This window comes from Trachemys scripta, chromosome 20, assembly GCF_013100865.1.
Source record: "Trachemys scripta elegans isolate TJP31775 chromosome 20, CAS_Tse_1.0, whole genome shotgun sequence".
In the NCBI taxonomy this organism is placed as follows: Eukaryota; Metazoa; Chordata; order Testudines; family Emydidae; genus Trachemys; species Trachemys scripta.
The window spans coordinates 16,788,710-16,860,317 of NC_048317.1; positions in this window are offsets into that span (position 1 = coordinate 16,788,710).

The window sequence follows — 71,608 nt, forward strand, 5'->3', positions numbered from 1 at the left end:
CCCCAGGCCCTGCCTGGCGTTCCCATCCCCTCCCCTCACCAGGCCAGGGCTGACGGAGAACACTGACTGGCCACCCATAGCGCTGAAAGGGGCTCAGCCATCAGTGGTGTCGCCCAGGTGCATGTTCAGTCGTGTTTTCACAGATGTACATGTGCTCAGACACACATATACACACACCACACGCACATACTGGCATGTGAGTGATACATGTACAGATACACATGCATATGCTCACACGCGTGCCCGTGCACACACTGACACACGTACACACCCTTGTGCATCCACACTTCCATGCACAGGGATACAGACACACACAGCATGCAGCCTTGCCCCTTGGACCTGCATGATGTTTGGTTTGGGTTAATGGATTCATGGGATTTGGACACTTGTCCTCCATGGAGAACCCAGTCTGTCCCCTTCTCTGCCCAGAGCCTCCTTCCAGACCCGAGCTAGAACCAGGGCCGCAGAGGAGTTAAGGTCACCAAGCTCCCGGCTTGCTACCATCAATCCACTCTGCAAATCTGACAGCCTCATCTCATCAACAGGCTCAGATTGATTTCTTGACTGGGAGCAATGAGTAGCTTCACATGAAAAATGAGGCCTTGCGCCATCAATAGAAGTTCTAATTACAACTTAAATTCAGGACATTCTGTGCAGCAGAGGCCAGATTTACAGTGACTTCCAGGTGGGCGTGCATCCCTTTCCAATTAACAGCAGCACACGGTGCAGATTGCTCCAGAGGGGCCATTCCCAGCTGCCCCACACGGCAAGGGCACAGCCTGGAGCTGAAAGGACACAGAGCGCTGCCTGCCGCCCTGGAGAGACAGCCCTGGGGGAGGAGGAAGGGGTACAACATCCAGTTTGTCCCATTTTACAAACTCCTTTCTTTACCTGCTTCACCCCAACCTCACCCCCACCGCCAGGGTGCTGCATCCTGAGCGGACGGCACTGCATGCCTGGCACATCCATCTGCACTACTGTGGTGCTCGGTGTGTAGTGCCCAGTGCAAGGGGCAGTACCACGGGACTGGGCCAAGCGCTGTTGGGGATGCAGTCCATTGTGCAGAACAATGCAGGGACCCCATGGGAAGCAGTTGGGACATTGGTCAGGGTCACTGTGGACTCCGGAAGCGGTGCCCAGCACATGAGATGCAGCAAGGGATGCTCCACGGGAGGTGGCACCAGAAGGTGCACCATGGTAGACAGCTGGTATGGTGACCACGGCTCTCATCTCAGCTCTGCCACTGACCCTCTGGGTGACCTCAGACAAGCCCCTTCCCTGCTCTGTGCCTCAGTTTCTCCACCTGTAAATTGGGGATAATGCTGTTAGATTCTACAGGTCTTTTCCACAAGGGCGCTCTGGGAGATGTAAAAGTGAAGCCATGCATTTGTGTTTGATGTCCAATAGGAAGAGTATGAAGCAGACCTGTCTGTTCCGAGAGGAATGGCTGTCTGATCTAGAGTTCGGATCCTGGATAGCGTGATGTGACTGTCCTGCAATGGCAATGTGTTTTCTGGGGGAAGTGAAGATGTTGGGTTCTGTCATACAGGACGTCAGACAAACATAAGCAGCCAAGTGCCATTTAGACCCCGGCGTTCTGCTCTGTTAAAGATTCCCAGGGAGGAGGACTCAGCAGCAGCGGCAGGTTGATGTGGAGTATCTGGGTGAATGTGACCTCACCATGATGAACCTGTCAGCCAATGAGAAGAAAGAGATGTGTGTGGCGTGTGTGGAATTGTACCCAAGTGAGCTACAACTGGCCTATGTGACTTCTATAACTCAGAGCGGCCAGAGGGTTCCAAAGTCAAACTGGAAGCAGAAGGCTGCTCAGGACTCTTCCTTGAGTTTTCAAATGTTCTGCCTAAGCCAAAGTGGGTCCAGCCTCATCCCAAAGAAACTCAGGCATCGTTTTTTTCAGGCTTTGAAACGTGGGTCCTCAAGGATTTAGTGATGATGAGATGCCAGCTGGATTTGCTTCCACATGGCAGGCTTGAATCTCATCTAACTCCAGCGGAAATCATGAGTAATGCCGCTGCCGTCAGTGGAGCTGCATGCATGTAAAGCCAGTAGGAGCTCTGAATCAGAGCTGGCACACGCCATTTCCAGCTCTTTGCCCCAGAGCTGAATTAGAGAGAGAGAAAGAGAAGGAGATTTTTTTTCTTGTCGCTATCCAACTTAAAAACAAACAAAGCCTAGTTCTTGATTATTCTGAATCTGTCTCTTCCTTTTCCTGGGAGCTAGTGACTTCCCTTAGAAGGGTTAAGGCTTTACCTTTACCCCTGGTTCTTGTCATGCCCGCAGAAAGCAGAAGACCAGAAGTCCAAAGTGCAGGCAATGAGATGTTTATTGGGGTTAGTTTCAGGAGAGCATGTCCAGAGCTCTACACGCCGGCAGAGTCTGTTTCCCGGTGTCCCCGTTCCTAGCTCTGACACCACAGAGCCTTACTTGTGTCCCCGTTCCCTATTCCCACCTCCTCCTTCTTAGCAGACCCAAATATACTTGCAGTGCTCATCCCTGGTCCCACCCCTTACAACTTATGGTCATGTTCCGTTTTGGAGGGTCGTGAGTTTGGGGTCTTGGTACCACCTCTTCTGTATCCCAGGGGAGAGGCAGGGAGTGAGGTTGTGTACTGGCCAAGACCAGACTTTTCTTTGGCTTTTAGCGTTTCTTACGCCTCCCCTCCATCCCCCCTTGCCCCTCCCAACTGGTTACTTGACCTGGGCTTGAGAGAGGAGCCAAGCAGCCTTCCAGTGTATGCTCGTATATGATACTACCTCTCTGCCCAGCAACACTTTAGCCTTGTTCCTTATCTCTTTTCACCCCATCTGCTTGTGGGCAGATGTAACACACAGAGGCTTTGTTCTTTGTTCACACATATTAGTAAGGATATAAGAGTATCAAAAATCTATTGCAAAATTCTATCTCAGGCTAACAAGCAGGGGTTTATCTCAGTCTATCTCAGGCTAACAAGCAGGGGTTTATCTCAGTCTATCTCAGGCTAACAAACTAACAAGTGTCAGGCATTGCTGCACAGTCCAAGTTCGACATGCCGGAGCAGAATTTTGTTTTTCACAGGCTACCACTGGACATGGGCAAAGGAGGCGGGGGTTGGAGTCATATTTGTTCTTTGGGGTTCACACTTGAATCAGGGTTAAGATATGGGCTTGCATTTGAGGGCACCAAAATCTCATGATCTGTTCTTGCCCCCAAATAGCAGAGGTCTTGCAAGGTCAAAAGCTCTCATAAGTTTTCGGTTTCATCCAGACAAGAATCTTAAAACGAACTCCTTGCAGTTTGGGAACTAATCTGCAGCCCATCATTGGGGTGGGTCCAAAATCTGAAGTACTTTGAATTCAAGGCTGTGGGTGTGGCCCATCTCTAGTTATCATTGGGCTAATTTGGCTTTACTGGGGGCCTGGTCTTTCTCTCTTGAGAAGACCTCCATTACTGTCTGGATGCTGCTTGGTATGGGGCTGCAGCTGCCAAGAAGGATGTGGAAAAATTGGAAAGAGGCCAGCAGAGGGCAACAAAAATGATTAGGGGGCTGGAGCACATGACTTATGAGGAGAGGCTGAGGGAACTGGGATTGTTTAGTCTGCAGAAGAGAAGAATGAGGGGGGATTTGATAGCTGCTTTCAACTACCTGAAAGGGGGATCCAAAGAAGATAGATCTAGACTGTTCTCAGTGATACCAGATGACAGAACAAGGAGTAATGGTCTCAAATTGCAGTGGGGGAGGTTTAGGTTGGATATTAGGAAAAGCTTTTTCACTAGGAGGGTGGTGAAGCACTGGAATGGGTTCCCTAAGGAGGTGGTGGAATCTCCTTCCTTAGAGGTTTTTAAGATCAGGCTTGACAAAGCCCTGGCTGGGATGATTTAGTTGGGAATTGGTCCTGCTTTGAGCAGGGGGTTGGACTAGATGACCTTCTGAGGTCCCTTCCAACCCTGATATTCTATGATTCTGTGCGACCCTCTGAAGTAGGTAATGAAGTGCATCTTTGCATCAATCCAAGAACAAGAATGGCAGCCTTCTATGGTGATGATCCCAAACAGCACCCTTCCAAATGGAGCTCCAGGTGCTCAAGAGGGTTTGAATTTCGGCTTTGAAACAGGTTTGGATGGGACATCCAAATCCCCTAGGTAGCTCTGAAAAATCTCAGCCCCTGAATTTTTGGGTCTTTTTTGGAACTAAACCTTCCATTTTTCATTGCACCTATCATTGTGCTCGGAGACTAAGTGACCATACTCTGTTCTTGGATCGGTCCTTTAATAACCTTCTAGGCAGCAACTGTGCCCATTGTATGGAACATCCCAGAGCTAGGACCCAGGGAGGTGGAAGAGTGATAAGCAGACATGTGGATGGAGAAGGAATTTCTACAGGTCATTTCTCCATTTTTTGTCCGAAGTGAACTCCACCAGAAAAGGCCAGGACTTCAGAGAGCCTCTAGATGCTAGAATTCTGCAAAAGTGGTTGGCTGTGGTTTAAAAGTCACACTTTGCATAGTTTTCCACTGAGGGCAGGGGACTCACAGGATAAAATTTGCCTTTGGAGAAAGTTGTTTTTATCCACATTAATTTGGGGCCCTGAATTCAAACTGAAATGATCATCCTCACGTCAGGCCATGCACAGGCCTGATAAGGAGGCAGAGAATAGGAGCTGGATTCCTGCGCTTGCCAGACAACGACTGGGGCTCTGTGTGCCTCTGCTTTTATGTAGTTTGGAACTGCTCTGAAACTGCTGGGCACAGACACTTCTGAAGCAGCAGCAACTTTGCACGGTGCGTTTGTTTTATGTCTGAACTGTACATACAGCAATGAATGGCGCTCATAAAAGATGGATGTATTCTTGTTCTTTTGGCTGGTTTTGATTTATTATTTACTTCGCTTTTTTCAACTCTTCCGAAGCATTGTAAATCATCTAAATCATTTTTCTCCCTGCCTGGCTAGTTTGGGGGGGGCTGAAGTGAGATTAGTGTGCCAAGCTCCCGGTGTTGCAGGGTTTGCTGTGTTTTTATATACACACGCACACACACACACTGTATATTTGGGAGCTTAAATCTCCAAAGTGTCCTGGAAGGGTTTGAAGGTCCTGGTCCCTCTGTTTATCACATTTTCTTCTGGCTGGACTGTTCAGCGCTTGCTCCATGGATGAGAACTCAGCTCATACATTCGGGTGCATGGCCTACTCCTGAGAGTATGTGCTCACCAGCACAAGTAAAGGTTGCACAATCCAGTCCCCTGAGCCATATTTTCACAAGAGCTGTGCACGTTGGGTGCTGAGCCGTTGAAATATAACCCTTTGTTACTGTAGGGGGCCTAGTCTTTCCCATTGGAATTAGGAGTTAAACTCCCATTGATTTCTTTGGGTCACAGTCAGGACCACCGTGCTCAGGGGAACTTCCAGGACAACGGTCTCCATTCTGTTCACACTTACTTTCGCTCTGCACTGAGGGAGTGACTCCTGATTGACAGCAGTGGTGTAGGTGTGAACGATCCAAAGGGCCCTGCTTGGAGATAGATTCACGCAAGACCAGGAGGATTCAGTTAAAACCAGCCATTCATTAACATGGGCAATGAAACCAAAATAACCGGGCCAATAGGAGTAGTCCGGCAATGTCTCCATGGCCTCCCTCGGGCTTAATGTACCCAGGGCAGGAGACTCAGTTCTAGAGAAGAGAAGGAACTCTGTGACCCTGGTCTGAACAGACACCTGGGGCAGAATTTCCAGAGCTTTGCACCCTCATCTGGGGCCAGATTCTCAGAAGCACTGAGCACCCAACGTGGTCTTACATAAGTCTGGCCCTGGTTCTTTTGGAAATTCTGGCCCTATTGACACCTACTCTGCTACTGGTTTTCCTTAGAGCTCTAGGAGTCATCACTCCTGGCCATGTCCCTCTCTAGCGTCTCAGATGATCTGAGGAGAGGCAGGGAGGGCACAAACTTCAGCATGCACAGGCTAAATTTAGGGTCTGATCCAAGTGAATGCTGGGGGTTAAAAAAAAGCATTTGCAAATATTCATTGAAATAAAAACTGCCCATATTCCTTGATGCTACGGGTCACCACCCTTTGCCCACTTCTCAAAAACATTCATGCAAGTGAAAGACTGTTCATGGGGAAGAAAAGCATTGCACGTGTACGTATGTATGTTTGCACAAGCATTTGTGCCACCAGTGAATACACAGACATCTTGCAAGCTCTTTTGAGGTTTCGGAGACAGGCGTTCAGGGGACATTTGCATCTCCCCAGTCCTGGGTGGGGTGTGTGTGACAAGAGTGCTCTACAAAAGCAATGTGTGTATATATGTAGCTAGCTAATAGATAATGGTGCTCAAAAACACGCAGGGACCAATGCAAGTGGTTGTTCTCTGCAAATGGCTTCCCGTGCACAGCTCATAACATGGGGTCAGTTTGTGTCGGTCTGATGTCGATTTTTAAGGCTTTCCTGATATCCGGAGCATGCCAGAGCCTCTCCGTGGAGTGATGTGGGAGAGCTATAGAAAATGGAACTTGCTTTTGAACTCTTCAGCCCCTCCTCTGTGGCAGGGATGGAGGGTACCAGCAGAATCAGCAGATATTCTTTACCCTCCACCCCCACTGAGAGGGAGGGGAGCAGGAGGTACCAATGAGGGGGCAGCAATGGCTGCAAAGCTGGCAGGGCCCCCAGTTGGCTGAGTGGTTCAGGCCAGCTCAAGCCCCTGAGTTTCCAGGAGGGGCAAGGGTGGGAACTACACGTGCTGTAGCTCTGAGTGGCTGCCCTTGCCTTGGAGGCAGAGAATTCAGAGTCTAGGGAGTGTTCGTGCAGATCTATCGGAGGGTGTAGGACCTTATCATCTGCAGCGAAACCCATCAAGTTGGCAGAGCTGGAGAATACAGCTTGTCCTGTCTATACACTGGAATGGGTTACCTAGGGAGGTGGTGGAATCTCCTTCCTTAGATGTTTTTAAGTCCCGGCTTGACAAAGCCCTGGCTGGGATGATTTAGTTGGGGTTGGTCCTGCTTTGAGCAGGGGGTTGGACTAGATGACCTCCTGAGGTCCCTTCCAACCCTGATATACTATGATTCTATGACTTTATGATACCGTAGACCAGTGGTTCCCAAACTTTAACAACCTGTGACCCCCTTTCACTAAAATATCAAGTCTCGTGAACCCCCTCTTAAAAATCAATATTTCCAGAGATTTCCTCCTTTACCTGATTATAAATTATAAAAGCAGTGATCTTGGAAATACACAATTTGTTTTTATGACATGCTTATTACACACTACTTATTATTTATCATTACAGTATTTTTATTACATTATGAAAACGGCAACGCTCTTCCAAGATCTCTCTTCCGTAGCTTGTATCACTTTGAATAAGCCTGTTATAAAACAAGGCTCCTATGTTTCATCAAGGAGTATCAGATGTGAAACAGCATGAAGATATTTAGGAAGCCAACTCAAAGAGTTCCTCCTACACAAGCATTCAGGTCTTGAGCAGTCCAGGCAAACAACGCACATTACAACAAAGCTTAAACTTGTTCTTTATAATCATTTTAAAAACAATACTACCTGCCTATTTAATGTTAAAAACAGAAAAAATATCCACCTCCATTTCTTATAAGGAGTCTTGAAGTGTAAATCTCTTCAGTGTGATAGATCTGCTTGCTTTGATCTGCTTAGTTCTTGGAAGTCCAAGGGCTGCCCGGGGTCCCTAGGGACAGCTCTGTCTGCCATTAGGGAATTTTTTCCCGAGAACCCCCTGTAACATTTCACAACACCCCAGGGGTTCACAAACCCCAGTTTGGGAACCACTGCTCTAGGGCTTTAAAGCACATCACTTAAAGCCTATTAATGAAGACAAGGCTTTAGGTGAGTGGGGAAAGCGAGATCAGGGCAAGAGTGTAACTGTGATCTCCTCCCATTCCCCTTTGTTACTGGCTCTGATCCTGCAAACACTGACACACACATGTGAAGTTACTCACACTGGGATCTCTGTTGATTTCAATGGAAATACTCACACGAGTAAAATTACACAAGTCCTTCACGCTGGGATTCCCAATGGGGCCTAAGGGAGTTAGGTGCTCAGGCCTAGATCCTCAAAGATATTTAGACACTTAACTCCTGTTGAAATTAATCTCTTAGATCTATGTTTGTACAGCACCTAGCGTGACGGGGTTCTGGTCCTACTGGGGCTCCTGGGCCCTACACTAATAATAAGGATCAAGCGTGTTCTGAGGCCTGTCTACACGTGGCTGTAGTATCAGTAGAACTATTTCTCTGAAGGTTGAGACATTTACCAAAGTAGCTTTACAGTACAAGCCCCAGTGCAGACACACTTATACCGATACAAGGCCCTTTATACTGATATAACTTCAGCTACACTAGGGGTTGTATGGCTTGAACCATACTGCTGCCATCATTAAAGGGGAACAACCTTTGTGAGTAGACGAGGCCTAAGTGACATATCCTGATATAAGGAAAAAAGAGAAAGACTTTAATTCCAGCTTCAGAATCTTTCTCCTATAAATGCTAGTGATGATGCATGAGTCAGAGAGAGCCTGGCTTTGTGCTCAGAGGGTGATTAAACACTGGAACAACCTACCAAGGGAAGCTGTGGCTTCTCCAGCTCTTTAGATCTGCAGATCAAGACTGAGCGCCATGTTTGGTGCTGTGCCTTAGCTAAACACAAGCTGGATGAAATCTCATGGCCTGTGCTAGACAGAAGGGCAGATTTCCGGCCTGAACTCTATGACTACGAATCCCAAGGGGAGTGTGCATGGCGGACACTTTTCGGAGCATGACTGTGTACTCGGCTGGGGTTCTCTCTAGCATTGAATCGGCTAATAAAAATCAAAGGACTAACAAAAGAATTGCAACTTGCCAAGTTCTAACATCCATAACTTTGATAACTGAGCCAATGTTCTTTAGTCGTGACTCACTTTGTCATTCTCAATCAGAGCTACAAAACAAGCCAAGTTTGGAGAAAACTGGCTCAGGTTGTGAATATTTACACTGGGGAATATTTACACTTTGTGGGCTTCAGGGGGCCGGGGCCTTGGGGTGCTCTCGTTAAGATGAGCTTTTCCCTGTGCTCAGGAGATGCACAGGAGGTGGGAGTGCCTGGGGGGTGCAGTGGTTGCCTCTGGTGGAGTAGGGGTGAGGAGAATGCCACAGAACTCACAGTAATGTGATGGATGATTGAAGAGAGTGGGGATGGGTCACAGCATGAGGACGCGTCCTGTTCCTAGTGAGAAGGCTGGGGTGGGTGGTAGAGCCTCAGGGCTTTGGAAGGGATGGGGGTGAAGAGGGGGCAGGAAGAGGCGGGGCTGGTGTTTGGGGTAAGGGGTGGATTGTGGGCGGGCCTGGGGCAGAGGTGGGGTTGAGCACCCCCCAGCTAGAGGGGAAGTCGATGCCTATGGTGTGCCCCTCCCCCAGCCGCGGCAGGTTGAGGCTGGGCTAGGTGGGGGCTGGGGTAGGGGTGCCCCTCCCCCGGCTGCGGCAGGTCGGCTGAGTGAATTCCCTGAATGCCTGCACAGAGCTAAATAGGCCACGTAGCTTACAGGGAACTTAGGTGAGGACCCCTAAAATTACAACACCATGAAATTTCAGATTTAAATAGATGAAATCATGACATTTACGATTTTTAAAATCCTATGACCGTGAACTTGGTCAAAATGGACCCTGAATTCGGTAGGGCCCTATGAGACAGGGCGGGTGCCGGCACTGCTCTGGAACCCAGCGAGTGCTGAGCTCACCAAAATCCACGTATCTCTGTTCCCTGGCTGAAGAGCTTGCCGAACCATTAGTGTTGATTTTGAATAAGTCTTGAACCACTGGGGAACTTCCAAACGCCTGGAAGAAAGTTAATGTTGTGCCAATATTTAAAGAGGGTAAACAGGATGACCCAGGTAATTACAGGCCTGTCAGTCAGACATTGATCTCAGGCTAGATAATGGAGCAGCTGATACAGGACTCGATTAATGAAGAACTAAAGGAGAATTATGTAATTAATGCCAATCAACGTGGGTTTATGGAAAATAGATCTTGTCAAACTAACTTGCTATTTTTTTTTTGAGATTACAAGTTTGATTGATAAAGGTAATAGTGTTGATGTAACAGGCTTGATCTCTGTCACACTTTTGACTTGGTACCACAGGACATTTTGATTAAAAAACTAGAACAATACAAAATGAACATGGCGCACATTAAATGGATTATAAGCTGCCTAATGGACAGGTCTCAAAATGTAACTGTACACGGGGAATCATCATCAAAGGGGTGTGTTTCTAGTGGGGTCCCGCAAGGATCGGTTCTTGGCCCTACGCTAGTTAACACTTTTATTAATGACCTGGCAGCAAACATAAAATCTTCACTGGTAAAATTTGCAATGACACAAAGACTGGGGGATGGTAAATAATGAAGACGACAGCTCACTGATTCAGAGCAGTCTGGATTGCTTGGTGAGCTGGGCACAAGCCAACAATATGCATTTTAATATGGCTACATGTAAATGCCTACATCTGGGAACAAAGAGTGCAGGCCATGCTTACAGGATGAGGGACTCTATCCTGGGAAGTAGCGACTCTGAAAAAGATTTGGGGGGAGCAGAGAGGGGTGGATAATCAGTGGAACATGAGTTCCCAGTGCAATGCTGTGGCCTAAAGCGCTAATGTAATCCTCGAATACATAATCAGTGGAATCTCAAGGAGCAGTAGAGAGGTTATTTGATGTTTGTATTTGGCACTGGTGCTACCGCTGCTGGAATCCCATGTCCAGTTCTGGTGTCCACAATTCAAGAAGGATTTTGCTAAATTGACTCAAGTTCAGAGAAGAGCCCCGAGAATAATTAAAGGATGAGAAAACCTGCCTTACAGTGATAGACTCAAGGAGCTCCATCTATTTATGTTAACAAAATGAAAATTAAGAGGTGACTTGATCACAGTCTATTGGTATCTAACTGGGGATCAAATATTTAATAACTGGCTCTTCAATCTAGCAGAGAAAGGTAAAACGTAATCCAGTGCCAGGAAGCTGAAGCTAGACAAATTCAGACTGGAACTAAGATGTAAATTTGTAACAGGGAGGGTAATTAACCATTGGAACAATCTACCAAGCATCGTGGTGCATTCTCCATCACTGGCAATTTTAAAATCAAGACTGGGTGTTTGTCTAAAAGCTCTGCTCTAGGAGTTTTTTGGGACGTTCTCTGGCCTGTGCTATACAGGAGGCCAGACCAGATGATCACAATGGTCCCTTCTGGCCTTGGAATCTACAGAATCTATGATTTCATGAGTGATTAATCTGCCCCTGTTTAGGTGTGAAGTGAATGTTCACTGGCATAGAATAAATCAAATAGCACATGAGTGAACAGTGGGATATTAAACTGAACATCTCTGTGTAATTAGCACATGCTGTTAGGGATTGAAGGTTTGATCTCTGGACAGATGTCTCCCTTTAGCCTCCATGAGACATTTCCATGCACACTGAAACACCCCTCCCCCCCACCGCCACCCCAATTATGCAAAGGTGAAGAGGCCTCACCGCACAAGACATGGAGAAATTCAAGCTCTGAAATGAATATCTTCTTTCTTTCTTTCTTTCTTTCCCTGGCTCTTTCTCTCTCCATGTTTCTCTCTCCCCCAATGCTATAATCTGCACAAATTCTAAGAAGTCAGGAATGCAATGCAAATTTGGGAAGGTTGGCCAGGAACTGTGTGCACTAGTCACCTGTCAGTGTGTACAATACTTTTAATCTTGTCACATAAATAATATGATTATGTAAAATATCAAATGTTTGGAATAAAGTTAAAGCCACAATGTTCTAGTCAGAGGTTTTGTTAAAAAAAAATCAGTACCAAAGATAAATAAAATCCAACCCTTTTCTTTCCCCCCAGCACTGGGAGGAAGTGACTCTTGACTGCACAGAGTGCAGGAGTAGGGTGCACTGCTTGTGAGCAAAGCCAGTTCCTTTGCCATATTGTCAGTGCTTGAAAACTGGAGCCCCTGGCTTTTGGTCTCAGCGCCCCTGCAACCACACAGGAACTGGACCTGGGAAGCAGCAGACAGGTCATGCATGCTCTTTAGAAACTCTGCTCTACGGGTGAGTGTTGGACACTTGAGAATCCAGCCTCGTCTCAACAAGATGGACAATGAAGGGAAGGGAAACTGAAGCACAAGGCGGGACAGTGATTCAGGGTCTGACTACACTGCAATTCAACACCCACAGCTGGCTCCTGTTTGCTGAGGTGGGCTTGGGGCTGTTTAATGGTGATGTGGATGTTCAGACCGTCAGAGCCGGAAGGTCTACAGGGCAGTTACACAGCCCCATAGCCCGAGCCCGTGTCAGCTGACAGGCCAGATCCATGGCTCCTGAGCCGCGGGGCGGTGCTCTGTCCACTGGGCCTCACTTGCTCCTCTCACAACTCTTCTTAGCACTTGTATGTCTTGTATTTTCTATCTGAATGATTCATACAAACCCCAAACCATAGTACAGACCAGTTCAGCCTCAGCGCCCCTCCCCCCACATCCCCTCTGGCCTGGCCTTGTGCTGCACTTGGGCAGCGGCTGGCAGTGCCCACGCTGGATCTCCCCAGGAGGGGAGTCAGGGCACAATTCCCCTCTCAGCTGCGCACAGTGAATCTCTAATTCTGCCTGCAGGATTTCCGGCACCGCTACAGGACGCGAGAGGAGGGAGCAGCACCAGGGGACGTGCCGAGCAAACGTTGCTCCTGGCCCCGAGATCAAGAGCAGCATGAAAAGCGACGATCCCTTTGTTAGCGACGCCAGACTGACAGCACTGGACAGCAAAGTCCTCTCTGCCCTAACCGTCTGGATCCCGGTGCAGCCCCCAGCACCCCCGTATCGGAGCCAGTCCCACGTACTGTGCATTTTACCCTCCCTGTTATCCCCATGCACAGACAGGGAGTGGAGGCCAAGGGCAGCTTAAATGACTTGCCCAAGGTCACCCAGGGAGTGTGTGGCTGAGGCAGGAACTGAGCCTGAGTCCCAGTCCAGTATTGGATCCACTAGCCCATCCTCAGGGTAGGCTCAGCATGGGCGGCCAAGGGGCCTCCTCTGACCCTTGCAGGGACTGCCCTTCGCGGGGAGCGGAGAGCTGCGTTTCCTGGTCAGTCCTTGGCTTCTCTACTGTGACTGTGCAAGGGGAGCCACAGGAGACAGTGAACAGCCATCAGCTTGTGCCACGGGGCTGGGAGAGCCCCTGGCCTGCAGAGGTGCACGGCTCAATACCCAGCCAGCTCGCAAACTCAGCTCCGTACACAGGCCAGAGGGACACACCCGGGAGTGTCCAGACAGGGCTTCCTCTTCTGTCCAGCAAAATCAGTGCTAACAACACACCGCCGGGTGTCCCACGGGGCTGCTGCAGCTGGAGTGAATGGGAGCTGCAGCTCCTCTGGAGAGGGGACCCTGGCAGTGCCCCCCTTCTCTCCAGATGCTGCAGAGATTGGGTGGGAAGCTGAGTACTGAGTCACTCTCTGCCTGGAAGCCAGCTTGCTCGGTGCGGTGTCTCCCAAGGGGGCGTCACACCAGGCAATGTTCCAGAGGTCAGTTTTGCTGGTCCCTGGAACTGGAGGCACGAATCTGTAAGGAGCTCCTAGGTCTCCCGGGACGGCCCAGCGAACTCTGAAACTCTTGCTTGGCTTGTGCCATGGCTTTAATCTGCTGTCACGCTCTCCGCACTCCGCAGTGCTTTGCTTTCCTGGGGCCAATGGGTGGAGAGGCACAGGCGAGAGCGGGCATGTGGGGAGGGGTGAGGCACAGCCGTGACAGGGCTAGGAGCAGGGGCATGAAGAGACGCTCATGGTGCTGTGACATGTTTGCAGATGTGTGTCCTGCCCAGGGGCAGCGTGTAACTTAAACAGCAAGCTGCCCCTTCCGCTCAGAACAGCCGCTGTGATGGATCCAGCTGCGGGCAGGGTTTCTGTCTGCGCAGTTGGTTCCCCAGCAGCAAACGCAGCCACTTTTCCAACCTTCCTGCTGCCTTCTGCTCATGTGTCTTTGTCCCTCCGGTTTTCCTGGCTAGGCAGATAGTCAAGACCATTGCAGGGAGCTGCTTGTGTAGCGAAAGCGAAGGTCACCACCAACCCGTTTGTTTTGAAAGGCAGGAGGCTCCACTTTTGGTGCCCGTAGAGAAGCGCCTGATTTCACCCCACATGGTCTGTTCTGCTTGAACAAAGGCTGATGTTTTAAAGAATCCTTATTGAGGTTGCAGAAAAAAGCCATCCCGATGTGTAGAAAGAATAGTAAATATGGCAGGCGACCAGCTTGGCTTAACAGTGAAATCCTTACTGATCTTAAACACAAAAAAGAAGCTTACAAGAAGTGGAAGATTGGACAAATGACCAGGGAGGAGTATAAAAATATTGCTCAGGCATGCAGGAGCGAAATCAGGAAGGCCAAATCATACTTGCAGTTGCAGCTAGCAAGAGATGTTAAGAGTAACAAGAAGGGTTTCTTCAGGTATGTTAACAACAAGAAGAAAGTCAAGGAAAGCATGGCCCCTTACTGAATGAGGGAGGCAACCTAGTGACAGAGGATGTGGAAAAAGCTAATGTACTCAATGCTTTTTTTGCCTCTGTCTTCACAAACAAGATCAGCTCCCAGACTGCTGCACTGGGCAGCACAGCATGGGGAGGAGGTGACCAGCCCTCTGTGGAGAAAGAAGTGATTCAGGACTATTTAGAAAAACTGGACGAGCAGAAGTCCATGGGGCCGGATGTGCTGCATCCGAGGGTGCTAAAGGAGTTGGTGGATGTGATTACAGAGCCATTGGCCATTATCTTTGAAAACTCCTGGCAATCGGGGGAGGTCCCGGATGACTGGAAAAAGGCTAATGTAGTGCCCATCTGTAAAAAATGGAAGAAGGTGGATCCGGGGAACTACAGGCCAGTCAGCCTTACCTCAGTCCCTGGAAAAATCATGGAGCAGGTCCTCAAGGAATCAATTCTGAAGCACTTAGAGGAGAGGAAAGTGATCAGGAACAGTCAGCATGGATTCACCAAGGGGAGGTCGTGCCTGACTAACCTAATTGCCTTCTATGAGGAGATAACTGGCTCTGTGGATGAGGGGAAAGCAGTGGATGTGTTATTCCTTGACTTTAGCAAAGCTTTTGATACGGTCTCCCACAGTATTCTTGCCAGCAAGTTAAAGAAGTATGGGCTGGATAAGTGAACTATAAGGTGGATAGAAAGCTGGCTAGATCGTCGGGCTCAACAGGTAGTGATCATGTCTAGTTGGCAGACGGTTTCAAGCGGAGTGCCCCAAGGGTCGGTCCTGGGGCCGGTTTTGTTCAATATCTTCATTAATGATCTGGAGGATGGCGTGGACTGCACTCTCAGCAAGTTTGCAGATGATACTAAACTGGGAGGAGTGGTAGATATGCTGGAGGGTAGGGATAGGATACAGAGGGACCTAGACAAATTAGAGGATTGGGCCAAAAGAAACCTGATGAGGTTCAACAAGGACAAGTGCAGAGTCCTGCACTTAGGATGGAAGAATCCCATTCACAGTTACAGACTAGGGACCGAATGGCTAGGAAGCAGTTCTGCAGAAAAGGACCTAGGGGTTACAGTGGACGAGAAGCTGGATATGAGTCAACAGTGTGCTCTTGTTGCCAAGAAGGCTAACGGCATTTTGGGCTGTATAAGTAGGGACATTGCCAGCAGATCGAGGGACGTGATCATTCCCCTCTATTCAACATTGGTGAGGCTTCATCTGGAGTACTGTGTCCAGTTTTGGGCCCCACACTACAAGAAGGATGTGGAAAAATTGGAAAGAATCCAGCGGAGGGCAACAAAAATTATTAGGGGGCTGGAGCACATGACTTATGAGGAGAGGCTGAGGGAACTGGGATTGTTTAGTCTGCAGAAGAGAAGAATGAGGGGGGCTTGATAGTTGCTTTCAACTACCTGAAAGGGGGTTCCAAAGAGGATGGATCTAGACTGTTCTCAGTGATACCAGATAACAGAACAAGGAGTAATGGTCTCAAGTTGCAGTGGGGGAGGTTTAGGTTGGATATTAGGAAACACTATTTCACTAGGAGGGTGGTGAAGCACTGGAATGGGTTACCTAGGGAGGTGCAGGAATCTCCTTCCTTAGAGGTTTTTAATGTCAGGCTTGACAAAGCCCTGGCTGGGATGATTTAGTTGGAGATTGGTCCTGCTTTGAGCAGGGGGTTGGACTAGATACCTCCTGAGGTCCCTTCCACCCCTGATATTCTAAGATTCTATGATGTTGAGTGGGTCTCTTTGGAGCGAGGAGACACACCCAGTGTTCTGTGCTGTGGCTACCAGCCTTCGATAGTGGGGACAGGCATAGCAATGTCCCCTACCCTAAATATGGCTCTACTATGAGCTGGGGAGAGCCTCTCTAGAGGTGATCCTGGGGTTCAGGGCCCAAGATCCAATCAAACCTTTGCCTCTTTGCCAAGTCAGCCGCGAGCACCAATTGCCTTTACTTTTGGTGCTGTTAACACCTGCCCACTTGGGAATGGGCTGAGACCTGCCAACTCACTGCGCACTGGCCAATGGCCAGCTGGTAACGGCTCTGGTCACCAGTCCAGCTGACCAAGGCTGACCTAGCCGCAAGAGACTGTCTCACATTTGCAATCCCTGGTGCCAACCAGGCCTCCTAGAACAATTCTTGGACAGTCTGACACTTGCCCCGAATTGAATTCCCTTATCCTGCACCCGCCGACACATTGACCTCCTGCCCTTGTTTCTAAGTATATTATTGGTGCAGAGGCACAATGCATCTCGGCGACTCCCCTTTGTGGGAGGAGCAGCTCATTTTTCTCCCCCAGGAGGGTCCGTCCCCTCCCCATACAGCTCTCTCCAGGGGAGGCAGCAACCGAAAGCCTGGAGCCAGGAGCAGTGTTCTCCTGAACCCACATCACCTTCGGTCAAACCAGCCGTCACACAGAGGAATGAAGGGCAGAGCCTAGGCCCTGCCTGCTGTGGGGGCCAAGGAACAGACAGCTCAGCAGATCAGAGAACCATGGGGTTAGCAGGGACCTCCAGTGTCATCTGGTCTAACCCCCAAGCTCTCTGGGAGCTCACTGGTGACGAGTGGAGAGCAGATCCCCAGCCTGCCTGAGCCGCCCCCTACAGCTCATTTGGAGTGATCCAAAACAATGTTCACCACTGAATTGACAAGCTCCAGCTGCCACGGCCCTTCCTCCCTCCATACCCCCCCACACACACACACACTTGAGCCCCAATAACTCAGGGTGCTTGGGCCATGCCAGGGCCCCGCAGGGTGGGATAGCCGCACGGCCCCCAGGCTCCCGGGCTTTACTCGTTTTAAATCAGCCCCTGGATGTCATTGGGAAGTTGGTTTTATTTTAATTCACATGTAATTGTAATTACCTCCCTAATCACTCTGCAGAGTATATTACAAATGTGCATGTATAATACAGCCTACAGAGCTCTCCAAATGGATTCTTCAGCTAGTCAAAGCTCCAAGGATCTTCTCCCTGCTTTGCCACAGTCTGGCCTTTTACTAATTCGCCTCAATTTCCTCAACTCCCTAGCCCAGGCTCCCAGCTCCCCCGCGGCCCTGGAGACACCCGAAAAAGGCATCGGAGAGCCTCTCAGTGCTCGCAGTAGAGCTCTATATCTGATGGCACCACAGCGATCTCCGGCCTTGCCCTCCACAGGGCTGGCTTTTTGTGGCTTGGATGGGTTCTGGCATGATTGTGTTGGGATCCCCAAGCTCCGCCTTTCGTAGTTTGGCTGCTGCTCCCTTCCTCCCTCCCCCAAGAACAACATCTTTCCCAGCCAGTGTTCACGGCTCAGAATGGAGCTCTGATCTCGGGAGCTTTCAGCCACAGTTGCTCAGCGAGACCTGGACTCTGCAAGTCCTTTCGTGGCAGGGCTGTGAGGTGGCCGCCTGCTGTCACAAGTGTAAGTGGAGGCCACAGCTGGGTGCAGCCCTGCACTGAGCTGCTCCTGTCCCTGCAATGCACCGGGAGGTGGTCTGGGAGGGGGAGGGGGACGCAGACCGGGCTTTACTATGCACTCCCCTCTCTGGCCTCACTCCCGCACTAGAGTAGACAAGGGGTAGCTCTGAGGAATCACGAAGCCTGACGGCACCAGAGGGCCCCACTGCAGTACTGCCCCATCTTTCTGGAGGTGCTGCAGTGTTTGTACCAGGGAAAGCCCTGGCCCGTCTCAACGCGCCCCCTATGCATGGCCTGCTGCCTCCTCGGCTCTCCGGCGTGGATGGCACTGAACTTGCAAGGAGAAATGGTAGAGCCAGCTCCTGGCTCCAGCGCTTCCTGAGAAGGGCAGAATTGTTGCTATTATTCAGGTGCCAGGCATCTCCCTGCCCCGATACGTTGGAGCTGGCACAAGCTAACACGCAGCCCAGTCTTCCCCGGGCCCACCCAGCCCAGTGCTGCCTCCCTGATACATTCCCGAATGTACAGCTCCATGCATCCCAGGCATTACCCCACGCCAGTCAGCTCCACATCAACTCAGCCTCCCATGAATCCTCTGCCGTCAGAGCCACCTGGGGTCTGGGGACCAGGGTTTAATCGGGATCAGTTTGCAGATGTCTCCGTTTTAATCACCCCCTCGGTAATGACTGCGCTTAGCTGCTGTCTGAAAACCTGGACTGGCATCAGAGAGGGGACACTGACAAGTCAGACAAGGGAAGGGAAGGTTTATCCCTGGGGCAGAGAGTGCAGCCAACTGGGGGCTGCTAATTACCTGTCCAATACACTTCCAAGATGCCAAAAATATATGAAGGGGCGAAGAGGAGGAAAAAATATTATTTTCAAGAATTCTCTGGTACTTAAAAGCATGAGACCCACAGGGGAAGCTAATAAATTTTAAATAGTTTGGAGCGTTGAGACCAGCATTTCACTTTGTGCTGCTGCTGAGTTGTTTTCCAAGTGTATTTAATGAAACCCTTCATTATGTTCAGATAATTATGATCTCCTCATTTCTGTTGCTGCTCGAATTTGCCATCTGTGCTTGCAGGTACACGCTCCATCTTGACACAGTGGGTGCTGTGAGGGAATCTTGCACTCAGCTCAGCCACTTGCTCATGGGACCAGCTGTAATTTATGAAGGTTGCCCAGGTTCAGGTACATCATCTGGTCTTTCCCCACCCACCCCCACCTGCAGGAACAACTTGCATGTGGCTGATCCAAATGGTAGCTGAGCACTGGTTAATAACATTTCAATGGCAGCCCCAATGTTTCTCTCATGGTCCTTCCGCCCTGTTGTCAACTCTGGGGATTTTATGACAAGTCTTGTGATATTTGGTGTTTTTCTTAAAGCCCCAGCGCCTGAATCAGGAGATTGCAGGAGAATCTCAGCTTCCATTTTAAAAAAAGGAAGTTTTTAGCTCTCATAGCTGCAGAGAAAAGCTGGGAAATGTGGCCTGAGAGCACCTAAAGGCACGGAAACCAGAAGGCAAATAAACAGAACGCTACATCTATTGTCTTTTTAGAATCTCGTGGTTTTAGCCAATCGCATGCGTTTGGGACGGTTCCTCGCTGCAGACCAGCGATCGCTTTGGAGGGTAGAGTCCATAGTTTCGTTAAATGGGAAAAGGCTCAGGGCTGGGAGAGGTGGCTGCCAGCATACACTGATGGCACACTTGGAGAATACTGTCATCCCCTGGGCTTCCACTTAACCGTTTGCACCTTTCTTGCCAAGACCCCCTGTTCTGTTCTCTTCTCGTTTCTGCTGCTCCATCACATTGTTCTCCTGCTACTTTGTTTCCTTGCACACTGCAATCATCCCATGGTTAGAGCTGGAACAGTAGCGCCAATAGTGTGTACCGGGAGTAAACGGGAACAGCTGACTCTCAGGGATGGGAAATGCCCTGGGGTCCCTAACATCAAACTGTCTCACCATTATGGAGAGCCAATGTAGGACTGCCTGAGAGCTTGTCTACATGGGGAGTTATTCCAGAACAGCTAGTCCTAATTAACTCCCTTTACAGGCACTGTTATTTTTGGAGCTAGAATGGCTTATTCCAAATTAGTTTAATCCATGCATTTGGAAAAAGGCATGTTTATTCCAGAATGAGAGCATCTACACAGGAACTTAATCAGGAATATCTCTATCCACTTCAAATTCAGACCCCACTTTAATCTGAATTCACTCCCCATTGTAGACAAGCCCTGTGAAACGGCTGAATTCGGAAGGCCCACAGGGCCTGATTCCTAGTGGTGTGGAGCACTCCCTACTCCGGCTGAAGTTGAGGGGAGCTATGGATGTTCAGTCCCCCTGGAAATCAGGGTCCCCAAACAATGAGGCCCCCAAAATGGAACTGTGGCCTTGATCAAACTTTAACTGGGCAGATACAGGGCTGGGCAGCAGGGTCCCAGGAACCCCCATATTTCAGTCCATGCAGCTCTGAGGAACAGCTGTCTAACAGGGTCTGAGGCTCTGTAGCTGACCGTTGCCTTTACTCTCATGTCCCTCTTTGAGCAGCGCTAGCCATCTGCAGAGTTCCAGAAGGACTCAGCAGCCAGTGAGCATCCAATGTGCTGAGCACGTCTGAGAAGTCTGGCCCTAGGCTTTGTGTTCTGTGTTTGTACAGCGCCTAGCAGAACAGGGGCTCCTCGGTGCTACGGTAATACAAATACAGCTCCTTTGTGCTGCGAGCTGGCAGTACCTGAGGGAGTCAGACCTCCCCTCCCCTAGGCAGCAGCACAAGTTTCCAGCCCTGTGCATGCTGCCGCCACGAGCTATGTTCTGTTCCCTGCTCTCTGCCCTCCATAGGAAGGAAGACGCCCTCGCTGTAAAGAACTGCCGTTAATCCAGGCACTCCCAGCTGATGCCCGGGATACCCGCCGACATTCCAGTCCCGACCACAGGCCTCTCGCAGAGACTCTGCCTAGCACAGGAAACGTGATTCCTGTAGCTGGGGGACCCGCGGGATGGCCAGACTGGCGGGTCCTGCTGCTCTGGGTTCAAGTGTTATTTTGCAAAGGAGGTTGAGTCAGGCTGAGTCCCTGGTAGAGAGAGTGGTGACTCGGCTCACAGCTTTCAGAGTAGGGAGTTCTCCTCAGTTTACACAGAGCACGACTGTCTTGCAGGGGACGGGATGAATCCAAAACGGGGGGATTCTCAGCCTTTGCTCTCTAGGTCGAACCCCACTTGGTTGTGGCCAGAAATTACTCCAGTGTGACTGTCATTGATTTTTACATCACGCTAACAGCGTGTGCAGGGACTGCCGTCCAGAGCCCAGGACCCCCCTCCCCGGTGCTAAAAGCACCGCCACTACTGCTCGACCCCAAGGAGTAACTCCAGCAGCAGGTAGCTGTAGTAGACTCCTTTCCTAGGTGTAACACCTGCTGAGCAAAGAGTTACTCGTGCTTGGGGCTGTACAGTTAGCAGATGATGCCTGGCCTCCAAAGCTGAAGTGCAGAGGAAGGCTGGCTCAGGGGTGCCAAGGGGCTGAACGTGGCTCTCGTGTTAGCTCCATTATTTTTGTTTGGATTTAAAAAAAAAAAACATTGTATCAATTATTTATTATCTCCTGGGTTCTTTGTGCTCCCTCGTCTGTCTGTCTTCATCTGTGGTCTTCTGTCTTATCCAGAGCTTGTAAACTCATCAGGGCTGGGCCTAGCTTTGTGTTCGGTGTTTGTACAGCTCCTAGCACAATGGGGGGCCTGCTCCATGGCGGAGGCTCCTTGGTGCTACATTAATACAAATAATTAATCATCTGTTTTGCTCGGCAGCCTGGCCTGGCATCTGCGGTTGCGTGAAAGCCAGACAAGTGCTGGACTGGAGCACTGGGGAGGACTGAGGTGGTGCTGGCAGGTTGAGGAAGTATCTCCCCTTCCCAGAGACGGTGTGTTCCCACCTCTGGGGCCTCGTCTTGCCATCTGGCGCTTTGCTGGGTCCCCTGCTGCTGTTGCATCATCATCCAGCTTGACCCGGATCCCCGTCAGTTTCAAAGGGCTTGTGTCAGTGAGGTGTCTTGGCTTGGGACAAGCCTTTCCTCCCCCTCCCGGTCCAAACTAGCCCTGCTCCATTGACCACCCACCAGGACACAGTCCAAGGTGGGTCTCTTTGCACTGGCTGCCATGGTCAGGGTTGTCAGTTTTGGCTGGATGTATTCCTGGAGGTTTCATCACACGACATAATCTTTAATGAAAGATTAATCTTTAATTCCTGGAGACTCCAGGGCAATCCTGGAGGGTTGGCAGCCCTCCCCATGGTGCTGGGCTTGTGAGGGGACCCAGATTTGAGGGAGGGGGGATGTTTGTGTCCTGAGGGCCTGCCCAGGGATGCCCAGGACCTGCCTCCATTGCGGATGCACTTGAGGTAAATAACCAAACTCTTCTTAGGGACAGGGGAGAAGAGGGGTTCGGGGCCTGGTGGAAAGGGCGCGCTCTAAGGGGCCCAGGAGGTGAACAGTGGAGGGTTCATGGAGTGAGGCTGGAAAGTGGGCGCAGGAGGCAGAGGCCAAGGCAGAGGTTGGTCAGGTGAAGGGGATGAGGGCAGATGGCAGAGAGGAGCAGAGGTGGTGGGGAGCCAGGATTTGCAGAGGACTGTGTTAAGGGGATTGGGGTGGGGTTTAGCCGCTGGATTTCTGGCAGGTTAAAGGGGAAGACGAGAACATGGAGGCCAGAGACTCGGCTGCAGTGCCTGTGGGGAGAGGTAAGCAGGGTCTGCCATGGGCTGAGTGAACCAACCATGGTGTCTAAGGCAGAGCTGAGGCATGGTATGGGGGGAGACGTGGAGGGGGGGGAACCTCACTCTGACACTGCCTTTCTGCACCTGCTCTGGGGATGGTCACTGACATGGCCTGCAGCCTGCTCAGAGCAGGTGCCGGGGTCGGTCCCATTCAAGCGACAGCCCAAGGGCAGCGAATGGAGAGTCCTCTTGTGCTGTGCCTGGGGGATGTGAGGAGCACCCAGGGGGCAGCTCGGCGGCGGAGGGGTGTTCTGAGGAAGTGCATGGTGTCATGTGGTGCCCAAGAGAGGGGTCGTGTGGGTGACGAGAGGAGGCAAGATACGGTGAACGGGCGAGCAGCAGGAGCTGAGGGGAGCAGTGCATGGGGAAGGACATTACGAGGGATGGAGCACAGGGAAGAGTCAGGACAAGAAATCTGAGCGTGATACAGGAGGTGGAGATGGTGAGAGGCTTGGAAGGGCAAATAAAGCCCGTGGCGCAGTGGCTAAAGAGAGGGCTCTAGTCCCCAGGGCTGCCAGCCGGGCACCTCTCCCCAGCCTTAAGATGCCACTGGCAAGGTTTCCTTGCAAGCCAGCCTGTTCCTTGGGACTGGCCAGCAAGGTCCATTCATACCCACTCCTGCACAGCTGCAGGCCAGCCAAGCCTCCATTCACTCAGCACAGTCCCTGCTTCCAGCACGCCCGCTGCCCTGGCCACGCTCCCTCCTCACTGCTGGGGTTTCAGAAAGAAGCTTTTGAAAACAGCAGGTTTGACCAACCCCCCCCCCCCAATCTCCTCCTCATTGCACCCAGTGAGGGGCAGTGTGGTCTAGTGGGCAGGGCACCAGTCAGGCACCGTGAGCCAGGGGATCTCTTCCTGCCTCTGTCACCAGCCTGCTGCATGACCCTGGGAAAGTCACATCTGTCCTGCGCTCTCTAGGGCAGGGAGTGCCAGTGCAAGGGGGCCCTGATCTCAGCTGGGGCCTCCGGGTGCTACTGGGCTACTGTCACGGAGTCCCCGGGCGATGCTCTGGAACTGCTCCCCACAAAGCCAGTCAGGACTTTGGGGAGCCTCCTCTCCCTCGGAGCAGACCGTCTTCAGGGCAAGAAGCTCACACGGCTTCACCTCCTGGGTCTCTCCTGGGAGCATTCAGCATATGCCCCTCCATGCGCTTCCCCCAGCGAGTCGGCCCCGGCAGGGTCCTGGGGAAGCCAAAGGGTTCTGCACCCCCCACTTCGCAGTCAGACGTGACTCTCAGCCAGCCAGTAAAACAGGTTTATTAGATGACAGGAACACGGTCTGAAACAGAGCTTGTAGGTACAGCGGCGAACAGGACCCCTCGGCCGGGTCCATTATGGGGTTCAGAGAGCCAGACACCCACGTCTGCCCTCACTCCTAGTCCCCAGGTAGCTCCAACTCTGAAAACCCCTCCCGCCCCTCCTTCTCCCGGCTTTGTCTCTTTCCTGGGCCAGGAGGTCACCTGATCTCTTTGTTCACCTTTAGCTATTACCTTGCAGGGGGGGAAGGGGCCCTGGCCATTTGTTGCCAGGGAGACAGAGTGTCAGTGATTTATGCGCACTGGCCTTTCCCCACCACCTAGAGACTTAAGAAATACATAGGGGAAACTGAGGCACTCACACAGTATTCAGAGGAAACATTAAGAACAGTCCCACTTCGTCACAGCTACACATAATGATCATTATTACCAGCTACCGGATACAAGCTGATTTATCTGTGCTGCTGCAGGCGCCTCGCCGGGATTCCAGCACAAAGCCAGACCGTGTGGGTCTGGGATCAGTCTTTCCCCTCGTTTTTGCAGAGCTGGGAGCTGAGCGGAACTATTGGTCTGGCCACATATGGGTGGGCTTATTAGGGTGAGCCAGAGGCACAGGGGAGGAGACAAGTTCCAGGTTCTATGCTCCAGGGCCCCCACACCTCTGGTTCCCATTTCTCAGGCACATTGACAGGGCTGTGTGGACACCTAAAGGGAAGCCTGATTTAATGGGGGTCTGTGGGTCAGGAATGACCTGCACCAGCAAGGACAGGAGGGATCTAGGGCTGGAATAGCTGTGGACCTTTCGCATCAGGTTTCAGGCAGATCCTGGGGCAGCCCAAGCTCAGAACAGGAGAGTGTGGTGGTGTTAGGGCTGAGTACAGATGGCTCTACAGGGAGTGCTGCAAGTCAGGACAGAGGGGCACGAGATGAGCCTTGGGGGGGACCCAGGAGAGGAGCAGCAGAAGGTGTTTCAAGTGGGGATTCAGGTGCCGTAGTAGAGCTGTGTTCTTAATAGAGCCCAGCACGAATACAGCTGCAGGTGGGAGGCTCATGGACTCACTAACGCAGGCTGCATAGGAAGGTCACTGTTAGAAATGCGAGCGGTTTGGAGACCGGAAGGACCAGGGGTTGTCCCAGCTGACTGGCTGTGTAACGGTGTCTGTCAGCTGGCATAGGTCCTTTTGTTACATTAGGGCTGGCATGGCAGGGAGCGCTGCGTGGGACATCATGTCCTGAGTTCAGGCCAGGCCGGGTGTCAAACCGTGTTGACTCCACTGGAGCCCAGCGTGTTAGGCTGAATGGCCCTCACATTTCAGCTGCCGCCTGTCCTGTTCCCTGAGCCCCGTCTATACAATTCTCATGTCATGTAAAACCTGAGCTTTCTGTCACTCTGGCTGTCTACATCTCCTCATGTAAAACCCTCCCCAGCGCCACAGAGACAGTCTTGTAGCTTTTCCCTATTGGCCCAAATGAGGCAGGGGAAGAAAAACCCAACATATGGAGTCCTTTAGTAGAGCCATCATCCAACCGCCCCAGAGTCAGCCACCCTGCTGCCATCCCCGCACTCACCCAGGTGCCTCGGCCCTGCTGGTGCATGGACTGCATCCTGGCAGCACTTACTCCCCAGGCTGCCCCGGGAAGCAGGGCCTCAGCCCAGTGCTGACTGGAGTCACCTCAGGTCTCGGCTCCGCACACACTGCTCTGTAACCCGAGGTAGGTGGATCCCAGCTGCGAGCGAGTCCCTACACAGACCCTGGCTTCCTGCTGGGATTGGAACGTATGCCCCAGGGAGTGAATTCCCTGCATGGGATCCGCCTTGCCTGTCAGCTGCTGTGGGAAGGCTGAGAAGTGGGGAATTCAGGGCAGTGGTGGATGTGGGGACTGCTGAGAAAGTGCCATGTGGTTCCCCCGGTGGGGAGGGGATCCCCCCACCAGAATGTCCATGGTGGCCAAAGAGAAGGGGGGGGTGCTGGCAGGAAGGAGGTAGGGGAGGAAGCACACGCTTTGTAATGCTTTCCCTCCCCCTCCCACCCCCCAGGCACCGGGGAGCTGGACCAGCCATTCAACCAACACCAATGAAATCAGCCCCAAACATGCCTCATAAGGCAGGAGCAAGCCCCGAAGGCGAGCAATGTTAGAGCTGGGCAGTGAGTGCGGCCCAGCCCCCTCCACACCAAGAGGGGCTGGACCGGCAGGGGCCATAGTGGGAAAGGCCTCTGGAGAAGTGTGTGTGGAGGGGGAGGTGCAGCAGGCAGTGAGCCCAACGCCCAAGTGTCCATTAGCACCGGGGCCAATGGTGAGCCCCCCAAATAAGCATAGGCAGGGATGGTTAGATGTTTGGCTGCGTGGGTGTGTTCTCCCTGTGTGCTGTCCCAGCTATACAGCTGGTACCTGTCAGGCCAAACAGCTCACGGGGGGGCTGGGGCTCTTTCACAGAGCCACATCTTGCTCTGGTGTGGCCTTTAAACCCAACAGGCCCATCTGAAACCCCTAAGTTTCATGAGGTGCCAGCCAAGAGCCCCTCTGCAGTCTCTAGGCTGGTCCCATTGGGGGTGGAACCGGGCTAAGCGTTGGGTTCTCTGGGTTCATTGCGGGGGCTGCTGTGCCAGGAGTCCCCCCCCCAAGCAGCTGTGTAGCTGGGTTATCTGTACACTTGGCAGGGTTGCCAACCCTCCAGGATTCTCCTGGAATTGGCATTGATCTCCGGTGACTATTGAAAGCAATCAGAGAGATTTGAATAGGATATTTTAAGAAAATGACATTACATCATGTTGGGGGGGGTGGAAATCTCCCGGAATAGCTTCAGTCAGAGTTGGCAACTCTAACACTTGGCCCTGGTGCATTAATCCAGGTTCCCACCAACCGGAGACTCCATGTTCTAGCAAAGGAGGTTTCCTCTTTCCCCATCTTCTTCCTCCTCTATCTCCCTGTCCTGTGTCGTTTCTGCCCTTCCCTTCCTCTCTTGTGCCTCCCCCCTTTTCTCTATAAAGGGGCACCTCTCTCCACGTGCCTCACTCTGCCCGTGCCAGTAGGGGCCTGCGTGCTGCTCTCCGCAGGCCGTGTGCCACTGCCTTGTACTGAGCCCACACTTCCATACAGTGCTGCCAGGGGGCCCAGCTCACGACGCTCCTGGTTCAGAAGAGGGGACTGGATGGAACAGACGCCTCTGCCAGAGCAAAGCCTTAAGAATAAAGTGTCATTGCATCGTTGAGCAGGAGGGAATCCCAGGTCCGTGTCGTGTGTATGCCTCCCCTGGGCCTCGCCAGAGAGCACGCTGCAACTCATTCACCGCTGCAGACGTCCCACCCAATTACTATAGCCCAAATGTAACGAGCGGTACAAGGAGTAGAACCCGGGTCCGTCAGCTCCAAAAACGCAGGCTTCTGCTACTGGGTCCAAAGAAGAGAGGCTAGATGGGGATTCAGAGCCAGATGTCAGGTTTCAAAAGGCCCAGGCCACCCAATGTGCTGAACTTGCTGGAAAATCTGGCCATTTATTTTGGTACCTAAATGGGAGCCGAGTTCTTCTGAAAATCTGCCTCCAAACTGTGCTGCGAACGACAGACACAACGACCGTATAAACTCACATGCCTGAGGAGCTGGGGACAGAGCCCTGGGCTGTGGGTCCCAGCAGCTAGGCTGCTTCCATTTGTAAGTTAAAGGAGAGCGCTTCCCTAACAGCTTCCATGTCCCTGCTGGAAGCCCAGCCAACAAAGGGTTAACACCATTCATCCACAGAACCGGGGACGCTGCCATACCTGAAAATGGCCCTGGACTCTTGGTCCAGGCAAAGCTACAGGCCATTTCCCAGGCAAACCAGGCTGCTTTGATCCCAGGGGTCTGCATCCCACGAACTTGAGTGAGGAGCTTTCCTGGGAGTTGCTGCCCCAAGCAACTGCACCATTGTGGAGAGATGTTATAAGTGATTTTGCTTATGGAAAATGAGAATAAAAACAAAACCAGTTTACTAAATGCAAACGGATCCCAACCAAAGAGAGAGACGGGGAGAATCAGCCAGAGTGTTCGCCACCCATCTTCTGCCAGAGCAAATAACCAGGACAGAGAAGAGTCAGCAAGGGACACACACCGCGGGCAACTCACACACAAGCAGTGCTCCAGACTAGGGTCTCAGTGCTGGATACACCCCACCCTCAATGCTGCTGAGTCTCTCCCTGGGGCACTGGGAAGGTTGATGGGTGCAAAGAGCTGTCGCCTTCCATAGTTTTGCTGGAAGATAGGACCTTTGGGATTGACAATGTGGTTTCCTTTCCAGCCTCAGTGCAGGTCCTCGCGCAGCCAGAAATGGGGAGTGCATGTGGCTTTTTGTGTGTCCAGCAGTGCATCTTCACTGTGGTTACATCCACCCTACAAGCAGGGGTGGGCTTCCCAGCTCACATAGACACACTCGCACTGGCTCTCATCTGAGCTAACCCTCCTGAACCCCGTGGGTACATACTCAGGGCAACTAGCCTGTGCCACTCTGCCACTGCCCATGCCACTGCGGTGCCACTCCTATTTTTTGCAGGCTAGCTCAGATGAGAGCTAGTGTGAGTATGTCTGCATGAGCGGGGAATCACTCCCCTAGCTTGTAGTGTAGCCATAGCCTGTGCTGGGTTCCTGCTGGCTAGCTCACTTCCATAGGGGAATGAGTGCTATCATAAGAGAGGGTTTGTCACCACAGGAAAGTGACAGCTAGGGATGGTGAGGGAGAGTTTATGATTTCTTCTCATACCCGAGTTAATATTATGGAATGAGCGTAGTAAGTGGGATGAACTAGTGGTATGCACCCTGCAGCCATGGCAGATTAGGAGACGTGAAGGAGGAGCAATAGACTTGCAAGAGCCCGCAAATTCAACTGAAATAAAATTTCCAAATGGAGGGGAGCACATGGTAGAATCTGTGTGGATATCGATCCTACGTCAGGAGGACACAAATATAATACTGGGGCTATGTTGCCAGCCTGCAGATCAGAGAGTGTGGGCCGGCCACTCCGTTACACAAGTTTTTCGTTGGAGTAACTTCACTGGAATCAATGGAATATAAAACTGGAGAAGTGAAACGGAGAATCTGACCCCGGGAGGGCACAATGCTGAGAGAGGTCGTCTAAGAGAGTAACTTTTTGAGTGACTTCAGCTACCCAGACATTAACTGATCCAAAGTCACATCAGGACACAGCTTGGAGGAGCAATGTCTTGACTCCAGAAATGATTGGAAAAGCTGGTGAAGTGGCAACTCTTGACTTAATCCTAAGGACTGCAGGCCAATTTCTAAGGGATAATGACCCTAATTAATTTTCACCTCCCTTTGGAGGCCAAAAAATAGTTCTAAAGCTTTCGGCCGGGTGATTTTAAATAACTGAGAAAGCTCCCTGGGAAAGCCTAAAGATGAAAGTTACCAAATTAAAATCCTTGCAATCAGTATGGAGGCTACTTATGCCACCAGAATCCCCGGAAGGATTTACAATCCCAAGGGGTCAGACTTTAACCATGGAAAGAGGCCGGGGTGAGTTTGCTCAAATGGCAGAGCGCAAGAGGTCATTCGAGCCAAACACGTATCCTTCAGAAAGTGACAGGCTAGCCCAGCAATGCCATTAAAGAGGAACATAAATAATGGCCGTTAATGTCAAATGGAGATTAGGAAGCTAACTGGAGATCAAGATGTCCTTCCCTGCAGTATCATCTTTTCACGCTGAGATCCCAAGAGTGAGCAAGAAAGCAGGTGTCGTTCTCAGCCCTAGTTCTTCAGAGTGACCATTCCCTTTGCTTGTAGCATCTCTAGTGCCAAACCCACAACACCTGGAATGCTGCAGGTCTGGAGGCAGAATATGGGAACTCAAGCAGCTGAGTTTCTGGGAAATGCTTTCAGTCTGAGGGCAGCACCATGGACTTTGGCTCTAAACGCCAACCTGAACCTTCCGCTGTCACTGGAGCAATGGGGATGTTCAGGGATGGGGTTTACAGTTTCATGTTAGTCTTGAAGTAAAATTTGCAGCGGTGGCTCATGTGGCAGGTCTTGTGGGTGCTGTGACCTCTTGGGAACTCTTCCCCCCATGGAGAGAGAGGAGCAAAGCCCATGTCTCACACACCATGCTGTGCTTGAACTGAAACTGAAAATCATGGGGCGTGAATCCCCTTGAACCAAACCCAGAGGTATTCATACAGCTCCTCCCCAATGATGGAGCCACCAGAGGCTCAGCGGATCAGGGGCCAGTGCCTGGGAACAGAGGGACCTCTCTGAGCATGCTAGGACAGATGTCCAAGGCAGTGCAGGCTCCCATGTGTTGTAGCCCAGGGCTGGTTTTTGCCTAGGATAGCACAGAATTTGACTTGAGGTTTGCACTCGCCTCACCTATTGGCCAAAAAGTCCCATCTTTTTGCTGGGTTGCCACGAAGAAGATGGTTGTTCCCACAGCTGCTGAGCTGTTCAGCTCACAGTGCACAGCCTCTACAGGAAGTGACAACCCCTTTCCTCCAGGAGAGGGCACTGGGACCCTGAGTTAAGCTTCTCACTGCTTTTCAAAGGCACAGTCTCACCAAGGCTGGGGAAACTCATCACAGGAGAAAGCGAAACAGGCAGAGAGCTGCCATGTTACTGTGCATTGGTTTATAGTGTTGCATGACAGGCACTCAAGCAACAGGCGGCTAAAGGAAACAGATGTTGGAAAAAAATCAATGTACCGGCTGTCCGGGGGCATCACTTGACAGCGACATCCAGGCTGCAGCTGCCGTGATGGTGAATGCGCCGGGGGTGCCGGGTGGGATGCACCTGCCGTGATGGTGAATGTGCCGGGGGTGCCGGGTGAGATGCACCTGCCGTGATTGGGACAATGCCGCTAGGTCCTAACCTGCCTTTGATTTCAGTGGAGTGTTACTAGGTAATGAGCTGCAGCAGGGTGTGTGATTTGGTGGGGGGGAATCAGCAGTAACAGGTTAAATAAAGAATGAAACTGTTCTGGCTGATGTGGGGGAAGGGGTGCTAGCATTATACTAGGACACCCGCACACTAATTTGCCCTTTGCCCTTGCCGAGGCACAGTGGAATGGGGTAGGGGTGGGAACAGCTTTCCCCAGCGAGCCGTAGACCCCGGCCTGCCACCTCTGGGGAAGGGGCTGCTCAAAGAGCAGGTTAGAGCCAACGTTGGTGGGGCTGGTGCAGGGAGAGCGAGAGGCAGGGAGGCCAGCTGGAGCCTGGGTTCATACCCTTCTGGCCTGGGAGCGCTCTGTGCAGAACAGTGGGCTGGGTTGTTTTGGGTGGTGGGTGGGGAAGCCTCTGCTCTATTTGTTGTGAGGATTGAATCCGTGGGGTGCCTGGCATGCAGGCTGAGGGGCTGATTACACTCGGCATTACCCCCCTCTCTGCACCAGCCATCCAGCAGGGCACTTTGCAGAGCAAGCAACTTCTTCTGACCCCATTTCAATGACACTTGGCCGCTCCTGTCTGTCTGCAGAGGAAAGGCAGTGCTGGGTTTGCATGTGCATGTGATTTGGGAGTGGATCTAAGGCGATCGTGCTCATTAGTCCACTTGCAGCTGATTGACAGCGGGTGCATGCCTCCCCCACTGACAGACATGTGAAATGGCTGTGCCAAGCAGCCCCTCTGTGCCATGCAGGCATCACAAGTAGGGGGCGTAGGGCTGCTTTGTTTGGGGTCACCTAGGCCCATCACAGGGGCCTCCACCTCCTCTCTGACTCGATTGATCCAGCACAGAATCCGGCAATTAGGAGAATGAAGGTAAAAGTGAAAAATAAACCCCAAACCCTCCACTCCTCTTCGATTCCTCTGCTTTTTTCATGCCAAGATTAGTAATTGTCTAAGCATCTCAATTTGCTGGTTTCACTTAATCATAGACACTTTGGAGATTATCAGCCTTCCCCACATGTTCATTACCTTGTTCCAAACTACAAGACCCAAAGGGAGTAGCTAGCAAGTGCCTGCAGGAGCGACAGCAGCAAAGCACCGTCTCTTGCGCGCGCTGCTTCTCCGGATCGTCCCTCAGGCTGGCCTGTCAGAGTTTGATTGCTTCGGAAACCGTGGTGTATTCCCGCCAAGTTCCAGAGGACGGGGGCTGTAAGGAACAGGGAAGTGGGGGGTGGGGGCAGTCTTGTCAGCTCCTGGCAGCTCAGAGCCTTTGATTTGCACAAAAGAAAGAAGGAAGGAGGAGAGGGGGAACGGAAATGATTTATTCAGTGAGTTCCTAACCATTTTTTTTCAGAGGCTGTGAAATAACAGAAGCTGACTGAAAGGTGAAGCACCAAGAGAGATGAAGGAGGCGCGTTTGAAGGCACTTTCTCCCTTTTTGTCACATCGAGCTGCAAAGCTTTTAATTCGTGGAGCATGGCTGCTTCCTGGAAGGTCTGAGCCACCACGTGGAGCACAGAGTAACCTCTCTCCAGGTCTCCTCTGCCAGTGCTGGGCGCACGCGTTCTGCTCAGATATCCCAGCGAAGGGATCTCCTCACTTGGAACCACGAACCTCCACAGAACAGAACAGAGCTCGGTGATTGGAAGACCCAACGTGCCAGGCTTTCCTGTGTCCTGGCTGGCAACCTCCAATGCCGCAGGGTTGTCTGGTCATCTCCTTGCTCCGCTGGCTGCCCCTACAGTGCCCCCAGTGCCCCACCCCAAGGCAGTCACCTCTTGCCCATCCCTACTCTAAAGGCCGTTGGGGGCCAGCTCTCTCCACCAAGCTGCGGCTCCACTGCCCTGTACACGACACCGAGTGCTGCTAAACACTCCGGAACACACCTGATGGCACAAACCTAACAGAGCTGATTAGAGCCACTCTCCCCTTCATCTCTGGCTCTGCAGTGGTGGGTGGGGACTCTCGGTGGTGGCAGGACTCTGCCTGAGCTCTCTGTGTGCACAGTAAACAGAGGGACAGCTTCCCTGCATCCCAGATCCCCGTAATTCCAGCCCTGGTCTGGCGTCTGAAGAACCACTTGTAGCTCCCTCGGGACCAGCGTAGTGTGCGCCCTCACCTGAAATGGTCGGCCGATGGCTTCGTTTTAGGAGCAGCTTTAACACAGCAGTGGATTCATCCCTTGTGTGTGTGAACACATCTTACCCAGCTCCTCTGTGGGCCATCATCAGTGCTCTGTAACCCCGCCCTTCGGAGCTCTCCACACCCTCTGCAAAGGGGATGCAGGGGAAGGGGATGGCCAATCTCAGCAATGCATTCGGCTGCTTTGAAGCATTTTAGGGTTAGAATCAAGCATCAGACAAAATCCGCAATTTGAAAAATTGGCTGAGGTCGGCTGCAGAGTTTCTGGGAACACCCGTCTTAGGCTTTTCTTCCCAAATTCTCATTTTGGGGCTTCAACTGCTGCAAACGTCACATTATTTTTGCAGGTGTGCTTGCCAGCTCTGCCTTGGCTTTCCCGCTTGTGCTGGGACAGGGAGAAGGAGACACAGAGGGGCAGGTAATACCTACCAAGAATAATAAAGTGGCAAATGAATTTGCAAAGATTTTTGCTTTATGCAACATTTTTGGCGATACATTTTGCTAGCATAAATACTGGAATAATTCACACACACACACAATTCTGCTTCAATTTCTGACTTTTAGATAATGGAAATCAACCTGGAATTCCAAGGGAGAGGAGAAAAGAAGGGGAAATGTATTAAAATCACAAGAACTGAAAGTTTTATCCATTCTGATAAAGATTTCACTTTTGTAGATTTGCGAATAAGGTCTACAGCTCTCTGAGCACTGAATGTCCACCCGGCACCAGAGAACTCAACTGCTTTGGTCACATCTGCTCCTGGGAAGGTGTCTCTGGTAGACAGTGACATGGGGCTGTGTTTTCAAACGAGCGCAGGACCAGATGTTCAAGTGCTCAGTGCCCACAATTAGAGCCAGGTCCCACTTAAGGGCCAGATTCTCCAGAGTTCAGCAGATCTCATTTTGACACTGATGGCCAGAGTTTCTAAAGACCTCAGCACCCAACTTAATGCCTACACCGTAGCTAAGATCTCTTGAAAATCCCGGCCAGAGTAGAGAGCCACTGCACTCCCTCGCTCATCTGCTGACAACTGTAGCGATTCCTCTTTAAACGAGATCATTGCAAATGATCCTGGCCTTTTCTAGTGGACCTGAACAGTTTTACTCACACAGTAGCTCTGAACACATCTGCGTGCCCTAGGAAGAAGGCTGTGCTCCTGGAGGAAGCATCTCTCATATGTCTGATTCACTTAGCCATTGTTTTTCCATTTGCAAGTGCTCACAAACTGATCCTGATTTCTGCAAATGAATTTGTTATCTGCAAGTGTTAGCTGAATAGTTTATGCAAACAACTTTCAGCCTATGGGGTGTTTGCAAACTGTTCATTTCCTGGTAGGTGATTAGTAGAACTGTTTGGAAAATGGCAGCGGGGGGGGGGGGGGGGACGACTTTTGTGAGATGTTGTCAAAATTCCCTCCCATCTGCATTTCTTGTTGAAATTTCAACAAAAAATGTTGATGAAACTAAAAAATATTAGTCCCCTGTGTCCCATGCTGCTGTTTCTGCTTCCTGATGAGATAACTGGAAAATAACCAATAGCAAACCCTCTTGTTCAGGCCTTATGGAGGTTCATGTGAAGAACAGTCCCTCCCCAAACGTACATGTGAACAAAACCCCCCATGTGTGAAAATTCACAAATAGCCAATAATAAGAGGCACAGAGACAGGTAAATTGAACAGCCTTTTGGAAACGAGGGCTGCAGAATTCAACCTACCCCTGTCAAGAGTAACCCAAAAGCTCAGCAGAGAGGAGCAGGGAATAAAAGAAAAATGAAGGAAAAAACTCAAAGAAATCTCAGTGACAAACCGTAATCAGAGGGTTTGATCTCTTCCCTGTGTCTCTGGGTAGAGCTCCAAAAGGGTTCGTTTCAAACAGAATACGGTGCTGTGATCCACGCTGGCTCCTGAAGGGAGCTGTAGTAAATATTTATCAGTTAGGAAGCTACGTGCTCTTCCCACCGTGGGACTGGTGGATGTAGAGAGTGAGGAATATCGCTGAACTGGTGCTTTGGTGACTGCCATGAAAGGGTCCGAACTAAAGTCAGAGTCCTTGCTTTCCCTTCTGCCTTGTAGGTGATTTTCTCCAGTGGAAGAACAACTGACAAGCCCTTGATCCAGCCTTTAAATGAAGGAGAATAGTTAGATTTCCATGTTGCAATCTTTTCTCTGGCACGTGTGCGCGCACACACACATACACGAGAATCCTGAATTCCAGTGCAGGCCAGTGGGAAATGTTGCATAGCTAGAAGGCGATGGCTTGACAGTCCTGGAGACTGGAGTCCTCTCCCCACAGAGCATAAGTGTCCCCAGTCATGTCAAGCCAATGTACATCAGCTTTGTGGGTGCTAAGTCTTTGGCCTCTCTGCACAGGCTGCCAAGTTGGGGCCAGTTGCTGATGGTGCTTTTCATGCTGCGGACATCTGGCCACTAGTAACTGGATGGTGACACTCACCCACTTATTTCACATAGGCCACCAAACCGCTCTGAAATGGTAACAATCTTTGGTCACCACCAACATTGCCTGGATTCTGCCTGGCAGCCCAGAGGAGAAGGGTTCGCAATCTTCCGTTTCTTAAGTGCCATAAAATCACAAGATCCAAAAGACCGTGGTTCTGTTAGCTGTAACCCCTAAGGGCCGGGATGTCCCCATGCCTTGTGCCAAGTGGTGCAGGCTCCCTGTGATGGGGCATGAAATAACTAGTCACGAAGAGGTAGGCAAGGGACCGGCCGTCTGAGGCGAGTGAGGAACATTGCTCTGGGGTTGCTGAGCTCAGCTCCAGTTCCAGTTTGGTGGGGTGTGTGGGGACTCCGAGTGGCACAGCGCAGCTCGGAGCAGAAATCCTTCCCCTGGGCTTAGCAACCCTGCAGAAAATGGTGCCCAGAAGATGAATTCATCTGCCATGTCTGGTAATTACACTGCAGCAGGTGGTGTGCGGGGCCTGGATCCATTCCACACATGCCAAGCCTGGGGTGGGGAGGCGGAGCACCCACATTTTGTAAATCTCGAAAGAAAGAAAGAAAGAAAGAAAGAAAGAAAGAAAGAAAGAAAGAAAGAAAGAAAGAAAGAAAGAAAGCCAAGAAGCCTGGCTGTGCAGGTGAAGAGGACCAGTGCCTGACTCCATGCAGTGTGCACCCCCCGCAGGGGCTGCAAGTCACGTTCACACTCCTCCTCGCTGCAGCGGGACTCTGTAGGGCTAATCGTACAAAGAGAGCGGTCGAATGGGCAGGACATGCAGTAGGGCACCTCAGGCACAGCCGCTGGGTCTGGCTCTCCGGTCCCCGTGTGGGGGCACAGGGGGAGCCTGGGGAGCGAGGGGGCTGCTGGCACAGGGGAAGGCAGGAGAAAGGAGCAGGAACTGGAGTGAGTGGGAAAGGGCGAGAGCCAAGAGGGGAGGAGGAGAGAGCCGAGGGGAAGGGCAGGCATGGCTCCGGCGGGAAGGGAGGAGTGTAAGAGAGAAGGGAAAGGGGTGTGAGAGCCTGGCCAGGACAACAGACCTCCTTTGGCAGCACACACCACCCAGGCCTGTCCAGGGGTCAGGGATGAGCGGGGGCCAGAGCTAAGGCTGCATAGGGGGATGGTGTGTGTTCAGGCTGGGGGACCCTGGTGGCAGAGCTCAGACGAGGTGGGGCCAAAGCCGACCCCTCCTGTCTGGGAAGCGCGTGGACGTCCCTGGGCAGGCCCAGCAAGGGTGTGTCACTGCACGTGGACGTTCCCCCCATGGAGGCTCTCCTTGCAGAGACGTGTAGGCGCAGCTGCACACGCGCCCCCCCCCAACGCAGGCTCATGCCAGGCCCTGTGCTCAGTGTCTAATCCGATGCACAGAAAAGATTTCGTTCCACTGTCAGCAATGGCCGAAGGGGGACACGATACAGCTGCTCACTATCTATCCCAGGAGGCAGCCCTGGGCGGGGTGGTGCGGGCTGCTGGCTGCAGAGAGCTGTCTCTCAGAACGAAGGGCTATAGGGAGAGGTGGATGGGGCGCAGGATGTGGGGGGAGCTCAGCTGGGGGTGCTCTCTAGGGCCTGGTGGAAGAGGGCTGGCTGTGGGGATCCAAGTCCCAGCAGGGGGTACTGGGGTAAGAGTGCAGGACGGCTGTAGCTAGATTTTCTGTTTATATTTCACACACCCCACCCCCCACACACACACACCGCTTTGTAGAAATGACATAACTACAGAGATTTAATATTCCACTGTTAAATTTCTTCATTTTTCAGGATAATTTCCACTATTTCATCAAGGAATAATTAATTGCATTGTCTTTAATCAGTTGTTTTACAAATCCAGCAGCGCAAGAAATTTTCATCGACAGACAATGTAGGCAGCTGCTCTTTCCTTCTGGGTGCATTAATGAAGTGAAATAGCTCGAGCTGGATAAAAAACTACTGGCAAAAAAAATATCTATTGAGGGAAAAATTGAAAAGCTCGCAGTTTGTGTGTGTGTGTGTGTGTGTGAGAGAGAGAGAGAGAGAGAGAGAGAGAGAGAGGTCTGGTCCATTCCTTGCCCCTCGTAGAATGCGGCTAGGGAGGAAGGCTAGTCTCGTGGCATCAGACTGGACTCATTTCCCAGCTCTGGAGAGACCTTGAGCAAGTCCTATGACCTCACTGTGCCTCAGTTTCCCAGTTGTAAAATGTGGATAGGCTGATGCTTCCTTTCTCCCACCCTTTGTTTGTTTGGCCCAGTTGAGCTGTGAGCTCTTCAGGGCAGGAAATGTCTCTCCCCGTGCAGCACCTAGCACAACGGGGAGCCGATCTTGGCCAGGGCCTCTAGGCGCTAATACAAATCATGAGAAAGGCCTGAGTCCAAGGGTCGCATCAGAAAAGTGACACAGAGAAGAAGAGAACAGTTACAGTGAGAGAAAGAGAACATGGAAAAACGGTAGAGGGAAATGCAGAGTGCCAGGGAGAGGGGAGAATGAAAGGGAACAGCTAGAGGGAGAGGAGCCCAGCTGAAGACAATGGGAGAACAAGAGGAACCAATAGATAAAAGCACCGATGGCTCCACCGTCTCCTCCGGCCCGTGAACAGGTGTGAGCTAAGGGCAGCGCAAGGAGCCCCTGCCCTGGTGTCTGTGAAGATCTTTGGATGGAAAGTGCTATTTAAGTGTGAGCTATTGCTCCCATTTCCCTTCCCAGATGCACCGAAGACCCTTTAGCTCCCATCTCACCTGCCCTTGTGCCAGGCCTGGGAAATGCTACAGCCCTTTTAACCCTTCCCTTTCCGCAGTGATTGGACTTCCTGCAACAGCGGCAGCATCTCCAGTGTGAGGTTAGGCTACATCTGCCCTGTGGTGTCAGCATGGCTGCTGCGATTTCATCTTCTGCAGCTGGAGTCGGGGTGGTCTGGGGAGACGGTACTGGGCTGGAAATCAGGAGGCCAGGTGCTAATCCTGCTCAGTGCCTCCGTTTCTCCTCCTGCCCTTTGTCTGGCAGCTCTTCAGGGCAGAGACCATGTGTTTGTACAGCTCCTAGCGCAACAGGGCCCTGATCTTACCTGGAGCCTCTTGGTGCCACTGTGATATAAACTATTATGATAAGAGGCTTTTAAGAGATGTGGGGCCAAAATATCCAGCTTTTAACATTTCTGCTACGTGTGACGCCGCTTCTCTCAGAGCCCAGGAACCCCGCCTGGTGCGACGCCGCTCCTCTCGGAGCCCAGGAACCCCGCCCGGTGCGACGCCGCTCCTCTCGGAGCCCAGGAACCCCGCCTGGTGCGACGCTGCTCCTCTCGGAGCCCAGTAACCCCGCTCCGTGCGACGCTGCTCCTCTCGGAGCCCAGTAACCCCGCTCCGTGCGACGCTGCTACCTCTCGGAGCCCAGTAACCCCGCTCCGTGGAGAGGAGGAGATGGAGGAGGTAAAAGCACCTGTAGGTTCTTCGTGGTTCCTCAGTGGAATTAGCTTGGATCAGGGCCGGCCTTATGGGTGGACGACGTGGCCAATGGCACAGTGCACCATGGTCAGGGAGGCACCATCCAACTGCTGCAAGCTGGTGGGCCTGGGCTGCCCGAGCGGAGTGAGTACAGGAGAACTGGGGGTTGGAGCCCCTGGCCAGATGGACGGTGGGCAGGGCTGGAAGTGGAAGCAGAGTGGCCACAGGCCACTTCTGGAGAGAGATGTAGTGCTGGGCCCATCCTGGGAACCCGGCACATCCCTTGGTTCCTCTCCCTGGGCCTGGCATGTGCCCTTTGGGGTCACAGTCTGTCACTAAATTAGGGTTGCCAACTTTGGTTGGACATATTCCTGGAGGTTTCATCAGATGACATAATCTTTAATTAAAGATAAATCTTTAATTCCTGGAGACTCCAGGATAATCCTGGAGGGTTGGCAACCCTATATTGAATGTTTGTTGCCATGCGGCTGCCCTATAGGGCCAGACTTAGAGAAAATGGTGCCAAAATACAGGACGGCCCAGGGCACCATTTTCACTAAGGCCCGCCCTGCTTGGCATTTCCAGGCTTTTCAAAGTTCTTCTTGTTGTGTTGGTTTTTTTCATTCTCCCCTTTTCTTTCACCTCCCTCCTTTGCCGTGCGGGCAGCGTGAGAGCAGTGCCGTTCTGGTGAGCGCTCCACCTGGGCCTGCGCTGCAGAGTTTAGGTGTATCACCAAATGTCTCCACAGCTCAGGGACGTTGGGATCCAGTGCTTTGATGTGGCCCATTAGAAGACGGGTTGGTTGCAAAATATAGATATTGTTATGTATTATTATCTGTATTACTGTAGCACTGAGGAGCCCCTCGTTGTGCTAGGCGCTGTACAAACACTGAACAAAAAAAACCCTTGTCCCAAAGTGTCCAATCTAAGTAACGAATCGAAACATCCCCAGAGATTGGGCACGTTCGTTGGATCCAGGGGTTTGGCTCAGGCCCATTTCTAATTAACGACAGTGTAGTACCTAGCACCACCATTGCCCCCTATTGGATGGAATCCGGCTCATGGACGATTTACAGGTGAAATAATGGACATTCCCAAACGGTAGAGGTCTGGGTTTGGAGCAGGACAGGAGGCTTTGAATGCTATTCTCGCTGTTGCTATGAGCTAAACTGTCACAAAGCTGTTACAAAGCCAAAAAAGAAAAGAGTCCAAATATCAGTCAATAATAAAGAGCTACTCATACTAATACAGGCACCTAGCTTCATATGGAGATCCCAAAGTATTTAGCTAATAAAGCCCAGACATGGTAGAACGGGACCCTGCACAGCATGCCAGCTACATTTGGCATTGCTACAAGCATGATCAGTGAATGAAGGTGCTCTATAATTGGCCCACAGCCCTGATGGTGACAAATAACCTTGCTTCAGCTCAATTCAGCTTGAGTAAAGGGACAGCTCGGGTGCCCTTAGTCACCCCTGCTTTGAGTCTTAGCAGTAGAACAATTAGCCAGATGTATCCAGCAAGACAATGTGCCAAAGGACTTCCTGTGTGGTGACACAGAAGAAGAGATGGTGAGTTTATATGCAAATGACATACACTTAACTGTATGCTACCAGACAAACTCCATTGCAGGGGTGTGAGATATGAGCTTGAAGTTTGGTCAATGGTCTGGATTGCCGGCATTGAAGTCGCTGTGTTTTGTACTTCGATGATGAAACACACCATTTAAGTGCTACATGCTTTTAACGCAGCCTCTAGCTGTCAGGCAAAGACTCTCTGAAAAGCCAGTTTGGACTCTGGGATTAGACACAAGGCCCCTCATTGGTTGGGCTAAATGAGAGACAGCTAGGGGGACGATACAGTGATGTTTGAGGTGCTACAAGTGTTATAAAGAACAGAGCTGGCCAGAGACAGCAACAGCCTTCTACAGTGTATTAAACTGACTGCTTCGGGATTTTGCTTTGGACAGGCTTTGGCTCTGTGCCATGAACATTTGTGCCGTGTCGTTTTACTGGTGCAAAAGTGAATACCAAAGCTGCATGCACAAGTACTCATGGGAACAGAATTTTTAATTCCCACACATGAATATTCACGTTAAATACCCAAGCATTTCTCCAGTCAGGGACCAGGAGCAATACCATGTGATTTAACACAGCCAATCACTATGAACCGCCACAGCCATACTTGTAGGCCACAGCTAAATTATTTGCAAGAATAAAAATGCCACATATTTTTCAGTTACAATCGGTTACAATCATTGCAAATCAGCTTGAAAATATTCTGTAAGTGGAAAGGGGACAGAATTCCCCTGAGGAACTGTTCTTCCTGCTCCAAGAATGAGCTTCCTAAAGAGGAAGCCAGAGCAACTCTGCTTCAGCAACTCCGTGAGCGGATCTCCATATTAAAAGTGTGCTCTGACTTATTAAATTCCTTTACAGAGCTATAACCCCCAAACTCCTCTGTAGACTAAACATATCATTCCTCGGAGAAGCTGTCAGTGGCAGTGCCAAACAACAGCACACAATTAAAGCCCCAAACAACATGGCACAATAAATCACTGGAACCATGACTGGTCAGTGTAGCAGAGCATGCAGTAAAGATCTTAATTACATTTAGACCAAACAGTATTAGGTTATTTATTGGATACTGTAAGTACTTGAGAATGGGCAGAAAGTCATTTCAGCCACATCCCTGGGCATTTCAGAGTGTGGACGCGAGGGAGACCGTGCAAGGTGCACAGCCAATATCCATCAAAGAACATTTTCAGAAGGAACAAGACTGGTTTCTTGAAATAAGGCCTGATTGCATCATTGATTTTAAAGCGATAGCAGCATCATTTGAAGAAAGCAGCAGCTGCCACAGGTGGTAAAACAGCTGGAAAGCTGCCAGAGCCCATGGGAGCCAACAGGACATCTTTGCTGGTTTGTCACACTACAGAATGCTTTTAACCCTTTCAAACTGGAGACCCTATTTCCCGGAAACATTCGCCAGGTTGAAAACTGCTTGTTGCGACAGCGTGCTGGCTACAGGAATTCCAGGTGCCTATGGGGTGGAGGCTGGGGGAAGAGTGGGGAGTGTTGGAGTTGCTAATTTGTATGTCATTACCCAGCATGCTCTTCCAGCTCACAGCTACATCATAAGCAGCTTCTGGCATTTGAGAATAAGCTGAAAGACATTTGTGCTGGCTGGAATGTCACTGGCTTCTTTACAATGTGTTCTGAGTGCTAGAACGGGGGAGGGTCTTCCCCAACATCTAGCCTGTAGCTCTGGGTGGTATTTGGGGCATGGTTTAGTGAATTCCTTATACTTAAAGGCTGTCTAGGCTCAGAGGTTCTGCCTCTGGCACAATCAATGCAGCAAGCCATTGGCAAAGCAGCTTACAGGGTATTCCAGGCTGGTTAGTAAGTGGGGGTGGGGAGGGTTTTTTTTCACAACAACCCTTTAAAGGGTTCTCTGCACTGTGTGGAAAGATTCCAGGGCATTGTTGTACGAAATGCTCTACACCAGTTGGTTGTCATCCTCCAGGACTGAAGGGGTGTCTGCATTTCCACGGTGCTATGGGAGTGTTGCCCAAATAAGGACTTTTAGGATTAAACCCAGAGCTTGTACAGGTTTAATGGCGATCACAATAGACATGCAAGAGATCGTTGCTATTTGGACTGTACACGCTAAACAATAGTGTCACAACCTATGCACAAGCAGCTGGCTGGATTGGAAGTTATGTTTGAGTCAGCCTGTCCACACCCCTTTATTGTTATCTGCTTGTGAACGTTCCCATAACTGCAGTTTTGTTTGTGTGAAAAGTCACAACAGGTGAAGTTTTGGGCCTCTAGTCCAGATATGGAATCATAGAATCATAAAATATCAGGATTGGAAGGGACCTCAGGAGGTCATCTAGTCCCACCCCCTGCTCAAAGCAGGACCAACACCAACTAAATCATCCCAGCCAGGGCTTTGTCAAGCCAGGACTTAAAAACCTCTAAGGAAGGAGATTCCTCCACCTCCTTGGGTAACCCATTCCAGTGCTTCACCACCCTCCTAGTGAAAAAGTTTTTCCTAATATCCAACCTAAACCTCCCCCACTGCAACTTAAGACCATTACTGCTTGGTCTGTCATCTGCCACCACTGAGAACAGCCGAGCTCCATCCTCTTTGGAACCCCCCTTCAGGTAGTTGAAAGCAGCTATCAAAACCCCCCTCAGTCTTCTCTTCTGCAGACTAAACAATCCCAGTTCCCTCAGCCTCTCCTCGTAAGTCATGTGCTCCAGGCCCCTAATCATTTTTGTTGCCCTCCGCTGGACTCTTTCCAATTTTTCCACATCCTTCTTTTAGTGTGGGGCCCAAAACTGGACACAGTACTCCGTGGATTGATGAATGGTGGGTGGAAACACATGTAGGCCACCAGCTGAGGGATGCAAACCAAGCCATGTGACTCAGGGGACCTACTACAAAGCTCACACAGCAAACTCCAAATTGCAAGTAATCAGTTGCCTACTCACTGCAAACAGTCTGCAGAGAATCCAGAGCCTCCACTCCGGTCATAAAACCCATTCACCAAACAGTCTGGAGTCATAAACAAACATGTAAGCCATGGTCTGTGAGCAGACAATGAACGAACAATGGCCCTACAACTGTCAAATCCACTGTTTGCAATGAATGGTCAGACCAGTTCGTTCAGGTTTTGGTGGACTGGACAGTGCTGTGTGCATGGCACACGGGGGTCACAGCTTGAAGGGTTTTCCTTCAGCCTTAGCAGCTGGTGAGGAAGGATGCTCATCCCTAAGAGATTGGGGTTCAGTGCCTGGTTCTGCTATAGTAACCTTACACAAGTCACTGGGTCAGTGTAGGCCTTTGCCCCCAGGGCCAGCTCCAGCTTTTTTGCCTCCCCAAGATCGGCGGCACTTCGGCAGCTTCGTTCATTCTTTGGCAGCAATTCGGCGGCCGGTCCTTCCCTCCGAGAAGGACTGAGGGACCCGCCACCGAATTGCCGCCGAAGACCCGGACGTGCCGCCCCTTTCCATTGGCCGCCCCAAACACCTGCTTTCTGCGCTGGTGCCTGGAACCGGGCCTGTTTGCCCCTCCCCCATTAGGGTAGTGTTATTTTATTTGTGTCTTTCCTAATTTGTTTGCAAGGACTTTGGCGCAAACCCTGTCACTTACTATGTGTGGAATGCCAAGCACAGCAGAGCTCTGATCTGAGCTGGGGGCTGGGTCCAGATACAAATAACAGGAGCTGTTTCGCTCACTTCTTTAGAGCTGAGATTCTGCAGCACAATTCTGCAGCCCGGGACGATTCTGTGCCCAGTTCTGTGGTTGCAGAATTGTGGAGCACGCAGGGCCCTGCCTGCAACCCTCAGTGGCCTTGGAGCTGGACAGAATTGTCCGTCTAAGTTTTCAGCAAAACTTCCTTGGAACAATTTCCATTTCCACTGACTTGGGGCAGCGGCGGAGGGAGGAGTTGTTGAAAAACTGAAAACCCTGATTTTTTTCACTGAACCCCCCAAAATCCGAACTATTTCAAAGAAAACGTTTGATGAAGATAAACTGGCCATGAATACATTTAGGCTGGAAATGAGAAGCAGGTTTCTAGCCATCAAAAGAGGGCGTTTATGGAACAGCTTCCCAATAGGAGAAGTGGGGGAAAACACCCCAAGTGGTCGAAGATGGAGCTTGATAAATTTATGACCAGGATTATTTGCCGGGGCGGACTCAGTGACCCTGGGGGCCCCTTCCAGTCCTGTCCTATGTTCCTATGCAATGCAAAAAATAAATACAAAATGTTTTCATCCAGTTGTTTTTGAGGAGGAAAAAAATCGTTTCCCAACCAGCCCTAGTGCTTTTGCCAGATCCACTCAGGAGTATCATGCCGGGAGATCCCAGTTATTCCACTAGCCTTGCACTGAATTATTGGCAGCATCAATAGAGAGACAAAAATAAGCCTGGGAAAAGTATGCAGGTGGGTTAGGGCAGCTGCTAGCCAGAGAGGTGATCATCTGGGCAGCTGAGCCAGTGTGATTGCTCGGGACTGGGAACAGCTGTTTCCATGACAGATTTGCTGGGGAGCGGGGAGGCAAAGCCCCAGTCACAGGAATGGCTAATGCCCTGTGAACTGAATGATCAAGCTGACAAGCGTGGCTGATCTCAGGTGTCCTCTGAGGGGCCTTAGGCCATGCCACGCCATGAGATGTGCAGCGCTTCCTATGGATGGAGAGGCCACAGAAAGGCACCTGGAGTGGGGGGGCGGGGAGGGGAGCTGGGATTGGGAGGAGTCCAATCCCCTTCCATACAAGGGATTCTTCATGGGAGTCTCCCCAGAGCCGGAGTGAGCAGAAACCAGTAACCCTTTCATGCCCAGGCCATCCCTAGAGGTCAGGAGTGGCTGCAGGTCTTGGGCTCTGGCTGATGGGCGGATGCAGCAGGGGGCCGGGAGGCCCTTCTCCTGTAGCGTGCCTGGCTTTGAAGAACTGGGAGTTAATGCTCTTTTTTTCCCTTTCCCCCTTTCTGTCTCAGCAGCTGACAGGCAGCAAAAGACCCTTTTCAGTTGTCACGGCAACAGCGTGTCACAAAGACGGCTCGCTGTGAAGTGCCAGCAGCCAAGGGCTCTGCTCTCAATCTCTGCCACCTTCCCGCAGGAGGCAGCGACTGCCGCTGCCAGCCAGGCTGCTCAGCACTGGCGAGTGCCACCGGGCACGGGAGTGTGCTTGTGTCTGTGCACGCGTGTGTGAGTGCACCTATGAATGTGTGTGCACGAGTGGGGGGAGGGGAAGTATCCACTCCCACTGCATTCATAGTGTTGGCAACCTCACCCAAATCCCAGAGGACCCTACGTGCATCTTGGAGCAAGAAGCAGCATATCCTTGGGTCGGGTAGGTGTTGTCTCTCTCTGGCCGGCCAGCCTGTGCTTGCTGGACTGGGGTCCAGCTGCATTGTTCCTGGCCAGGACCTGCTCCTGACACTCAGGCTGGGCAAACACTCATGCCCCTGCTGCCCAAACCTTGCCTACAGGAAAAGGCTAGCAGAGATTGATGGCCTAGCCAGCCCCGTCCCAGTCCCCAGCAATGGCCTAAGAACATAAGAACGGCCATATTGGGCCAGACCAAAAGTCCATCTAGCCCAGTATCCTGTCTTCAAACAGCGCCAATGCCAGATGGGAATGAACAGAACAGGCAGTCAGCAAGTGATTCATTCCCTGACGTCCACTCCCAGCCTCTGGCAAACAGAGGCTAGGGACACCATCCCTGCCCATCCTGGCTAATAGCCAAAAATGGACCTATTCTATGAACATATCTAGTTATTTTTTTAACCCTGTTATAGTCTTGACCTTCACAACATCCTCTGCCAAAAAATTCCACAGGTTGACTGTGCGTTGTGTGAAGAAACACTTCCTTCTGTTTGTTTTAAACCTGCTGCCCATTAATTTCATTGGGTGACCCCTAGTTCTTGTGTTATAAGAAGGAGTAAACAACACTTCCTTCTTTACTTTCTCCACACCCATCATGATTTTATAGACCTCTATCATACCCCACCTTAGTCATCTCTTTTCCAAGCTGAAAAGTCCCAGTCTTATTAATCTCTCCTTATTAATCTGCAGAAAAGGACCTAGGGATTACAGTGGATGAGAAGCTGGATATGAGTCAACAGTGTGCCCTTGTTGCCAAGAAGGCTAACGGCATTTTGGGCTGTATAAGTAGGAGCATTGCCAGCAGATCGAGGGATGTGATCGTTCCCCTCTATTCGGTGTTGGTGAGGCCTCATCTGGAGTATTGTGTCCAGTTTTGGGCCCCACACTACAAGAAGGATGTGGAAAAATTGGAAAGAGTCCAGCGGAGGGCAACAAACATGATTAGGGGGCTGGAGCACCTGACTTATGAGGAGAGGCTGAGGGAACTGGGATTGTTTAGTCTGCAGAAGAGAAGAATGACGGGGGATTTGATAGCAGCCTTCAACTACCTGAAAGGAGTTCCAAAGAGGATGGATCTAGACTGTTCTCAGTGGTGGAAGATGACAGAACCAGGAGTAATGGTCTCAAGTTGCAGTGGGGGAGGTCTAGGTTGGATATTAGGAAACACTATTTCACTAGGAGGGTGGTGAAGCACTGTAATGGGTTACCTAGGGAGGTGGTGGAATCTCCTTCCTTAGAGGTTTTTAAGGCCCAGCTTGACAAAGCCCTGGCCGGGATGATTTAGTCGGGGATTGGTCCTGCTTTGAGCAGGGGCTAGATGACCTCCTGAGGTCCCTTCCAACCCTGATATTCTATGATTCTATTATTCTAATCTCGTCTCTGCCTCTCTGAGGGATACAGACCTCCCCGCTCACTCCGCTCCCATGACTGGCCAGCCTGGAGAGCCCCATCAGACTCTCTATGACCTATGTTTAGTGCCCGTCACATGAACTCACAAGATGTGGCATTTTCATGAAGGCACCCCAGGCTCCCTGGTGGGACCCCCCTGTTTGGAGGAGGCCATCACCAAGAGCCCAGCAACGCCCCAAGAAGGGGACAGTTTCATCTCTCCCTGGTCCCAGGAGGCCTCCATGCTCTGAATGAGCCCCCGGGTCACAGCAAGGGCGGGAGGGACTGTACGCTGCTTCTCAGATCAGCCCAGCCTGCTGTGGCTCTCCCCAGCCCTGGGACTGTGGAGCCGATGGCAGCACGGCTGCTTCTCCCGCCTGAAGAATGGCCTTGGCCCATCGCCCACAATGCTCCAGGGGAAAATGAACAGATCTCTGCCTCCCCTGCTTGGGATGGAGCAATTCCTGGCAGAGCCTCGTGGGCCTCTCTGCCCTGCGGGAAGCAGCAGTCAGAGGAACTAGCATCTGGGCTGGGGGGCCCTGGCTAGGGGGCAGTGCTCCCCAGAATGCAGTGCAGGCCCCGGAGCTCAACCTCGCGGGTTGGGGCCCTGAGGAGAGGCCGCTAGAGCCACTGGGCCCAGTGTGAGATTGCCAGGTGGGGAAGGGTCCCAGATGGCAGGTCAGCAGGCCCCAGTGTGGAGCAGAGCCCAGACGCTATGTCCACAGCCCCTCACTCCATTGGGAAGGAGTCGGGAGGAATGGAAAGTTGCAAATAAACTAACCCCTGCTGACCCCGGAAAGGGTCTGCTCCCAGTTTAGGGCTGTGAGCTGCATCTGAATTGTCATCAGGTTGGGGAACAGGATCCAAGCCAGGCCCCTTCTCCAGGTCAGAGCCTATCTCCCAGCTTGTTTGCAGCCACAGGCCTTCTGGGCAAGGGGACCGGGCCGGCTTCCCTGGCTCAGCACCAGAAGTGGCCATTGACCGGTGTGAACCCTCCCTCCAGGCTCCAGGGCAGTCTCAGGCCCAGCTGTGCCCTCTCCCAAGAGCAGCCATCCCACCCGCCTGCCACAGCAGCACTCGCAGGCCCTGCCAGCCCCGGGAGTGCCAGCCACTGCGGGTTGTGGGGCTGACAGCTATGACGCATACACGCCGTCTGCAGCATGTAAACAGCCAGAAGGGAGAAGGCATGTGCTGCTGTCCTGTTGCCAGAGCGAGAGGATGTTCTCCAGCAGATCCTGTGGGGGGAGCTGCACCCCCTGTCCCCCGAGCAGCTTCTGTGCTCCCCGTTTTGTGCAGCTTCTCCCACGACTGCCCCTGCCCTGTTCCCATGGCAGGCCCTGTCCCACCCTCGTCTCTGCCCGGGATGCCTACCCTCACCATGTGCTCTCCTCTGCCTCGGGGCCCAAATCACCGAGCCCGGGTTTAGCTGAGTTCTCAGCCGCATCCTGGGTGCAGGTCCCATGCTGCATTCACCCACCTGCAAGCCCAAACATTCAGCCGCTGGATTTGGGGTGTGTCCTCATCTCCTGAGGGGTCAAGATCTTCCAGGATCTGGGATGTTCTGCAGCACAAGGCAAGCTGGATAAGCACCAGACCCTTTTCCTAACTCCCTTGGAACCCCCCTTCCTTTCTGCCCCTTCCAGCTGGCCCCCAGCTCTCTCCCTACAGCCAGACCTTCCCTTTGATTGGGGGGCTGCTAACTGCACCTCCCCGCTTTACAGAACGATCTTTGGGCACCAGCTCTCCCTTTGCCCCATCTCCTGGGAGGGAGGAATAAGCCCACTGCAGGCAAGTCTCTCCCCACTGCAGGCCTCACAGAAAAGAAAGTTGGCAACCCTAGAGGATGGAGAGGCGGCGTTCCCAGCCAAGGCCTGGCCAGCAGATCATGGGCGCTGGAGAGGTCAGCGGTGCTGCCGGTGGCTGGGAGATGAGCACCCACCCCAGTGTCACCAGGCCCTGGGGCTGGCCAGGAGGCAGCGTTTGGACCTCAGTGGGGACAGCGGAGTCCGGGAGGGTGGGATGGAGCCAGCGGGAATAGACAGCACGTTCAAGGAGCCTGCAGCAGAATGGAAGGGGGCCTGGGTGGAGATAGGGGAGGCCTGTGAGTAGGTCAGATGGGAGGGGATCCCCCGGAGGCTGAAGGAAAAGAGCCAAGGGATAAGAGCAGCAGCTGGGGCCTTGCAGAGAGATTCAGGTGCAGGCCGGGCTGGGGGAGGGGGCTACTGGAGGGTTACGGGGGGCCGGTGCAATGCTGCTGGGGTATGCGTGGCAGGCTGGCCTTCCACAGGAGAACAGGGAGGAGCCCATGTCCATCCCCCACAACCCCCAGGGACATGGAGCAGCCTTCCCCTAATGTCCTGGAGCTTAACCAACAGCCTGGGGCAGCTGGTGCTGGAGGTGCGTTCAGGCTGGGTGGCGCTGGTTTGCCGCTGCCTTTGAATGGGGGGAATGATAAAGAGAAATGAGGCCAGATCCATGTACAGGGCCCCACTGGTGCCAGGCAGCCAGCTTGGAGGGCAGCGTGTCTGTCCCTGCCCTGCGGAGCCCGGCATTCCCCTTACATACAAGGGGACAAACTCGCACTAGCGTTGTAACCCTGTGCAATCGCCTGGGATGTCCCAGAGCCCTCAGACGCTGGGAGAGTCCCGGATCCCATCCCAGGCCAGCTCGGAGACCAGCCCCATGGCTGCCCGACCTGCCGGGCTGGGTTCAGTTAGCTGGAGCCGGCCCTTTGCTGGCAGAGCCAGGGGGTTCTGTGGCCTCTTCCCAGTGCGTGGCCTGGCTGGAGAGCCTCCGTTAACAGAGCTCCGAGTAGGTAAACAGAGGCTCGTGATTTAAACCGTCAGCATTTCCAGAGAGACCATCCCTCTGCTCCCAAGGAGCCGTAAGTAGGAATGGTCCACTAACCTCTGCTTTTAGGGGAGCGGGACCAAGGAGGAAACCCAGTGCTGGCTCCTGGAGCGTCAGCGCCCCCGACTCCCCTTGGCGTGATCTAGGCAGGGAGTCCGCCTGCCATGTGCTCTATTTACCCTGCCCATGCAGGGGAGAGGCGTGCGGGGGTGTGGGTGGGGATGGCTGTGTTTGTGGGGGGAGCCGGGACACTGGCTGGATTCACTGTGTGCAAAGGTGAGTTATGTGCAGGTTTCAGGGAGTGAGAGCGAAGGACAGCGCGACCCGGGCTCACGAGCCATGGGCACAACCCTGCGTCCCACCTCCCTGTCCTGCAGTCAAGCCTGGGGCAGCAAATCTGGGAGTCATTCGTCCACCCTCCTCTTCCTTCCCAACATGCCCAGCTGAGAGACCTGCCCAGCCCCCTTCCCCGTAACCCTGACCGGCATCTCCCTGCTCCTCCAGCCTGGGGCCTCCCACAAACTGGACGGGTGCCTGTCAGTCCTGGCTCCCACCCTACCACACACAGCTCCCTCTGTGCCCCTCATCGCTGACCTGCAGCAGCTCCTTGGGGAGGCCTGTGAGTAGGTCGGATGGGAGGGGATCCCCCGGAGGCTGAAGGAAAAGAGCCAAGGGATAAGAGCAGCAGCTGGGGCCTTGCAGAGAGATTCAGGCGCAGGCCGGACTGGGGGAGGGGGCTCTCCCCCACAGCTGGCCAACGCCCTGCTGTCCCTGCTGCCCAGTCCTGGGTAACTCCTGTGCTTTCAGCACCCGACAGGAGCTGGCCCTGAGAGGGGCTGAGCTGTGGGGTGTCTCTGTAAGCATGACACTGCCTGCAAAGGCAGCGAGCTCTGTGCTGTTACCCATCAGCCAGCTGCACTGGAGCGAGGAACATCGCAGCGGCCTCCACGTGACACAAACCCTCACGCTCCTGTTCCCACGGGGCTCCAGAGACGTCCCCTCTGTCTGGAGCCTGCTTGGGGCACATTGTCCGGCCTGGCCTGGGAGCGTGGCCGTGCCTCCCGCGCTGACTGCAGGGCCGCTCTTCCGCCCCAGCAGGGGCCCTGATCGCCCACATCCAGAGGGCAGCTCCCTTCTGCAGAGCCGCTGCAGGGTCCCTTCCCTGGGAGCACAGCCCTGCCATCACCTTCCCAAGGCTCATAGATGCTGACTTTAGGGTTGCCAAGTTTCTGATCACAGAAAACTGAACATCCTTGCCCCCACCTTCTGCCCCAAGGCCCCGCCCCTTCTCCAAGGCTCGCCTGGCTCACCCCATGCCCCCTCCCTTCGTCGCTCGCTCTCCCCCACCCTTACTCACTTGCTCATTTTCATTGGGCTGAGGCAGGGGGGTGGGGTGCGGGAGGGAATGATGGCTCTGGCTGGGGGTGCGGCCTCTGGGGTGGGACTGGGGATGAGGGTGCAGGAGGGGGCTCCAGCAGGGGCAGGGGGTTGGGGTGCAGGAGGGGGTGCAGGGTGCGAGCTCTTGGAGAGAGTTTGGGTGTGGGAGGGTCTCAGGGGTGTTGTAGGGGGTTGGGGTGCAGGAGGGGGTTCTGGGTGCAAGCTCCGGTCGGCACTTACCTCCGGCGGCTACCGGGAAGCAGTGACATGTCCCTCTGGCTCCTAGGCGCAGGGGTGGCCAGGGGAGTCTGCGCGCTGCCCCTGTCTGCAGGAGCCGCCCCCGCAGCTCCCATTGACTGCGGTTCCCAGCCAATGGGAGCTGCAGAGCCAGTGCTTGGAGTGGGGGCAGCATGCGGAGCCCCTGTGGCCGCCCCTACACCTAGGAGCCTGAAGGGCAATCAGGCCACTTCCAGGAGCCATGTGGAGCTGGATAGGGAGCCTGCCAGCCCTGCACCAACCGGATTTTAACAGCCTGGTCAGCCACTGTGTTCCCAGTGGTTTGCCAAATTTCTAATCACACAAAACTGAACACACCTGCCCCGAGGCCCGCCCCACCCCTTCTCTGAGGCCCCGTCCCCTGCTCGCTCCATTCCCCCTGCCTCTGTCACTTGCTCTCCCCCACCCTCACTCTTTCACTGGGCTGGTGCGGGGAGGCGGGGGTGAGGGCTCTGGCTGGGGATGCGGGTGGGGTGAGGCCAGAGATGAGGGGTTTGGGGTGCGGGAGAGGGCTCCGGGCTGGGGCAGGGGGTTGAGGTGAGGGAGGGTATGGGCTCTGGGCTGGGAGTGCGGACTCCAGGTTGGGTCAGAAAGGAGGGGTTCAGGGTGCGGGAGAGGACTCTGGGCTGGGGCAGGGGGTTGGGTGGGGGGCTGAGGGTGCCGGCTGGGGATGCAGGCTCTGGGATGGGGCCAGGGATGAGGGNTGGGGGGCTGAGGGTGCCGGCTGGGGATGCAGGCTCTGGGATGGGGCCAGGGATGAGGGGTTTCGGGTGCAGGAGGGCGCTCTGGGCTGGGGTTGGTGGTGCGGGCTCCGGGAGGGGGTTCAGGGTGTGGGGTCCCAGCGGCGCTTACTGTGGCTCCTAGAAGTGGCTGCCAGGCCCTGTGGCCCCCAGGCGCATGGGCAGCCATGAAGGCTCCACGCGCTGCCCTCGCGCCTGCAGAGAACCGCAACTAATGGGAACTGCAGAGGCGGAGGCAGCACGCGGAGCCTCCCTGGCCACCCATGCACCTAGGGGCCACAGGGCCTGGCAGCCACTTCCGGGAGCTGCGCGGATCCAGGGCGGTCAGGGAGCCTGCCTTAGCCCCGGACCCCCGCTGTGCAGCCAACCAGACTTGACTGGAGCTGCCAGTGTCCCTTTTCCACTGGGCGTTCTGGTCAAAAACCGGACACCTGGCAACCCTAGTTCCCACTGACAGGAGCTGCTCTGAGTCCTTGCAGTGTTCTTAGCGTATGTGCAACATTCCTCAGGCGGCACGTGACCAGGATTCATCACCAAATTTGGTCTGCTGGTTGGATCATTAGCTTCCCCGGCGCAGGCCAGGTACCGACGGGGACCGTCACCTGAACGGTGATCCATGCCCGCTGGTCTTTGCAGTGTGCCAGCAGCTCTGCATGGGGAGAAGTGAGGAAGGAATCTCCCCACCCCAGTGCCGAACCCAGGGTCTTAGGCACACCCTGACTGGGGTCTCCTATGGCTCTGGCCCCATAGCCCCATCCCCTGAAGCAGTGGGAGCAGCAGCAAGCGGGAGTCTCTGCTTGGGGGCTGCTGCCGATCACTCCCCCTGTCACACACAGAGCCCACACTGGGAGACCCCAGAGCAGTGAGCCTGGGCATTGCCAGCCCACTGAGACGTGGGGCAATACACCCATCTCAGCGATTGTCCTCGGCTCTCTGCACACTCAGGCAGCTCTCCCTCATCAGGTACACTTGAGTCATGTTCTCAAGCTTTGTTTCCAACACGGCAGCTGGAAACATATGCTGTATTTTTAATGGAAGCCGAGGTTCTGGTAGTCACATGACAAACGGAGCAGGGGCCCTGGGCTGGGCCTGTAGTGTCTGGGCTGTAATCCGGCCCTGAAGCATACTTCAGCAGCCCTATTCCCAGCCAGAACTGCTGCACAGCCCCCCCACCGCTACCGTGCTTCTGCCCTCCCTCTAGTAGGCTTTACTCAGCTTTGGGGTGAATCTGGCCCACTGTCTCCTCCCTTCAGACCCCCACGCTGCCAGCAACAGCCCAGTCATGTCCCAGGGCACCTTCTCTGACAGCAGAAACCTGCCATGCCCTGGATGACCCCAGTGCCCCCATGCCCATGCACCTGGGCATTGCTCAAGGGGTTTCTGGGGCTCCCATGTGGGAGGGCAGATCTTCCATTCCCACTGCCCCTCAGCCTGGGGCTTGTCCGTGCCCATGGAGACTGAGGGAGAGGACACAGGCACCGGGTGGACTGGCCTCTCCTGTTCATAACTAAGAAAGGGCACACACGGCTTGGGGGAATGACTAAAGAAATGGGGCCTTCACCTCTAGGTCGCTGGCTTCAACAGAGCCCTGGTCGGCACGAATTAAGCTGTCAGCATACAATGGCACGGGATGACCGATGTGAAATGAGTTGCTGGGTTCTCAGTGCAGTACCCAGCTGACAGGTCTGGGGCCAAACCCCCCGCTCCAGCTGGACCCCTCTGTGGACAGTCTAAGCTAAGGAGCTAAAGGCTGAGTGGGCCATGACAGCTCTGTCCATGGCAGAGATGGAGGCTCCCCAGCACCTTTCTCCAGCTTTAAATCCCCAAACAGAACAGCGGGTGGGATCGTCAAACCACAGAGGTGATGTAGGCACATGAGGCCCTAGCACCAGCATGGAGCTCTGTGTCTAGGGATCTCAAAGCACCTTGCAACGCCAGGTCAGAGTCACACAGAGGGACTCAGAAGAACTGGGTTCTCCCTGGACTGGCCAGGCTCGCTGCTGTCCTGCATCCTTTTACCCTTATTCTCATAGCTGCCTCTTGCTCCTCTGAAAGCCCAGGGCTCCAGCAAGTTCAGCCCACAGCCACCATACACAGATGCCTGCTAAATCCTGTGCTGGGTGCTGGTCGTATTACCCCTTCTCCTCACACCCAACCCTTTCTCTCTTTACCCCCAATGTGGGCCCTGTCTCCCTCTGTTGGCTGCACGGTGTATTGCTGCCTGTGCATGAATGGGCCGGGTCTTTGAGCTCAACCTGGACAGACTTACATTTTTACATCCAGGTGATCTGACCAGCACAACATTGCAATTGCTAGGGCTGGGCTGGGCTCAGGGCTTTCCGTGGGTCTGAAATGGGCTGTTTTCTCCCATTTCCTGTTCCCGGTCTCGCTTTGCAGGCCCCAGAGTCTAGGGTAGTTTGGCTAAGAAATGTTGGACTTCTCTGAGCCATCCCTTCGCGCTGAGGCACTTGCTTAGAGGTAAGGGCTGCACGTCCCTGAAATCTGGTGGTGTCAGACCCAGCGTGCAGCCATAGCTCACCTGGGCTGTGAAGTTCACCCACCACAGCAACATCACACTCTTACCCTCTTGTGTTCCCCAATCCGGTAGCTATTTCCTGACTGGCTACCAGCTGCCTCCTTGGAGAATCTCAGAATAGAATGAGGGCCATGCTCCACATGGCACCCCATGGAAATGCACCCCTGGGCTGAATCGAGTTCATTTATACTGGTGTAAATCCAGGGAAAGTCCATGGAATCCAGCAGGGTTACTTGGGAGTGACACCCATGGAGTGAATGCAGCAGTCTAGGCTCCTTGGCACAGATGGCAGGACAGAGATGCCAAGAGGCTGACGGAATAGGATCTCCTCATGGGAGGGCTCCATTACCCCGTCTCCCGCTGTGTCACTCCTGGGTGACGCGCTTCCTCCAAAAGGAGGAGAGAGGATGACCTCCCCGCCCTGCCAGTTTGGAAAAACCTCAGCCACGCAATGCCAGGATGTGTTGCATCATGTTGCCATGGCAACTGACATCTTACGATGCCCAAGCAGGCGTGTGCGGAGTCTTGCCACATGAATCATCTGAACTCGGTGTGACAGGAGGAGACAAAGAGTAGAGACGTGCTAGCCAGGCCCAACCGCCCATATTGGCCCCGTTTGTCTTTGGAGAGATGTGTATGGGAGGGGGAAGTAATTAACACTAAACCCTTCATTCAGAAGGAGTTGAGATCCAAAGACAGGCGGCAGGACGGTAAAGGGACAGGAACGGCGATGATTGACACAGGATTAGGATGTAGAAAACCATGCGGTTATTGGGTGCGATATTGCTAAGGACCATTTTTTCAAAAGCAGCCACTGATGGTAGAATGTTGGGAGCCCACCTTGAACAACCGGGGCCTGATCCTGAGAGGTGCTGAGACCTGCCGTTCCGCTGAAAGCAACAAGACGCTGCGGCTAAGAAAATCAGACTCAGGGACTCCCAACAGTTTTCTAAGGTGGCTACGATGTTAGGTGCCCCTGCTGCAGGTGCACAGCTCAGGAAACCCTGACCCCCACACTCTGACATGGGGTCTGCTCACCGCTGGTGGCGCCTCCTCCTGGTCGCTCTGGGGATAGCCCTGGACAGGCATTGTGCCCTTCTCTGGCAGTTTTCTTTCCCGTCATCCTCTCGCACCCTCTGCAGCTCAGGATGTTCCCTCTTCGTGCCTCAGCCCTTTGGCCAGGTCATTCTGTGTGTTTCCCCTCCCAGGGGCTATCAAAATCCCACTACAGGAAATGGCTGCTTTCCCTTCACTGCTCTGACCGTGCCGCCCCTCCAGTGGCTGGGAGGGGAACCCGGGCCTGCCCTCCGATCCGGGTTCCAGTTCAGGGCCTACCTCTAGCAACTGTGGCCTGCTCACTCCCAGATGCCTTCCTACTTCTCAGCTCTATCTCCTGGCTCCCTCCACGCTGGGATTGCTGGCCTAAGCGCCCTCCTCTCCAGGAGTGACCGCAGACTACTTCTCTGCAGCCCCCTTCTGTTGCCAGCTCCCTGGCTTTATACTTCCCCTGCTCATTCCTTCTCAGGTGGGCGCTGTCAGCAATTAGGTCTCTGCCCTCCCTGGCTTTCCTCTCGGTGCAGCCTATAGGTTATCTGAGCCTAATTTACCCCTTCAGTGTGGGGAGTACGCCCCATGCTGTACCAGCAGTGGGTGAGGAATTGTTGCACTCAGCTACTGATGCAGGTGTTTCTCCGTCCTGCGGTGAGTTCCTACTCAGGCAAAGATCCCATTGATCGGAAGATCCCCCAACCTGAGAGGAATTGGCCATTTCCTATTGGCTGTAATGGGTTTATCAACATTTCCCAAAATTTGGCCCAGGACTTGGGAGTAAATTGGCCACTTTTTTGATGAAAAAAATGGCTTTTCGACCAACATGAAATATTTTACCAGAAATGCTCAGTATTCCGTTTTTCATTGAAAAATTAACTCTTTTTTTTTTGACAACAATAAATGGTTTGGGGGGTTGGTTTTCAGTATTTTATTCCTTCTCTCCCCCTTCCCCCTCCCCCAGGGAAATAAAAGGAGGATGAAGATAGGGAAAAGAGGGTGGGGGGAAACACCAAACTGAAAGTTGAAAATTTTAATTGAAAAACAGAAAAATTCTGTGAATATGTAGAACAAAATGAAAACGCTTGTGGGGAAATGCGAACCATTTTCCAATGGGCCCCACTTGGGAGTCAGGAGGAAGAGTAAGAAGGGATCCATGAGCCGCCATTAAACTCAAAACCCCACGCTCTCATCCACAATGATTGCAACACTTCTTATTTACTCTCAGCATAGGTGCATACAAGTGAATTTTTTTTTTCTTTACAAAATGCACTTGTGAGGGTGATCGCATGGATGTTCACAAAGGAAGCATTGGGCCACCATCTCTGGCCTCCCTCCTGTTTATAAATGAGTCAGTCATCCAGTCAGGAAGTAATCACTATACCATGTGACTAAGGAGACCTGTCATGTGTCACAAATAATTAAGAGGGGGTAGTCAAAGAGGTAGCAGAAATGAACAGTTCCTGAAGAGAAATACTGTTATGCTGGAATGTGTTAATGGCTGCCATCAAGTGTGTCTTTGATCTAAAGGCAATCACCGACCTCTTTGAAGCTGATGGTGCTATCCAACCTTCATTCAGGCTAAATGGAAAAAGTAATTAAGCTTTTTTATGGCATAATATAGTTGAAATAATAGAAGCCACTGCCCAAAGCACTGGGCCACATGGGAAGACCTGAGCAATAAGAGGGGCTGTCCCGAGGGCAGATTGCATATACAGGCAATGGGGGCTGATTGGTTCACCTGGGTGTGTCTGTGTGGTTGGCAGAAGCATGAAGCAATCAGAAAGACTGCCAGAGAAGTAGCCATGTGTGTGGCCCTGATAGGGAGCAGAGTCAGATCTCGGGGCACAGCACTGGTTGGAGGGGCTCAGCTAGGACTTTGTACATTCTTAGCATCATAGAATCATAGAATCTCAGGGTTGGAAGGGACCTCAGGAGGTATCTAGTCCAACCCCCTGCTCAAAGCAGGACCAATTCCCAACTAAATCATCCCAGCCAGGGCTTTGTCAAGCCAGGCCTTAAAAACCTCTAAGGAAGGAGATTCCACCATCTCCCTAGGTAACCCATTCCAGTGCTTCACCACCCTCCTAGTGAAAAAGTTTTTCCTAATATCCAACCTAGACCTCCCCCACTGCAACTTGAGACCATTACTCCTTGTTCTGTCATCAGGTACCACTGAGAACAGTCTAGATCCATCCTCTTTGGAACCCCCTTTCAGGTAATTGAAAGCTGCTATCAAATGCCCCCTCATTCTTCTCTTCTGGAGACTAAACAAGCCCAGTTCTTTGTAAATAACAGGATCCTATCAAAGGCTAGACCTGACTCATATGATCGATTTCTCCTCCTAAGAGAAACTAGATATAGGCTAAGCACTAGGGCCCAGGGGCAAGCCTGTTTATGATAGTGAATCAGGCAGGGTTTAGTTCACCCCAGTGCAGATGTCATGCACAAGGCCCTATGCACCACTTCACTCCCACTGCCTAGCCATAAATCTCACGGCACATAGTCTGGGTAGAGACTTACACAGCACCACCAAAGACTTAATAATCAATCCCACCATTGCCTGCCAGACAAGAGCTGAGCTGAGCGAGCTAAGCTCAGATCTGAGCCCCTGGACCCAGCTCAGCCCCTTTTCTCGTTGTCCTTCCAAAGCAGCTGAACCGAATCCCAGGAACTCACCCCATGTCCAGTCATGTTGGACAAAAATGTTTAAAGCTGAGGCTTCTCCTGGCTCTGCACAGACATAAGAGATCTCCCGGCTGGTGCCTTTCACCTGCTTTGCCCTGGCGATCTTGGACACGGCCTCCCTTCCTCCCACTGTTGTGCAGTGTGCTGTCTGCCAGTTGGCTGCCAGCTTTTACCCCAGAGGTGGCTGCATTTCAGTGCTGCTGCATGCGTGCCATTTGCAAAGCCCTTTGGGATCCTGTGAGAGGCAGGGCACTCCGGACACGTCAGGTGGCTGATGATATTCCTGTCGGGGGAGTAGCTAGTGTCATAGAATCATAGAATATCAGAGTTGGAAGGGACCTCAGGAGGTATCTAGTCCAATCCCCTGCTCAAAGCAGGGCCAATTCCCAGCTAAATCATCCCATGTCCTGCTCTGTTTTAAATGTTTTTGATTTCATCAGCTGTAGCATGAAAAGCCCAGAGCTCTGAGCTCAGGACTTGGCAGGAACAAGCTTTTCCGTTCACCTTTAACCGGATCTGTAGATGAGATTTTTCTTTGTCACTTCCGGCTAGCATGACCTCACAGAGCTATGAATGGGAGCAGGCAACTGGCTACAGCTAGAAAGCAGGATTCCATAGAGGAAGGCACTGAAATCTCACAAGCTGTGAGATTTGTCCCGTTCGAGAACCCTGCTGAGCTCAGAGGTGAGGCTGGGATGGCCGCCTGCTTCAGCGCTGGAAATCTCGCCAGATCGGATATTCAGCTGAGCCTTCCACCAGTTTGGGCCAACAGAAGCCTGGTCACTCACCGTCCACACCAGACCTGGAGAACAGGCCCTTCCAAGCGTGGGTGACACTCAGAAGCAACACTGTGAGGCAGGCTCTGAGCTGGGCCTTTGAATCTACCCCCGAGACGTGACAAGGTTCAGCTTCGGGCCCTTCTCCAGCATAAAGATTGGGAAGATTTGCGGGATTTGTGCTCTGCACTTTCTTCCCTGCAGGAGACCCTGTCACACCCTTATCTCCACTTTTCTTTATGTCCCTTTCCCTTTGTTCCAGAGACGGTATTTTCTGCAGCATTGAAGCCATTTATAACTGGCTTTATATATTGGCGGCGCGGCCGCAAGGCGAACATCCAGGGGCACTGGGGACTCCAGCATTGCCATTAAGAATGTCTCATCAAACACTATGTAAAAGTGCAAGGCATTCTCAGCCCTTTCCAATGCCTGTGAAGGAGTCCCCCGGAGGGTTGCTGGCACAGAGGAACCAGGAACTGCTTGGGGGCCTTGCCCTTCATGGGGGAGGGGAGCAAGTTCAGTGCTGACCTGACCTGCTGGGAGTGGGGGCAGTGGCACTCAGGCAAGTCACTGAGTAATTAATGGGCAAGCAATAGGCTTATTTACCGCCTGGAGTCCGTGCAGAATTGAGCAACGCTTTTCATTAACCGCTGCAAAATGATTTTCCCTCCGAGCCAGGATCAGCAGAGGGTACATGGACAGTGGCGCTGGAGGGGTAATTTCCAGCTCGGGTGGCCGTACATGTGCTAGCTCTGATTGTACTAGTGCAGTGTAAATAGAAGGGTGTCCATGGCGAAGTACGCAGCAGACTGGGTTAGCCACCTGAGCACGATCCTGGCTGAGCCCACAGGTGTGCAGGGGGGTGGCTAGCCCCTCCCACCCCTTGCACTGCCACAGGTGTGCGCTCTATTTGTAGCGTGCTGGCTGGATCAGAGCTTGCCTGGCTATGTCACCTCGAGCTGGAATTCACACCCCCAGCTCCGCTGTACAGGCACCCAGGGTTTGTGATATCCTGTGTGACGATTCCATCACAGGCTGCCCATACAGTCCCACACAAGGGGCCTGTGTAATTTCCCATTACATTCCAGTCCCTGGAGCTCTCCATCACACTCTGCAGCCAGCCTGCTACTTTCCAAGACAGCCGAGTTCAGTCCCAGTTGTCCCAAACTCCGACATACGTTGGGCGCTCCTGTTAGTTCTGAGCCTGCGAGCTTGCAGGACCCAAGGGGCCTTCTGAGAATTGTGAAATCTGAATCCTACTGCGCAGACTGCAAGACTGACCCATCTTAGGAGAACTTGGAGTTACTGCCTTCTCCGGCAGTGGTGTGAGGTGGTGCCAGGCGGGGCCCTGCTGCTCCGAGAGCCAGGGGAGAACGGTTCCAGGGAAATGATTTCCCTCACAATGTTTTATGGCAAATTTTGATTGTTTCAGTGCAGGTATCGCAAGCAAACATTGACATTTAATTTGGTTCTTTGTCCATAGAAAACATTATCGAAATTGAACCGTTTGCACAAAATGTTTTGATTTGTCAAAATGCATTTGTTGGCCCAAACCCCCGCACATTGGTTAAACATTCGAGCAGCTCTGGCCACTGCTCCTAGCTGCACCGTGAATGTACAAAGCCATACACGAGAGGGGAGAAGTCGCTGAGCTGGGCTAGGACACCCTGGTCTATACATTGAGCTGTGACAAGACCAGGGAAGGCAAGATGTTTGCTCCACTGAGAATTTGCCCCTAATCTTCATTGTCACTGGACAGACAAGGTGCAGGCAGCCAGAATGCAGCCTGCATTCATTCACGTATAGCTCCTCGTGTCGTGGAAGGACCCAACACACAGATTCTCTCTGCCTCTCTCCTGACTTGAGGCTAAGGGGATCTTTGACAAGATTCCTGTGTCTTTCACAGGGAGTGTTGTTTAGCAGTGAGGGCTCAGCACTGGGCATCAGGACTCCTGGGTTCTACTTCAGTTCTTCCACTGACTCCCTGGGTAACTTTGGGCCAGTCCTATAACTGCTCTATGCCTCAGTTTCCCCCTCTGAAAAGTGGGACTCATAATGCCGATCTCCCTGGTTAGCGGAGTAGGCAAAGCACTTTGATATCTGGCAGCGAAAGCTGCCAAGTGTTGCTGCTGTATTTCATTGGTTAACAATAACAATTCTCAGCCCTCGTGTGGCGCTGTGCACCTGGAGATGTCCAAGTGCCTTCCCAGAGCGATACGGTGACATTATCCCACATATGGCTGAGAAACCGAGGCACAACAGAGGCTGCTGGCATGTAAGTGACCTGGGGTCGGGGCCGAGGCTGCACTGCTCTCCTAAGGCCCTTGCAAACTCCAGGCGAGAGAATCCGGGAGCCCCGGAAATGGCCTGGCTCTGTCCTGGGACTGCTTTTCCAAACACGTCATCTTGCACCCGCTCAGCTCCCTCTTGCCTCCCAACTCCAGCAACTCCTTCCCCAGTACCAGCTCGTCAGCCACGGCAGCACCTGCCTCCTTCCCCTCCTGCCTACACCCAGGGCTCTCCTCCGTGCGGCGGGGCCAGCGGGGCTGCGATGAGGGCAGCCTGCGGGCATTGGGAGCCAGGATTCACGGCCCCGGCCCCTCGTGCCTTTCCAGAGCCTTGGAAAAGTGGCTCCACTCAGAGTAGCCTGGAGACCTGATGGTAATAAATGAGTCAGGAGCACATCTGCACTCAGCGGAGACGCTCCCTGCCAAGTCGCTGCACTGCAGGATCACTCTCATCTGTCTCTCTTTAACAGGAACAAATGGAAATGAGCGAATCAATTAACACAGCCCATTAGCAAAATGTCAGAGCCTCGGAATCTCACTTAACCCTTCCCTCTGCTGGCCTGCTCCAGCAGCCCCAGTGTTAGCACTGCCCTGCAGCCTCCCACAGCAAGCTGCCCCGGCTGCCAGGGATTGCAGCACTGGAACAATCCAATCAGTGGATAACCTGGAGGTGGGGGGGGGAGCTTTTTATGTCAAGGCTTGAGGGTGGGAGGGCTGCCTCATTGCTAGTTCATCTCTAGCTGGACAAACCGCCATGTAACACAGCTGGGCTTCTGCTCACCAGACACTCACCACATCCCCGGGCTTGGGATCAGGAGCCAACCTCCAAGGCTTGGGCCCTTGGATCTGTGAATTTGGGATGAGGGGGAAGTTGGAGTTTGTGGGCGAACCTGGCAGCTCAGACCCCCTGTAAGCCTTGTGCCTTGTTCACGCTCTTCCCCTGAGCCCCGGTCTCTTCAAATCAAAGAGGCGATCGGCCTGGCTCCAGCTGGCCCTGTGCTGAGCGAAACCTGACCAGATTGCCCTGGCATCAGACAGATCCTGAAGAAGCCATCCCTGCCTGGGTCAGCCCCCATGCCCAAGAAAGCCAAACCAGGCTGGGCTGGGCCACCCCAAGACTGACCCAGGACTGGGTGCACCATTCCTGGGTTTCCTGACTTGTACTAGGTTGACCTCATAACAAATGGAGCCATGTGGAACAAAGCCAGCGTATCCAAAGAGCTGGCTAGGCTGTCCCCAGGCTGACACAGAACCAGACTGGGCCTGCCCCATGCCACGCTGCCTCTGCTGCAAAGCCAGTGGAGTGAGCCAGCTGGGGGTGAGCAGAGCCAGTTTCACCGTCCCTGCTCCAAACAGAATCCCTTGGCACAAGCGAGGGTCCCAGTCCCTTAACACAGAGCAGCTCCTAGAAAATGAAAGGAGAGATTCCCCCAGCATAGGGGAGCGTTCTCTCCATAGTGCACACCTGTTCCCCAGCCCCACACCCCTTCTGCTCTGCGAGGCTGGAAATTGCTATGGGGAAAGCCCAGGGGTGTGCTCTGGATCTGGGGGTGGAGACTGGGGAGAAAGGAGGAGAGAGAATGGTGAATGTGGTGTATTGAAAACTGTGTTAAAATGGTAAGCTATCACTTTACATTTCTTGGGGTTTTCCTTGTCCTACTTACAGGCTGGGGGGTCTGTAGGGAACTGTGCTAGCTGGGCCTGGCAGCAGAAAGGCTGCAAAGGCAGCATAAGGTACGGTGGGGTGAGTTCAGCCTCTCGGGTTTAGGGAGCAGCCTGCTTTGTCTCTCTCTGGTTTTGGGGTCTTCTGTAGCATTGTTTTGATTTTTAAGAAATAAAGTTGTGTTACAGTCACCCTTCTGGCAAGAGTAGTGATATTTTTAATCTAACTTCTCTGTATGCTGTGCCCATAGCAGTGGGACACACTAGCAGTACCATCATTTAGCAGACAGTTGCAGTTTAGCAGTCATTGTGGGAGCCCAGTGCCCTTATTGGCCTCATCCATCAGAGGTATAAGTTACTGATCTGATTAGCAGTGTCAGACCTTTGGGACAGGTAGGGTTGCCAATTTTGGTTGGCTGTATTTCTGGAGGTTTCATCATATGACAATCTTTAATTAAAGATTGATCTTTAATTCCTGGAGATTCTAGGACAATCCTGGAGAGTTGGCCACCCTAGGGACAGGGGCCACAGGGCTAACTGTTCTCTCGTTTACATTTGTGTAAATCAGGAGTCCCGCAGGGAGATCAGGGGTTTTACACCCATGGAAATGAGAGAAGAATCAGGGCCCTTCTCTTCTCCTTGCCCTGTAAAATGTCACATGCACCAAGAGGGCTATATTAATACTAATCAATAATCAGTTAATTAACAATTCAAAATTAGAGATGGACATACAAAAATGTCTGGATCCATCCTGTAACCCTGCAGCTCAACGCTTACATTAGCAATGAGCCAATGAGGCTCTCCATGCACTCAACACATCTTTATTACTGAAATCATATGAAGTAGATCAGGTTTATCACAGAGGCAGCATAGAGTCATAGATTGCAAGGCACCATTGTGATCATCCAGGCTGATCTCCTGTATAGCACAGGCTGAGAACTGCCCCAAAGCAACCCCTAGAGCAGAGTTTTTAGACAAACATCCTGTGACGTTGCACTCTGTATGATTTTATGAAAATATGCTAATGAGTGTGAATATAATGTAACTGGGATATGCTTCATGCAAAAGATCTCTTGTAAGGTATCATTACAAAGCTTATAATCTACTGAGTGTGTTCATACTATTTGTATAAATGTATCACTTTTGTATCTGAAACTAGAAATATGAAATATAACTCTGAGAGCCTATTGTAATTATGCAAAGTGTGGGCCATTAATGGTGGTTTGGAATCTTGATGGCTCCCATCAGCCAGGACAATTGACTGTGGATGGCTCTGTTTGCAGGCAGGCCTTCCTGTGAGTCAGGCTGGGAGGAGTGAAGGGTTGGAGTCTCACAGGAAATGTGACCATGTCACCTGGTACTGAAATCCATCTCAAACCTGGTGCTTTTCCATTTAGAAGGAGGGATGGGGGGGCAGAGAGACAAAAGATTCCTGCCTTGTGCCAAAGATATATAAGGGGGTGGAACAGAACAAAGAGGGCTGCAATCATGAGAAATCCCCTAGCTACCACCTGAGCTGGAACAAGGGTTGTACCAGGGGAAAGGATTGTGCCCAGACTAGGAAAGCATCCAGTCTGTGATAGAAGCTTACTGAAACATCTCTGAGGGTGAGATTTTATCTGTATTCAGCTTTATTACTATATTAGGCTTAGACTTGCGTGTTTTATTTTATTTTACTTGGTAATTCACTTTGTTCTGTCTGTTACTAAGAACATAAGAACATAAGAACGGCCGTACCGAGTCAGACCAAAGGTCCATCTAGCCCAGTATCCTGTCTACCAACAGTGGCCAATGCCAGGTGCCCCAGAGGGAGTGAACCTAACAGGTAATGATCAAGTGATCTCTCTTCCTGCCATCCATCTCCACCCTCTGACAGACAGAGGCTAGGGACACCATTCCTTACCCATCCTGGCTAATAGCCATTAATGGACTTAACCACCATGAATTTATCCAGTTCTCTTTTAAACGCTTTTATAGTCCTAGCCTTCACAACCTCCTCAGGTAAGGAGTTCCACAGGTTGTCTGTGCGCTGTGTGAAGAAGAACTTCCTTTTATTTGTTTTAAACCTGCTGCCTATTAATTTCATTTGATGACCCCTAGTTCTTGTATTATGGGAATAAGTAAATAACTTTTCCTTATCCACTTTCTCCACACTACTTGGAACCACTTAAATCCTACTTTCTGTATTTAATAAAATCACTTTTTACTTATTAATTAACCCAGAGTATGTATTAATACCTGTGCCTATCTCTCTGTCAGTGTTATAGAGGGCGAACAATTTATGAGTTTACCCTGTATAAGCTTTATACAGGGTAAAATGGATTTATTTGGGGATTGGACCCCATTGGGAGTTGGGCATCTGAGTGTTACAGACAGGAACACTTCTTAAGCTGCTTTCAATTAAGCCTACAGCTGTTAGGGGACGTGGTTCAGACCTGGGTCTGGGTTAGCAGCAGGCTAGCGGGTCTGGCTCAAACCAGGCAGGGCACTGAAGTCCCAAGCTACCAGGGCAGGGAAGCAGGGGCAGAAGTAGTCTTGGCACATCAGTTGGCAGCCCCAAGGGGGTTTCTGTGATCCAACCCATCACACATCCAATCTGGATTTAAAAACCGTCAGTGATGGAGAATCCACCATGAGCCTGATAAGTTGTCCCAGAGTATGTATTAATACCTGTGCATATCTCTCTATCAGTGTTATAGAGGGCGAACAATTTATGAGTTTACCTTGGCGAACAGGGCTGCTAACAGGGAGTTTCGCAAGGGAGTTTGGAAGGGGAGTGGGAAGGGGGCAAGGTTCACTTGCTGTTCTTTAAAACCTGTACACTAAACTACATTCAAAACTTCTTGATTTAAACAAAACGTATCATTAACCTAAGTAGCTGCAGGAGACAATACAGGCAGAAGCCCAGCAGCAGAGTGGGGGCTATCCAGTTTATTGTGCTGAGTGCAGCATGTCTGATTACCTGCCCTGTGGGCGGGTGGAGTATGTGTGCACTCGGTGCAAGGAGCTCCTGGCCCTCAGAGACCACATACGGACTTTGGAGGCCAGGGTGGCGGAACTGGAGGAGCTAAGGAAGGCAGAGAGGTATGTTGATGAGGCTTTCTGTAGAATTGTCCCACCTCCGGTCAGACAGCCCCTGTGCTGTCGGGGAGGATGAAAGGCCCAGGGAAGCAGAGCAGTCAACGGGAGCAGAGGGAAACCTTCCCATAGTTGGGACCCTCCCTCTAAATAGTGTTAGAGTATCCTCTCGCACTGAGGTTACCTCTCACTAGGAAAAGGCAGGTGTTAGGAATGGGAGATTCGATCATTAGAAACATAGATAGCAGCGCCGGCTCTGGCTTTTTGGCTGCCCAAGCAAAAAAAAAAAAAAAAACGGGGAGGCCAGAACGGCAAAGCAATAAAAATAAATAAATAAAAACCTGCGGCGCGGCCGGAGTGCAGGTGCAGGGGGACCAGCTGGGGGAGGGGGAGGGAGCAGGGGGCGCTGCCACGCAGCCCCTCCTGCTGCACCGCCTCCTGCGGCCTGCCACGAGGGCTCCGCTCCGGTCGGCGGGGAGGGAAGGAAAAGGACTGCCCTGCAGGGCGCTCTGGTTCTCTGCACCGCCGCCCCCTACAGGGTGGCCGGAGCGGAAGAAAAAAAAATGTGGCCGTGCCACCCTAGGATTGGGCAGAATGCCGCCTCGAACAATCTGCCACCCCAAGCACCAGCTTGCTCAGCTGGTGCCTGGAGCCGGCCCTGATAGATAGCTGGGTTTGTGATGACCGGGAGAACTGTATGGTGACTTGCCAGCCTGGTGCGAAGGTTGCGGATCTCTCAAGGCGTCTGGATAGACTTACGTGTAGTGCTGGGGAGGAGCCAGTGGTCGTGGTACATGTAGGTACCAATGACATAGGGAAGGGTAGGAGAGATGTCCTGGAGGCCAAATTTAGGCTGCTAGGGAAGAGACTGAAATCCAGGACCTCTATGGTGGCATTCTCAGAAATGCTCCCAGTTCCACGCGCAGGGCCAGGTAGGCAGGAAGAGCTTCAGAGTCTCAATGCGTGGATGAGATGATGGTGTAGAGAGGAGGGGTTTACATTCATTAGGAACTGGGGAAACTTTTGGGATGGGAGGAGCCTATACAGGAAGGATGGGCTCCACCTAAACCAAAGTGGAACCAGACTGCTGGCACTAAACATTAAGAAGGTTGTGGAGCAGTTTTTAAACTAGGAGATGAGGAAAGCCGACTGCTGCAGAGGAGCATGTGGATCGGACAGAGACTTCTCTTAGGGGAGAGTCTAATGATAGAGAATCTCCAGGGTATAGTCAGGAGCAGAGGATGGAGGAGGATAATGTAAGGGCCAGATCAGATGATAAACATTCACATAAAGAATCTGACACATCAGAAAAGGGCAGACAAATAAACAGTGACAAGTTTTTAAAGTGCTTGTACACAAATGCTAGAAGTCTAAATAATAAGATGGGTGAACTAGAGTGCCTCGTGTTAAAGGAGGATATTGATATAATAGGCATCACAGAAACCTGGTGAACTGAGGACAATCAATGGGACACAATCATCCGGGGTATAAAATATATTGGAAGGACAGAACAGATTGTGCAGGGGTGGGGGTGGCACTATATGTGAAAGAAAATGTAGAATCAAATGAAGTAAAAATCTTAAGTGAATCCACATGTTCCATAGAATCTCTATGGATAGTAATTTCATGCTCTAATTAGAATATTACATTAGGGATCTATTATCGACCACCTGACCAGGACAGTGATAGTGACAATGAAATGCTAAGGGAGATTAGAGAGGCTATCAAAATTAAGAACTCAATAATAGTGGGGGATTTCAATTATCCCCATATTGACTGGGTACATGTCACCTCAGGACGAAATGCAGAGACAAAATTTCTCGATACTTTAAATGACTGCTTCATGGAGCAGCTGGTACGGGAACCCACAAGGGGAGAGGCAATTCTCGATTTAGTCCTGAGTGGAGCACAGGATCTGGTCCAAGAGGTAACTATAACAGGACTGCTTGGAAATAGTGACCACAATATAATAACATTTAACATCCCTGTGGTGGGAAGAACATCTCAACAGCCCAACACTGTGGCATTTAATCTCAGAAAGGGGAACTATGCAAAAATGAGGGGGTTAGTTAAACAGAAGTTAAAAAGTACAGTGACTAAAGTGAAATCCCTGCAAACTGCATGGGAGCTTTTTAAAGACACCATAATAGAGGCCCAACTTCAATGTATACCCCAAATTAAAAAACACAGTAAAAGAACTAAAAAAGAGCCACTGTGGCTTAACAACCATGTAAAAGTAGCAGTGAGAGATAAAAAGGCATCTTTTAAAAAGTGGAAGTCAAATCTTAGTGAGGTAAATAAACACTGCCAAATTAAGTGTAAAAATGTAATAAGAAAAGCCAAAGAGGAGTTTGAAGAACAGCTAGCCAAAAACTCCAAAGGTAATAACAAAATGTTTTTTAAGTATATCAGAAGCAGGAAGCCTGCTAAACAACCAGTGGGTCCCCTGGACGATTGAGATACAAAAGGAGCACTTAAAGACGATAAAGTCATTGCGGAAAAACTAAATGGATTCTTTGCTTCAGTCTTCACGGCTGAGGATGTTAGGGAGATTCCCAAACCTGAGCCGGCTTTTGTAGGTGACAAATCTGAGGAACTGTCACAGATTGAAGTGTCACTAGAGGAGGTTTTGGACTTAATTTATAAACTTAACAGTAACAAGTCACCAGGACCAGATGGCATTCACCCAAGAATTCCGAAAGAACTCAAATGTGAAGTTGCAGAACTATTAACTATGGTTTGTAACCTGTCCTTTAAATCGGCTTCTGTACCCAATGACTGGAAGATAGCTAATGTAACGCCAATATTTAAAAAGAGCTCTAGAGGTGATCCTGGCAATTACAGACCGGTAAGTCTAACGTCAGTACCAGGCAAATTAGTTGAAACAATAGTAAAGAATAAAATTGTCAGACACGTAGAAGAACATAAATTGTTGGGCAAAAGTCAACATGGTTTCTGTAAGGAGAAATCGTGTCTTACTAATCTATTAGAGTTCTTTGAAGCGATCAACAAACATGTGGACAAGGGGGATCCAGTGGACACAGTACACTTAGATTTCCAGAAAGCCTTTGACAAGGTCCCTCACCAAGGGCTCTTACATAAATTAAGTTGTCATGGGATAAAAGGGAAGGTCCTTTCATGGATTGAGAACTGGTTAAAAGACAGGGAACAAAGGGTAGGAATCAATGGTAAATTCTCAGAATGGAGAGGGGTAACTAGTGGTGTTCCCCAAAGGTCAGTCCTAGGACCAATCCTATTCAACTTATTCATAAATGATCTGGAGAAAGGGGTAAAAAGTGAGGTGGCAAAGTTTGCAGACGATACTATACTGCTCAAGATAGATAAGACCAAAGCAGACTGTGAAGAACTTCAAAAAGATCTCACAAAACTAAGTGATTGGGCAACAAAATGGCAAATGAAATTTAATGTGAATAAATGTAAAGTAATGCACATTGGAAAATATAACCCCAACTATACACACAATATGATGGGGCTAATTTAGCTACAACGAATCAAGAAAAAGATCTTGGAGTCATCGTGGACAGTTCTCTGAAGACGTCCACGCAGTATGCAGAGGCGGTCAAAAAAGCAAACAGGATGTTAGGAATCATTGAAACGGGGATAGAGAATAAGACAGAGAATATCTTATTGCCCTTATATAAATCAATGGTATGCCCACATCTTGAATACTGCGTACAGATGTGGTCTCCTCATCTCAAAAAAGATATACTGGCACTAGAAAAGGTTCAGAGAAGGGCAACTAAAACGATTAGGGGTTTGGAATAGGTCCCATATGAGGAGAGATTAAAGAGGCTAGGACTAAGGAGACTAAGGGGGGATATGATAGAGGTCTATAAAATCATGAGTGATGTGGAGAAAGTGAATAAGGAAAAGTTCTTTACTTATTCCCATAATACAAGAACTAGGGGCCACCAAATGAAATTGATGGGCAGCAGGTTTAAAACAAATAAAAGGAAGTTCTTCTTCACACAGCACACAGACAACCTGTGGAACTTCTTGCCTGAGGCGGTTGTGAAGGCTAGGACTATAACAGCGTTTAAAAGAGAACTGGATAAATTCATGGAGGTTAAGTCCATTAATGTCTATTAGCCAGGATGGGTAAGGAATGGTGTCCCTAGCCTCTGTTTGTCAGAGGATGGAGATGGATGGCAGGAGAGAGATCACTTGATCATTACCTGTTAGGTTCACTCCCTCTGGGGCACCTGGCATTGGCCACTGTTGGTAGACAGGATACTGGGCTAGATGGACCTTTGGTCTGACCTAGTACGGCCGTTCTTATGTTCTCTTTGTTAATCTAAATAGATGGTACTCCTTGAGTCTATCATTATAAGGAATATTTTCTAATCATTTCATCATTTTCATGGCTCTTCTTTGAACCCTCTCCAGTTTATCAACAACCTTCTTGAGTTGTGGACACTAGAGCTGGACACAGGATTCCAGCCGTGGTCACACCAGTGCCAAATACAGAGGCAAAATAACCTCTCTACTCAGACTCAAGATTCCCCTATTTATGCATCTCAGGATCACATTCGCACTTTTGGCCACAGGAGCTCATGTTTAGCTGATTATCCACCACCTGGTCTCAACAATCTCAATTGGAAGTGAGGACAGCGGGGTTCTATCCTTGGCTCTGGCACTGATCTGCTGAGAGATCTTGGGACAGTCATTTGACCTCTGTGTCCCCTCCCACAATTTGTCTATTCAGGTTGTACATTCTTTGGAGCAGGGCTCTCTCTTACCCAGTGTTTTTGCAGCACCTAGTGCAATGGGACCCTGATCTCAGTACTCCAAAAACACAATTAATACTAATTATTTTCATGGTACAAATGGAGAAACTGAGGCAGGAGTGGAGAAGTGACTTGGCCAGGGTCAACCAGCAGGGCAGTATCAGAGCTGAGAACAGAGCTCAGTCACCTGCTCTAACTGCCCCCTCCCTTGTACACAAAAGTCTTAATCATTGGGAAATGGTAATTCCATACTATGGGCCAAAGTGAGCCTTGGGATAAGTGACCCACTTACACCCAGGCTCAGCTTGGTCCCACGTGGGCATTCTTCAGTGTGTCATCTACATTTGTTGACTCTGTTTGTGTGTCTGAAATTTTAGTTAAGAAACCCTCAAAACCTAGTGTGTCAGTGAAAAATGCAGGTGTTGTGGGCTATTGTTTGTTCTTCGGCCGGCACCTCTGATAGCCCGGACC